This window comes from Meleagris gallopavo, chromosome 8 (assembly GCF_000146605.3).
Source record: "Meleagris gallopavo isolate NT-WF06-2002-E0010 breed Aviagen turkey brand Nicholas breeding stock chromosome 8, Turkey_5.1, whole genome shotgun sequence".
NCBI classification, from domain to species: domain Eukaryota; kingdom Metazoa; phylum Chordata; class Aves; order Galliformes; family Phasianidae; genus Meleagris; species Meleagris gallopavo.
Window position 1 is genome coordinate 17,551,701 of NC_015018.2, and position 72,089 is coordinate 17,623,789.

Genomic DNA, 72,089 nt, shown 5'->3' on the forward strand with positions numbered 1-72,089 from the left:
TTCATGTTTTTCCCCATGATGTCAGATGGTATGGAATATCCCTTTGACTGTTTTATGTCAACTGTCCTGGTTCTGTGCTCTCCCAGGTCCTCATGCCACGTCAGCCCCCCTCACTGGCAGAATAGAACAAGAAGCTGAGAAGCAGAAATGCCCTTTGTTCTGTATAGTGCTACTCAGCAACAACTAAAACATCACTGTTTTATTAACATTTTTTTCCTCCTGAAGACAAAACATAATGTCATGCCAGACACTATGAAGGAAAAATCAGCTCTGTCTCAGCTGAAAAGGTTAGCAGTCTCTGTCTTAGGGGAACATACAAGAGGGAACATCATGAGAATATCTGCCTTTACAGGAAGTTTAAATATACATCCTCATTAACAAAATATTATTATCCTACGGGTTCTTTCTGGTTAGCGGTTAATATTAAAATAGCTTTTTCATTAAAAAAAAAAAGAAATGCAATTCAGTGTTTTCAGAAATCTTTTAATATCCCTGTAAAACAGGAAACACTTCTGACAAACAGCTGCAAAGATGATGCACAAATGAGGAATAAATAGTGCCACAAAGATTGTCTTCAAAATCCAGAATCTTTGCTCTAAACCACAGAAAAAGACCCTTGCAAAAACTACAGGAATATTTTTACTGAGAAGTTCTTAAAGTTGCTGTGGTACAGAAGTGAATTGTGCATTTAGTTGCAGTGTTATCTTGCATAGAAGTAAATGTATAATAATTAAAATCAAAGTTAAAGGCCAAATAGCAAATGGAGGTAATGACGTTATGAGTAAAAATTTGGCTGATGATGCTTGACAAAATTGTGCAAATAGTCCTTTATATGCAACATAAGGAAAGTAAGTTTAGTTTGTATGGAGCCTAGAAGGCTCAAATTCAATTAATTTAAGACAAAACATAAAATTCTGCTTATACTTATACCAATATAGGTCGAGGTTTACTCCACTGGTTTAAAGCTGCTCTGGATCTGTGTCAGTATGTTTGAAATTAGCATCTGGTTCATGTCATAAATCCTATTTATATCTTCTACTGACTTCCAGCAGACCATCTGAGGGCAGAAAGCAAAAAAAAAAAGTGGCCCTGGGCCTTAATTATAAATGTACAACAGTGACTTTTTCTAAAAGTCATGCTTTTAATTTGTATTTAATTCCTCATTCTTTGTGAGACATAAACCTCTCTTTCATAATGGAAATAAACAGCTATTTTATTGTCTTATTTCTACTCAGTTTTATATTCGAATGCCTCTTAACATTTTCTGAAATCAAAGAATTTTAAAAATATGTGCAGTTCAGTTAAATAAATGCTGTTATCATTTCCCATGTTTTGAAGCTACTCTGCCAATATATATCTAGTAACACCATTTTGATATACCACCATCTAGATAACTGAAAGAGAATTATTACTGTAGAGACAGTTACAATCTTACAAACCTGAACACTATGTTTTTGCTCCAATCCAAACTCACAATAACAAAAACAGTTTTTACAAGAGAAATGAACTGTACAGAGAATTATTTACTCTTATTTAAAGCTGATTCAGCTCTTACTGAAACCAATGGGTCTTCCCATAAATGGATTCAGATTCTAGTTAAGAATGACAAGATAATTCAGTGGAGTGAAAGATCAACAGAAAGCATCAGTGGAAGATGAAATGTGTATGTGTGCCACAATACACACACAGTCTGATTTAATATTGCATCCTTTTTATGTGGATGCAGAATGGAAGAATTCTGACTCTATCTACAGCTGTTCATATTGCTAGAAATAAAATTATGCCATCCAATATTTAGAACTCTCTTCTTGCTTTTTATCTAAGGTTTAAAGGCATCCTATGTTTCTGCCTATCTCTTGCTCTAAAATGTCTAGTGATGGTGGTATAAATTCCTGTGCTGGAGTAATAACTGGAAATGGTTCTACACTGTTAAAGCAACAAAAGGCAAACAAATTGAATCCTTTCATACAAGAGCATATCTACTATACAAACACTGATTTGCAGCCCAGAAGCCAAGAATGCTGTATGTAGGAGACAACAAATCTTCCACCAACACCAGCAGAGTCTTAAATTTTTTAGTTGCCCTGTGGACAGCTAATTCTGAAGGTTACTACCTCCTTCTCACAGTTTAAAAATATTTTCCTAGCAGTTAATATGTTATTGCACAGAACATACAAGTTGTCCATGACAATTTAACAGCAGTGCTGCAGTTCTGGCTGGTTCCTTCTCCAAACTGTGAGCTGAGATTTGAATGACTTACCCAGGGCATGTTAAGCAAGGTTTTTAAACATTTTAGGAATCAGAGTAATCTATTAGAGCATGTAATATAACACTTGACATTCCTTTAAAGCAATAGCTGAGTGGTCCCTGGAGTCTGAGGAGGATAGTTACAGAGAAGAGTCACGTTGCAGTCAATAGGAATCCACTGCTTGAAGGTTCTGAAGGACTTGCAGCACAAATTCATAACAGAATAAATACTGATCCTGCACATAGAGACACCAGTGTGAAACAACTGAATACATTTGACAAAGAAACTAGATAAATAATTATAGACTGGCTGTAATGTTGTCTGTAACACCAGCAACTTTGTTACACATATATAAATATATGTATATTTAAAGGTATCCTCAATCTTATTTTTCCTTCATTAATAAAATGTTCAGGAGGTCTTTTTTATTCAGTGCAGTACTTGTAAGCATGAGCTTAAGTCTCACGAGCTCAATGGAAGTTATTTACTTGCTTAATTTTAACCATCTGCCCAATCTAAGGTATATTGGAGCATGTGCTTAAATACTTGCCTCTGAGAAGAACTTATCCTAGTCTCATCTAATTATTCATCCCACCTCCTATTTGTTCTAAATTGAGTTACCTTCATTTTGTCTTGTACTCTGTGAACTCTCCCTCAGAGTATGTTAACTCAGCAGTAGAAAGGGCAATGATAGCTTAACAATTGCAAGAATTCAACTGAAGGCTGTGCTTTTGCAGGGTAGAGTCTCACCTGTTTTGCTGGTGATTCCTCCTGTTATTTTTGCCAAAAGGACAAAAAGAGACCTGTATATGTACTACATTGACGATTTGTGAAATTCAAGTGACTCAAAGCTACACTAGAGGTCTCTTTTATGTTGGCTTTCTTTTTCCTTTCTTTATTAATTTCAGTTACTAAGACCTTCCAAATTTAGATAAAGACACACTTGCCTGGAAAACTATTATTTTCCTCACAAGGGGGCTAAGGTTATGTTTTAAACTCCAGATTGATCCAAGCATAAGGATATGTAGCAGAATTTGAAGCTTTTTGAAGTTGTAGTCTAGTTTGAATACTGAGAACTTACCTTACTCTGGATCATGCCAAACCGCTGTTCTCTCAAATCTCTCACTATGTGCTTGATGTTGAACTATTAGAAGAGAACAGTTTTTATTACGTTAATGTTGAAACTATTAAAAAAAAAATAGAATGGAAACATTTTATGATGAGAATCTGGGGTTCAGTTCTTTTACAAATAACAAATAACATGGTTATTATTTCTGTTTTTTTAAATAACAAAGCTGGGTTATTCCATGTTGTGAAGATTAATTTCTACCGGGAATTAACTGTATTCTAAGATATCTATACATTTTATTGACATCCATATCAGTAATATTTATATTTATTGTAAGATTTAACAATTATTTGTTTAGTACTTACACAGAGATCTTTTTCTATATAGCTCAGAAGAATTTCAACACAAAGCAAAACTCCACTTCTTCCTATTCCAGCACTGCAGTGAGCAACAACAGGTCCTCTCCTGTGAGCTTTCCTCATATAACAAATAAATTTTACAAGCTGCTCAGACAGTTTGGCACTACTGTGGTCTGGCCAAGTGGTAAACTGCAAATGACTTACAATTCGCCTCTCATCTGTCTGGAAAAAAAGAAAACAAAAGTGTGTATTGACCAAAAGATTAGTAATAAAGCTATATAAAACTCAGTAAAAAACAAGCAAACAAATACATGTAAATATAAATATATTTATACATATTTGTATATATTTATACATTTATATACTTATACATTTATACATATATAAATGAGGAAATAGTATTTTCTTTTTCCTTATTGTTTCTTATGTCAATACTAAATGAAAAAAGGTATATAATTGTTCCACGCTGGTAAAAACATCTGTTGTAAAGATCCAAGTCCAACCAATAATCGTCCTGTAAAATGATTGTTTATGCAACTAACAATCTTAAAAACAAAAGAATCAAGGAACTTTAAGGACTGAAGCCTTCCAAAGTCCCAGTTAGCATAGCAATGGATTTCTATTGACTGTAAGCTGAATGTAAAAACGTATCTAGATTTTTGCCATTGGAATAATTTGAATTAATGTCTGTGATTTCTACTGAAGTAAACTGGTGATTTACCTTAGTAATTTGATACTGGTACAAAACAAATGTAGTAAAAATAAAAAATTCATTAAAATCAGGTAAGAGCCCAATCACATACAATGGTCAATCTTCCCATCATCTTTTGGACAGACCTTATCAGACACTTTGCTGTCTTTCACACAGTAACATGAGGTGAGATTTTTCATCATATAAATAGTTTTATTAACAGAAACAGACACCAAGTTAGTCTGTCTAATTTTTCTTTAATTATTCCATCAACCAATTTGTCCTGCAGAAATTTCAGCAAAGTTTTATTTAATATGGAGGCAAGACTGATGGACTTGTCCTAGTTTCAATGTTCTTACAATTAGGTTCTAAATTTATTGTATCTTCAAAAATGTCCTGTTAGATTGGTAGTTTCATGTCTTCTCATGAAATAAAGAAATTATCATTCTTTCTAAATTTTAAGATGAAAACCAACTTCTTTTCATCCTTCCTTGTACCCACTGTTACAGAACATAAATGGCAGTCCTTATGATCTGATTTGATAAGAACATTAAGAAATTCTGCAAAAAACACAGCAACTCTGTGAATATTAAAGGACTAATTATTGGACATTCTTGTCCAAATGTTTATAATATTGGATCCACTCTTTGTGCAATAAGCAATGAGGCAGTATTTCATTTATCTTAATTTCCTGTTTGTCAGACATTCCTAAGAACATGATGTTAGAGAACAGATGTTAGAGAAGAAACAAATAATGCCAGTATTTATTCATTTAAGATATCCAATCAATTTCTTCACATATGAAAATGTTAATTAAACTCAACTTACCTGTTTGTTGATAATTTCTATTATTCTAATTACGAAGTATTCCAGAATCTGGTAACTGTCCAGCCTGAGATGAAAATTAGCCAGATCTATGGAGTCATGTGGAGGTTCAGGCCAGTATCGATGACTTTTTACTTTTCCTAGCTCCACTTCTTTTGTCATCATGGCAATCAGATCTGATTCACTCTCCCAAACCATCTGCCAGAAATCAGCTATAGTAGAAGGCAGAGGCCCTTGAGTTATAATATAGAAGTGTTCCTCTTCTCCAACTTTCATTCTGATATAACTTGCGTTAATGTAGCCGTTGTTTTCTCCCAGGGGAACTCGTGTCTTATCATCTGGACAGAAACAGAAAGTTGCTGTTGCAGCTGTAGATCTGAAATGGAGCTCTGTCACATCTAGCATCTAGGAGATGGGGAACCTCAGCCTCTAACAACAAAGTATGCTTTTACTTTTAGATCCCATTTGGCAGGCTGCTCTAACATTAATCACTGCTAATCAGAATTCTGACTCAGATAAGAGATGAGCAACTGAAATATCTAGTTGGCTATTATGTTTTCAAATATTTCTAAAATGAACTTGTATCTTTTCAAGAACTAGATATCTCTGTGATTTCCATTGAGCTTTTCAGAATTCTGCTATGTCAAAAGCTGTAGATTTAAAGAACTGCTAGTATAGTACAAAATACACTAGTCCACAGAAATGTACTAGATTAGTATATGACAGAATGAAGGGAGCACCAAGATAGTTGCCTCCCTACCAGACCAAGTCCTCCCTTGCTGAGGATGATACTTAGAAATTACTTACTGCAAAAAGCAGACAACCCTATATGAACTTCACACTCTAGGAAAAATCTCAACAAAATTCATTTTTAGTAGAATTTTCTATGACAAAAGAATGTGGTGGGCTTTGCCTCCTAACCCCAGTGTTATAGCTGTATCTTCTTATTGCTGTGCATACTTACATGGAAGAATGTCTTGATATCTGTTTTTATCCTGGTTTTCTGGTGCTTTGCCGGTTCTGCAGTCATCTATTGGCTTCACATGTTCCAAAGCCTGTATCAAAAAGAAACAGTCGCACAGTCTTCATGTCCTTCATGAAAAACTACTGATTTGACCCAAGACAGACTTCTTAAATAAGAGAATCAGCCCATTTTTCCTTTAACTTCTAGGCACAGTTCAAATTGCTTAGTAGTTTCTTCATTACGCAGAAATTTTCCGGAGATTTTGAATGAGATTTCCAACCCATATCCTCAGCACCTTTAATTACAGATCCCTTTTGTATATTGTTTAAAATAGATGTTTGGAATAGTGTCTTGGCCAAATAATCATTATTCAAAGGTGAATGGAGAATAAACTTTAGCATTGTTAGAAGGTTATGAATGTCAGTGAATAATTTTCAATTACAGAGAAAGGGATGGATACAGGGAACAACATCAATGATATTAAGTGGAAATCATAATCCTAAGAACTTCATAGCAGATTTAGGGTAACACAGTGCAGTTTGGCCAGGAAGCAAGGAGGTGAAAATTAATTTCATTTACGGTTTTGAATTACTTTCACTTTCCTTTATTCTTCTACCTCTTTGATTTGCATTGTGCAATGCTTGGCCTTCACAGTAGGCCACTCTATGGACTGAAATACATTCGATAGTTTTTCAAGATCTTCATCAGTTACTACAGCTTTTCTCAAATAAAATATCCATTGACTTTGGTAACCAGTACTTTTCCTGTTAGATCTTTCTGCTTTGTGAGCAAATGCATGAATTGGCTCATATCATGCTATGCCTACCTCAATAATGGAACGGAATTAGTGAAAATGCATACACGTCCTTGAGCTTTTGGTGAAAGTCAACAAATCCTATACACATGAGTCTATGTGATTTTCTACCCAGAAAATGGGATGTGAAGGCAAGCTGAAGAAACTGATAGCATTGTGATTACTATGGAAAACTGGTAATAATCTATGTCACTGATGATGAGTACATTATTTAACAAAAATTCCAGGACTACATTAAAGAACTATGGAATAATCTTTAGAAATTTGCTAATAACCTCCAGTATTAATGCTCCATATACTGAAATGCATTCATAATTTTATATTTTTTTCATAATTTATGTCATCAGATGTAATTGCATGCTTTTATTATCTATTTATATTATTTTTATTTTACTTTCACGAAGTCCCTGACCTCAATAGCATTTCGTGGCAATGATTTCCACGGATCACTGAAGCATTGTGGTAAACATTTTCCTTTCACTGTCTAGCAGTTTGGATTTCTTGCTTTAATCTAGTGCCTAGAAGGGTTCTTAGGCACCTATTCAGCAGAGCTGAGGGAGCAATAGAAAGAGGTAGATCTACAGTAAACTGATTTGTGTTGTATTTCTGTGTATTACTTGTTTTTAATTCCACATGGGTGAGATCTTTGGACAGGAAATATTGTAAGTAAGCCTGGCCTGTGTGGAAAGAGGGAGATACAAATACTGCAACATGACTCAAAAAGCAGGGCAGAAGCCCTATCCTAGCTGGAACAATCCTCTGAGAAAGCGGAGTCAGTGAAGATACAACTGAATCTCCCATAAACTATGTTGAAGGCTTCTAAAAGTCACTTTCTTAGTTCTGCTAAAGATCTTAATAATGAATTACACTTTACCATGAACTCTTTCAAGACCTCTTGATTTTCAATCCGTGACTTAAGGCCCTGAACAAAATGTCTGATGCCAGTCCTTGGACATACTCTGGTTGGTGATGATTTAAAGTTAATTAAATGAGTCAGTTCATCTTCAGAAACAAAGGTTCTGCCTGCACATAGCAAAAAGAGAAAAAAGAAGTTTTTAATGATTATTGAACATAGCATAAAGTTTTGGATTTAAAAACCAGGGGACTGCAGAATTTGGGTACACTTCAGTGTTTATACTGTGGAAGTGAACCGTATTTTTGGCTGACTTCACAGTAGAAAGAAGACTCACTCAATATCATGGATACAACCAGCATGGAGTTTGGAAGCATATCCAATTATTTAAAATTCTTGCTTTCTACAACTTCTAAATACAGTCTGTTATGAATAAATCATTCTTGCAGAATTATAGACTTTAGCAGTAGTTTATATTGATATAGGAGACTTCGGCCACATCACAGGAAATCATGTTTCCAGGAATTTCCTGAAAATTAGTACTACCACACTCTTCATCTTACTTCACACTCTCCTTCCATAACAAGATGTGAAGTGTCTCTGATGCACCAAAACCAAGGATCAGTTTTACTAATTAGCTATACTTTCTGTAGTATATTTTCTTATACAAAACTTAGATTAAGAAGATGGTAGATAAACATTAAATCTCCAGAAATATCACTATTCTACTACAGCAATTGAAAAAGGAGGCATATCAGTAATTTCTGTTACCTCCATAGAATAAAAGAAGTAGTTTTTTTTTGGTGAAAAAAAAAAATGGTAGTTTGAAGTAGCGAAGCTATAGAATTTGTCCTTACAAGCAGAGGCTTCTGTTGGTAATGAATAACATGCCAACTGACTTGAGATAACTTGATGATCTGTTCCCTAGCTTTGTTGTAGGCTGAAGACTGGGAGCAGTGTTCTCTTATCTTTTGTTGCAAGATGTCTTTGCTAGCTTTAACCAATCCCAATGAAAAATTGCAGCACATGTTCACCTTTTGTCTTGGTTTATAACTGGCACCTTCCTTACCTGAACTTCTAAGATTTTCTGCTCTCTAACCCTAATAGATGCAACGGTGATTCTGTTAACATTTTAGTTCAGAGTGCCAGTGAACACGAATACCCCACTCCAGAGAGATTTGTTCCTCATACAGCTCTCTTTCTTTTGCCATTTATTCATCGGAGTTGGAATTTTGGGTCATAGCAGAAGGGAATCGCCAGCTTTTATACCATAATTATACAGTTTGAGTCCAAGCCTGACTCCCTATGGATTCGCATACCTATAATATATCAAGGATTCTATCCCATGTGTACTTCCACTCCTGAATAAGGTGCCTTATTAGAGGACTTCAATCAAATTGTAAGTTGATTACTTACATGTGACCAAAGCTTAAAAATAGCATATGTTGACATAAAAATGTTGATTGCTGTGCTGTTTTTAAGTAGTGAACTTTTCTTGTAATTAAGAAAAGAAGTCCTCAGTATTTTGAACAAGGAAATGACTTTAACAAATCATGAAAGCCTAGTGAGAAGAGTTTGAGAGTCCTATGGACGCCTTTCTGCAGCTGTAGATCCAGGTACACAGACCTTAATACACTGTAAGTGTTAATTCAGCAAAATTTTTTAGTTTGGGGGGAAAAGAGGAGAATGATATCAAGCATCTACTACATTCAGTGATAATAACCACATTTTTCAGCATGTTGCTGAAATTTTTAGTAATTCTCAAAGCCTTCTTTGCATTGCTTTTCACATATGAGAAAAGCCTACTTCAAGATCTAGATGGTTTACTGTATCTCTTACAAGATCATCCATCCATTTTTATTTTATTAATTTTAGTACAAACTAAGAATTTTAAGTTTTCATTTATGCACTGGGAAATTCACATAAGGTCAGAACCAAACTGCAATGCTCATATATTTTATTCTGACACTGAGCCAATTATTTGCCATTTATTTGCATGATGAGCTATTTGAACAGATGTCATTTTGTTTCTGAAATTAATTCAACATCTTACTTTTCCTCTTACTTGCTCAGACTGTGCACCTAATCAAGTATAATCAAGGTATTTAGATATTTTCCTTTTGTGGAAGGATACTATATAGAACACAACAACAACAACAACAAAACGGCAAAGCAAAAATTCTAAGTTGCCCATCCTTTTTAAACTGGAGCTCCAAAGCAGAGATGCTCAAAGTGGTAGCAAATGGATGGTGGCCAGTAGAGCTGTTCCCACTATGCGTAGTTAACTAAGCTCAGCCTCATGTTCCTTCCTTCTAGCAAATCTCCAAAAGAGTTGAAGAACTCCTAACGTTGGCCATTTTCATATGGATATGGTGAAGATTTCATGCTTTTCTATGTATCAGAGGCAAAAATTGTGACTGAGTCATCTGGCCTTCAAGACATAAAGGGGAAATTCTTAGCTTGTGTACATGGGAGTAGCGTTGATCTCACTGTAGTTATGTGGAGTAGCTGGCCTATTACAATAAAGAAACAAGAGCATTTCTGGTTACTTCTAGGTAGAATGGAAGTCCTGTGGGACATATCATCATCTTCATTGTTCCAGCTGTCTGACTCAGACTGCTGACTTTCTCTTCTGCAGCCTTCATATCCTGCGTATTTCTGTGATCTGTAAAACAGCATTAGTTGAGTGGTTTTATGGAAGCGGCTGAAGTTATGGTCATCTGGACCATGCAAAAACTTTGCTTTTAATCTATTTTCAGTTACTTTTAATTTTCTTGAGTGACTATTTTCAAGAATCACAACGACTTCTGAAGAACATGAATACAAGGATTAATGATATTATTTTGTCTGGACGAACAGGGACAGATGATTTGTATCAAAAGCTGCCAGAAAATAAAGTTTGTTACAGACAGTTTTTCATGAATGACACATTTCTTGAATTGTTAGGCAATCATAGATAGGTGGGCTTACTTCCAGGTTTCTAAAAATATTATAAAATAGAGAATTTTAGAATGCTTAAATATGTATAGCTAGATAATATATCTACAATCCAGAATGTAGCAATAATATGTGCAGAATGAGTTAAATATTCATGTAATGGCTAACTCCATCCCCCTGCAGATCTGCCATTTAACTATTTGAGTAGGCTTAAGCATACTGGATAGGATAATGTGTGATCATAATACATAATATAATAAATAGGAAAAGGTACTGTTAAGAGGGGGAACAAGATAATAAATTAAGTAGCAAAGATCAGTGATCATTTCAGGCACTATATTTTCAAGTTAGACAAAGCTTTTGCAAGCATAAAATAGGACTACCAGAAAGTACCCATAATAAAGAGATACAGGTTAAAGGACAAGGGCCAGAAAACTAGTCCATTTGCAAAACAACCAGAAAAAAAGACAAATGTTATCCTTATATGTGATAACTTTGTATTAGCTATAGATACATTTGCACATCTTGCAAGATAATCTAATAATAATCACACCTGATTACCTGCTATCCTGAAAGATAATATTATATTAGTGACAAGATAATAGCAAGTAGCACTGAGCTTGTATTCACATGGATATTCTCACTTGCAGATACTCTCAAAGATTCTTTCAAGAATTTTGTCCTTTAAAGACTGGCCAGCTTCCAAAATTTTAAGTTTTAAATGCTTTTAAATTTCAAATGCCTATTACTTTCTACATCTGAATGGGTTATAAAAATGATAAATAAAATAATTATATTTCATATATTCTGTATCTTTGTCATAAACAAAACTGCCCCTCTTTTATCAAAGCTACATTAATCTTTGATTTCCTGTTCTTTACATTTGAGGTAAAATTCTACTCTTCCTGTACTGCATACCCACATATTTTCTTAGGAGTAACATCCTCAAATTCTCTTGATTCTAAAATGTCTGGAAGTAAACACCTATGTCAGTACAGCCTTAGGCTTGTCTGCACGAGCTGCATTTATACCTAGAAACTTCTGTTGCATTTGTTCTAATAGCTGTGTGGAAACTGTTTAGCCACTCATATTACTGCATTTGCTGCAGTAATGCAGTAATAGCTGCATTTCAATATAACTGTGTTCAAATAATTTGGGACATGAGTATACAGAAGATCTGGAAATATAAGAATAAATTATTGATGCTGATTATTTTAATAATTTTATCATATTTGAGAGACTTACACATCTGAAGTGTTACTGATGATACCCTGATAATCTTGTCCAACCATCTGACCTTGCAGAGAGGAACAGTGTGTACTTTCTGGACCCTGTAGTTATAAGATAAGAAATAGCTGTGAAAAATCAGTACAAAGAAACATCAATCAGTACAAAATAATAATAATAATAATAAAACTATCAAGAATATGTTTACTTTAGTCAATATTTTCTCTCATAACTAATAAACACATGTTTTATACTCAAGAAGGAAATTGAAAATAGTTTCCAGCTTCAGGAAAAAGTATCTGTGACTTTGACTTAGCACTGTGGTGTCTACTCAAATGAATAAGTACATCAGTTGTATGTGTGAGCTTCATAAAAATGCAGTGTTCAGAAGTCCCTACAATCTACTCTGAGTGGCTGAACTTTGAAAATATGAGATTTCTGATCTCACAAAGAAAGCTCAGTCAAAAGAGTTGTGAGTCCCACTCAGCTCTTCACCTCCCAACTCTTGGCAACAAAAAAGCAGCACTGTTTTAGCAGGAATTTCTGGTACTAATTTCCTTTTTGTTTTTAATCTCTGACACAACAAGGCCAGATGTTAGAAATAGAGTGCATCTGCTCTACTGAGAAAGCTCTCAACTAATGGAGGGCATATCCTTAATCAACCTCCAGATGGAATAGAAGCAATAGCACTAGTTGCTGTTTTTCAGGCCTCGAGGATGATAACTAGGTCCTGCACTTTTAAATAATAATACAGAACATCTTCCTTCAGTATGTGGAAGTGGCTCCTTCTGAGTTGCAGCACTTGACAGTTAATTATATAAATTTTAATTTAGAGTGACATTTCTTCATCTTCTATTCCTGTTTAATATTCCATTCAGAAACCACCCTGGCGTATAATGTAGTATAAACTACCAGATGCCTTACAGAATCTTAATAGTGGCTGCCACTCCTACCTTTTATTTATTTTTATGTTTTTACATTTATGCTTGTATTTTCCCATAAGAATTGGGGAATTCATGGCCTTATATTTAACCATGAATTAACTTATTCCGTTTTTTCAACTATTGGCTATACTGATTAGAGAATGTTATATGGATATTTGTCTTATTTTTGCCAAGAAAAAGTATTTTTTATTGTTTTTGTTAGTTAGTTTTGTTGGTTGGTTTATTTTGTAGTTTGTCTTTTTCAAACCCTAGAACTTAGGAGTAGGTGGCAGCTATGCCCTATAAAGTATAGTTTCTATTCATGGGAGACCATTAAAGGCAGGCTGGAAAGGGTTAAGAAGAGAGCTAATGGAATGAACTCAGCAGAAAAGTTTAGCATGAAATAAAAGTTAGGCATTTATAGACTAGACTTAACTACAAGCTTAAAACCGTAAGTGTGCACTAATACATTGCTAACTCAGGTTAATAAGGGACCTGTACCCTTAGTAGCATCTTGTACCTCTGATTAATATCATTCCCTTGGCATATTTCTTCATTATATCACAGACCTGACCTTGTTTTCATATTACATTTCACCAATCTTCAACAATGTATTCCCAACATCCATTCCAGCAATGTACTCGAAGCTTTCTGAAATTCCATTCAAGATTTTCTTAGCTTATTCAGTTCAAGGATTTCTCCCTTTTTTTTATATATACTTTGATTATATTGGATGAGGCAAGCTTTGGAAGGTTGTTTTTTGTTTGTTAGTTTGTTTGTTTATTTGCTCTGGAGGATAAAAAAACTAAGTTTATCACATTTTTGGAGACAGGTTTTATAGTCGTAAAACTCAAAAATGACAGATGTTGTAAAATTTAATGCAGGTAGTCTCTGCATGACTTATTAGGATTCAAAACCAAAACCATGTCTGAAGAAATTTGGGGCCCTGGAATTAGCAGATACTGATGAACAGCAAACTTTCAAAGCATATTTTTAAAATATTGGAAGAATGGAAAAATTAGTAAATAATTTATTCCAATATTATAAACTTCCAGATCTAGACTTGTTTATGCAACCTTCCTTTCACCACCTCTCTTTAGCATATGTAGTATGCTTTTATCATATACCTTTAGCTCAGTGGTATCCACTGATTTATTCCAATATTAGAGGTGCTGGTGACTGCAGCACACTTGGTTCATGTTAATCTTTTTCATTAACAATGTGTGGTTCTTGCCAGCATTGCACCAAACCCGTTTTGTTTACAAACGAGTACATTGCCTGATAACTTCTACAAGCCCAATTCAGACTTCACCTTGCTGCACATCCAGTTGGATTCTTCCTTCAAAGTGAAAACAGATTGAGCTTCTAGACTTCTCTCAACACTGCGGTCATCTGAATACCAGAAAAAAAAATTAACTAGCCTAAAATGTGAAAATATAGATCCATTCCTTCAGTAGCACCCACACCAGATGACTTTGGTTTTGGAAGAGGCACTTGAGATATGTTGCCCCAAGCTAGCACAAAATATCCTTTTTTTCTAGATGATCTCATAGGGGTAAAAGCAGCATAAATTCCATATATAACCACTGAAGAAGTCAGAATAACTCAGGTGACCAGAAGATACTGAAGTATACCCACTATCAGTAGGAGTTGTAAAAAACCTACAACGGAATTGATAACCTTCCCTAACTCAGTCCATTCCTTTACAGCACTAAATAGACAAACGTCATAGATTTATTATGATGATAGTTCTTACATAATACCCCTGTGTTTTACCGGTCCAGGGAAAAGAGTTTAAACTTCACAGTAACAGTCTAATTCACAAATGTCACATGAGATCCAACGCACATCTCCACAGCCAGTTCCTTGAATTTGAAGAACTGGACAAAAGTCTATTCTTACTGAAGTGAATGGGAATATTTCCACAGCCACTAACATGGCTAAAACTTTAATCACTCTTTTTATATCTGGATGACCTTCCCATTTTGGCATCATTTACCCTCAAAATCAAACTAGAACTGAGATGGGACAGTGAACATCCTCTTTTTACACCTGAGCTGAGCACAGTTCTGTCATCCTCACATAGAGAGTCTTTGAGACACCAGTAATATAATATTGGTAGACTATTCAATTTCAACGTGCTGGGAAAGAAATAGGAAATTTTAAGTAATACACTCCCTTTATTTACTTCAGATTCATCAAGATAACTATGAATAACCATACCTTTTCCAGTATCTTCTGACAGTCCCTGTCTGGCTGTCCCAGAGACCTCAGCTGCTCAGGATATACAGCACCTTCTCTCCAGCTACAAACCTACCATTATTTGCATAAAACTGGCAAAAATCAGCACGCACCAGAAACCATCATAAATATAAGCTGAGTTTACACATTTCTGAGGGTCTTGAGCATCATTCCTTATGTTCTTATGTCTTGGAGAGCTTATCCAGAGCTGAAAGAACTTTTTTGTGTCTATGGCTATGAATCAGGAGTAACAGTAAAGTTATTGGTAAAGTTATTCAATTGTTTTGCCAATAGAAAAATTGAGTCTGGACATCACATAATCTCACTTTTAATATGTACTTAATGGACTTAGCTGCTTACCAGGCTCTGTGTTTATGTTTGGAGGGGAAGGTATACTGTTTCTCTGGTTGCTTGAGTAAGCCCAACGTGAAGCTACGCTTCGGCAGACAGTGAGCTGAACAGTGCCTTGAGCCTTGCGCAGCAAATCTATAACTGTTTGGCGTGGTAGACCAGACACTAAAGTCTCATTTACCTGAAAAATACACAATAAGTAATTCCAGATTTATTTAACGAAAAGCTTTTTTAACACATATCCCAGCACCGAGTACATTTTATACATCTTCCCTGCAACTCATGAGTCCTCTCTCCCTTCTGCATTAGTAACTTCCTTGATCTCCCTCTCTTTGCATCTCTATACCATGAGTGTGCACCACCAAAATGACGAAAAGCAAACCCTACCTTAAGTAAGATGTCACCAACTTGAAGCCTCCCATCTAGATCTGCAATACTGTCTGGGCTGATGGCTTTTATTAGGATAGCTCTGCCATTTCTGCCGCCGACCAGTGCAAATCCTAGGCTTCCATTTTCTGCTTTTTCCAATTCTATCTTAATAATGAAGTCCTATAATACAAAATGACACAGTCAAAGGTGGAGTTTATTCAGGGCTCTTTTTTCATATTCATTTTTAATATGAAAGAATTATATTGTGCTTTACAGTCCTTTGTGGCTGATGTAAATTGTGGGATATATCCTTGTCTTGCATGGGTACATAGAGCTTCCACTGACTTATAGCACCTACAAGTACGTATCAGAATGAAAGTAGTGCATCCTTGTTTTCATAAGCTCTTTTAATAATAGCCAGAGAGTAAAATGATCTCATAAAAGTAAGGAAACATGTACTTATGTAACCCTTTTATAATACATCAAATACATCACCTTCATTGACAAGCCAGTCACTTTTATCTCAAATGTGATGCTAACTCAGTATGTACTCCATTCTTCTATTGTTCTGTAATGCAAGTCTTAACCTTGCAGCCCCAATGTACCTCTCTGTTTGGCTTTAGCACGTCATTCACTTTTATAATCATCAGCCTTTTTAGGGTCAAGCATTATGTCAGAAAGAGCAGCAACCTAGAAATGGTTATGATTTGCAGCATGACTGGTTCCAGTGATGTATGTATCATGCTCAGAAATTATTTTAGTGAGTTGAACAGACAAGCTATCATGGATTAAATGGTGTGGAAGAAGCAGTAATAGAGATGACTTAATCAAAACCAGAAAATTGTTCCAATTTTTCTGCCAGGTTGGAGTCTAATTTTAACAAGAGACAGCCATTTCTTGTAAACTCCAGCCAAGAGAAAATGAATAAATCTATTTTCATGAAATATCAGTCCCAAAGTGGGCAATTCCAAGTAACATTACTTTCCACATATTTGCGCAAACAAAAGCAATGTTTGCACTTGTAAGACTTTTGAAGCATTGTATGCTGAACATGGAAATTGATTTTTTCCCCTCACTGAACATACCTATGTATTTTGGGAATTTATTATTTCAAAAATACCATTACTCTCACTAGCTATTGTAAATCCTAACAACTCTGATATATGTCAACACTGAAAATACTCCAAAGATTTGGAGTAATTTTACCCTCTTTTCAGATTCAGTATTTCATACTGAAACATGAATCTCAAGTTTCAACAAATGTTTTGATTTGTTGTGGGAAATACTTCCTCATTACTTTCATATTTATTTTTCCCAGAATCTTATACTGTGACATTCTAACTCTCTTCCCTGCACAACTTTCTTTCTAAGCTAGGAATTAATCTTGGAAGCTATTAAGAGTATGATGAAGACCTAATGGAGGGGCTACATCCTGTGGATCTTGGTTTTATTATCAAGATGTTAAGGTAGTAATACAATATAGAAAACCAGCAAGAGAAGGGCCTAACAGCAGGACGTGCTGAGTGCACAGAGCACAGTGCATGCTGATGCAGTCCAACACTTCACGGTATGCTCTCCAGACCAACTGTGTTCACATTTTAAGAGAAACTGGGGATGAAGTAAATACAATAGATGCCACTATTGAAAAAAATCTCAGTCACTATAGCACACTTTACTTGATGGAAAACCTCATGCTTGATAAAATTGCCCCTTACCTTACATTCTGGAGAATTGGGAGTGCTTTGCTGAGCTTCACAATTTGTTTCCTTCAAATGTTTCTCTGTGAAAAAGCAAGACAGTTTTCACCACTGAAATATGGTTCTGTGGTATAACTCAATATGATAGAGACATAATAAAACATTTCATATTTGATGTGTAAAATTTCCTCCAGGTTTATGCACGTTGCTTTTTTTATCGTGCTCCTGAACTGAGCATTTTGCCTACGATCCATGTGAACCTTTTGCCTCCCAGAGGGCAGTTTCCAAAACAAGCTTTAGGAGCTGCATGTTACATGATCAGAGACACCAGCTGGAAAACAGATGATGTACTTGCATTCTCTGAGACTCTGAGGGATACAGAATTGCTTACTAAGAATTAATCTTTCCCTGGTATTTCCAGTACCACCTACCAGTTTCATTTAAAGAGAGGACTCAACGTTTTATAAACTCTACCAGAAAAGTCAAGTTCCTTACCGTGTTGACTTAGTAGATGCTGCTCTTGGGAATTCAGGTTTTCATTTGAGAGACAAGTATCGTCTTTCTCTGTCTCAGCAGGCAGCCCTAAAAGCATACACAGAGGTTTGTTCTAACAGGCCTCCCACTCGGCTTCATGTACGCAAGAGAATGTAAACTCTGTTCTTAGATCATGAAACAAAGCATCAATATCCAATATTGATGCCGTATGAGGCAGTATGAGACAGTTATTACTGCATGATTAAGTTTACTGAGTTGCACAGTGATACAAATAATAGTTTCCTGAGCTGCAAAAGTATTACATCTCATTTGTTGCTATTTTTAAAATGATAACAAGAACTGGAGATCAGAGTGAGTCATTCCAGACATGTGGCAGTGCTCAGACAGAGGATTAAGGAGGTTCTATCACTGTCTGCAGAGCTGTCTGTGCAAGAAGACAATGATTTGGCTTTGATTTCCACCCTGCCCTGACCTCCACTTTTGAGTTTTGCTTTGTCATGTATAGGTAATCTCATTTGTCTTCCAGAAAATTCTCTTAAGGTATGAATTATATAACATAACATGTTCTGCTGTTTGTTTGTGTTTTTTAATTCCGTGTTGCATTTGCCATTTCAGTATGCATTTTTATAACTAAGAGAATACATTAAATGAAGGCTTCTACCAGAGATGGTCGCAAACAGAATATCAAACAACAAATCACTGCATATTTTTGCAGTGCTTTACAAAAGTTAAGAGTCTTTTTTTCAAGGCAGAGAACCAACCCACTGTACAGTTAATAAATCTGTATCGGAGCTGGATCATAGATAAAGTATCTTGAGAAATCTCCTGGAATCTACAGATCTTAGTAGAGAAATAAAGTAGAGTAATAAGTATAGGCCCCTGATAGGCTCCTTTATTAATTAAAAAGATTGTGGTTCTGCCCATTTTTGTTATTGATATCAGTTTAAAAAGTCAGTCTAAGATGGCTAAGTTGTGGCACCATATTTAAAGCTCAAATTCTCTGGAAAACTACTGCAAAATAGATTTAATCAAACCAGAAGTTGAATATAACCACATAAAATTCCCATTAAATATTAGCAAATTAATAAAAACAAACTGACTGCACAAAATGCAAATATAGATAAAATTTAAAAATATTTTTTAAAAGAAATACACATTTTGTTTCTCTCTGTAAAGAGCTGTCCATTTCTCTTCAGATTCTTAACAGAAATACTGAATGCCAAGTTACAATCTATTAATAACTGTTTAATGCAATGAATCAATAACAAATTAATACTAAAATCAGAAGCAAATCTTGAGCTTAAATCCAAAAAACATTAGCCTTACTTACTATTTTCTTGCTCTATAGGGACCACAGGATTGCCATTTCTGGAGGCAGAAAAGTGCAATATGTGAGCCATTAAGAGCTGCATGTTTTTAAAAGCACATATGAAAGCTATTTCTGAAAAAGTCAATTTTTAAATTAAGTTGTATTTCTAAGATTTTGTTATACTTAATGGTGCTTTTCTAAAGAGCATTTATATCAGTATATAAATATACATTGTCTTTAACAACAATGAAATATTTTACTTAAATTGGTCTAAGAAAGAAGGAATATGTTATAATCTCTGTCCCAATACAAAATTGCTTCAGGGCTGGATTTCACCTGCTAGCACAATGCAAGTTAATAAAACACTGATAAATGTTTGTTGGACATCAAGATTGCTGTGATGAACTCACTGTCACTAAATCTAATTATGTAACCTCATAATTTACATATTTTGGGGTTACTGTTTGGACTGTTACTCTAAGACCTTAAGGGGCTGATTTGGTATCAGTCCAGAGCTCTGACAGATTGCAAAATAAAATAAATGTAAAGCCTGAAGAAGGGGAATTCTTAGCTGTATGTTCCTGCGTAGTCCTGGGATGAACGTTTTATCACGTACTGTGGAATAACTGCTGGAGTTTCAGCATCTTTCTTAAATATTTCGCTACTGAAAGTAACTCAGAGATTCCCATCAGAGGCAGTTAAAGGATTCACATTTGTGTTTCGGTGATGAAGTTTGAAGAGTTATGATGCATATCATTTGAGTTCACCTACATTCATATCCTCCTTTGATAGCTACAACTACAGAGAATTAAGATACCTTATGGGTGCTGTGTACCAGGCTACACCTTCGGACCTGTGAGGTACAGCATTTGTCTTGTTTGGTTTTATTGTTTGACTTGCTGATAAAAAAATTAAAAATCTGCTTTAACATTAGGACTGAAATTGAGTATGCTCAGACTCCATCTGTCTGCTCATATTTACCTTGTTGCTTTGATTTGGACATTCTGGGTGGCAGCTTCGCACACTCTTACAGCATCATCCAGGCTGATGCCCTCAGTCCACAGCCCACAGATGTACAGAATCTGATCTCGTGGCTGCAGACTGCCTTCCACACTGGCAGGAGAGCCAGGCACTATCTCTAGCACATAAATACCTTGTAGCTTGCTTCCAGCTCCTCCTGTCAGCTTCAAGCCTAGAATGATGCAGATAATAAAAAGTCTTTTGTGCCAGCATGTTTTGAATTTCATTGTCAATGAAGTGCATCCTGATGGAATATATGAGTGTCACTGAAGGATAGGCTGAACAAAACACCGATGCTATAAACAGCAGTTTTTCCCTGATAAGAGACATGCGATTAGATGTTTACAAAATATTAAAAAACTTAAACAGTGTTGTCCATCTATATTCTTCAGCTATTCCGTGGTGCTTTGTTTCAGCTAATGTCAAATATGTACTTGAATAAGACTCCCTCGTTACGAGAGTACATAAGTGCTTTGCAATGTCTTCTGTAGGGTGTGCTATCATTCCCATTTTTTAAGCAGGGAATGAAAGTGCAGGACAGATAAGGAGATACTTAACCAGTACAAAGCAATATGGTGCAATGATATTCCAGTAGTTTCCAAACAAACTAGTTTCTGAACTGGAAACAGGATGCTGTATCAAAGTAAAGATAACTATGCTATTTCCTGGGTCCACAGCTGTATCTGTGTGCAGTATACTCTGCATTCTCCAGTAATAACAAGATATTCACACTGTGAGGATTTCTTTTATTGCTTGCATTGCACAGTGTAGATAAATAAAACTTTATGTCTTTGATGAATCAAGTATTCAAGCAGAGTTTTTTTGAATGCCAGACTGTTGCCTTAACCAGTAGATCATCTTTCTCAAGCTTTTTTTCCCAAATAGAACTTTAGTCATATCAGTAGGTAGCAGACATTCATCATCTATCAACAATTTCTAGCAACTCTTTGTATTTCAATAACACAAAAATATGAGACTGAAGATATGGTAGAAACTTCAGCTGATAGTGTGATCATACAGATATAATTCTTCCAATAGCTTAATTTATCTAATAAGTTATTCTTCCCTTTATGGTTCTATTGAAAAGAAAGTTCTCCAGCCCATCGTCATGTTGATGGAGGAGAGCACAACCATATCAAGGGCACTCAGGATCATACTGATCCAAGACCACAATTGCCCTACGATTATCATATCACCACTATTATCTTTGTCTAAAATAGTATGCATAGTATTTACTACACACCTAGCTGTCCGTTGGCACCTTTTGTGAGAGTGATTTCAGGAATGTCATCTGGCCTAACAGAAGGACATGGATCGCTGCCAGCACGACCAACCACGAGGTGCAGATCAGGAGGAGAGCTCTGCAGCAAACTCAGGGCTTCATTGCATTGTAAAGATGTGACATCAATTCCATTCACCTAAATGACAAACCATAGATCTCATTGACTATCATCAAAATTTTTCCTCCACTCCAAATATTACATATGAGCTTAAATTAGTTTTCATTCTCACATCATTGCTTTGCTGTGGCACCTACTGCCTGTGAATGCGTGCAACACTTAAAAAGTTACAATTGCAGTAAGATTTGGTTTTGAACTTTTATTTTCCTGAATGTTCTGTCTTCATAAAAGTATCTTTTTTTCCTTGAAACTTGAGGTCCTGTAGCAAAAAGGAAGGAAGGCAAGTCTAATGAAATGAAGATGAACTTCAAAACAGGTTTTGTTCATACATTACACAGGACGTACGTTCTGCATCTTTTGTGCAGATTAGTGCAGTTTATATCACTTAATTAGGAAGACATTTAGTGTTTCAGCTGTGCTGCGCCACTGCTAGACGATTCTTGGGTTTTGCCTGATCATACAATCTATCCAGTCTGAAGTTTATTCTACTGAAGTCAGCAGAATTATATTTATTATATGATCCATTTGCACTTGCATGCATAAATGTGATAAACTAGGCCCTATAAAAGGAAAATTACTAAAGCTAAATGACATTGATCTGCAAATACTTTCCCCTCTGTTTAAATTCAAAGGATTAGTGTACCATAATGATTCTGTCTCCCCTTCTTAGCCTTCCATCTGACAGGGCAGGCTCATGCAAGATTTCATCAACATAAAGACAGTTGTCCACTTTGTTAAGAACCACTGAGAATCCATAACCATTGTTCTCTGACCTTGTCAAAGTCACAAAGACCTCCATTTCCTATTAAAACAAACACAAGATATGTTTGATGTAGGCTTTTCTGTTGCTTCATTAACATCTTCCATTATGTTTTATATGCAAATAGGAATCAGATGCTCAGATGGTATAAATAAGCAGCATACGTAAGGATTTCTCTGATCTGTCACTACTATTATTCCAGAATTAATTTTATTTCTTTATACCTCGTGGAGCTTCATGGTGATTGATTGACAGGGCCTAATAAGGCATGGAATGCCATCACAAACTGAAATTTTGCATTTTAAGTGTATAAAATGGCATGGAGTCCTCAGAGCTGACAAACGTTACAACAGAGTTCAGAGATTTCAGTTGCTATTGCTTTCCCACTAAAGTAAATGCTTGGATCTAAATTTTATTCTCAATGCTCTCAAATTAGTAGGAATCCAGAGCTCATTAGCATCAGCAGGAATGCAAGATGTTCAGCTTTTGGCAGGACTGATCCCTATATTTTGAATATTAATTAGTATAGGAGTTTCTTATTGGGACATTACAATAGTAGTATTGTAACAAAGTGATTTTGCACATGAGTTTAAAACATGGCAAAAATTACCGAATAGCTGACTCCCATTAATTTAAGGATAGATTTTAGGCCTCTGTACACTGGGAATAACACTGCAGAATGGTGGTAAGTTAAAAAAACAGTAAGATTCCAAGAGCAAGGAAATAGCCTTAAAGGAAATGGTAAAGGGTTCTGTAGAGCTGGGCATACAGTAAAATTTGGACATTTCTGGAAAGTGAGAAAAGTCATGCAGAAATAGCATAGATGATGGGTTAAAATTAATGTTTTTAAGAATGACACATTCTTAAAGCTGTCACATTTCCCATGTCATTGTCTACCTGTTAATAATCTCGTGCCAATCACATACCCTAGTGCAATCCTCTTTTTCCTCCTTCTCTTCCTCCATGTCTTCCCATTCATTGTCACTGTTCTGTGTGTCTCTAGCAGGCAGGGATGATAAGAAAGGGCCACAGATGCGTGGTTGTGGGGTCACCAAGGTTGTGGAGAGAGTCTCTGAGCTTCCTCCTCTTGAAAGTGAGGTCACAGGTGTTGAGCTGATGGTGAGATACTCTTCATCAATAGGGGTTAGAGAGAGAATTTCAGACATACAATTCCTGTTTGATATATCACCATCACTCTTATAAAACACAGGGCTGGAAAATAAAGAGATCGTGGTGCTGGAATTTTCTTCCATATCCTTTATTAGATGGCCACTGGAAAATCTACTGCTTATACACATCATGATTTTAAGTAGCATACTAGTTATGGTGTTAAATGGCTGTCTGGGTCTTCCAAGTATTACTATAAAATAAAGAGGAAGTAATCAATCTTTTGCAAAGCTCTTAAAAACATTTAAAAGCTTTCAGTCTGCAAAATCTTACACACTTTCTTTTTTAAGGCATTAGTTAGCACTTTTGATGTTTCTTTAAAATAGTAATTGGGTAATTCCTTGACCATTAATTCTTTCATCTGTCACAAACAATCACCTTATCTGATAAGTGATATGCACACTGCAGCACTATTACAGTTTTTTTTATGTGTATTTTTCTTCTTAAAAAATAACTTTCAGCCACATTCTTAGCTGCTTTTATTCTTAAACTGCATGTCTGGTATGAAATCACAAAAGATCCTCAGAGTTAAGTTCTTGTTTCAAAAGTTGTCTATAATCAGAAGTATAAAAAAGTAGAAAAACATGATTTTTGGATGCATACGGCTAATAACCTCCAGTGGCACTTTTAAAACATTGACCGAGACAAGAAAAACTGGCAGGTTCATGCTACATGTACTCAGTGCAAGGGGCTGTCTACTCTGATAGCTTGTGCTGATGCAGGGAAGAAATGACTTGTATATCTTCGGTGGCACAGCAAAGCTGGCAGTGAAACTGGCAGCTTATGAACTTTAATAGCTGAAGACATGTACAGTACTGGGAAAGCAGATGGATATAATTAAAATAAATGTTTAAGAATAACAGCAAATACAGTCAGCTCCTTTCTTCAGGTAACAGGAAATAAAAGATTAAGTTCGATGAACCTTGGTCAAGGAGGGTGTCACAGAAACTGTCACATACCAGTGAAGTGCTGATTGACCTTCAAAGTATGAAAGATATTTGGCAGAGCTACACAAACTCAAGGCAATGAGGCAGCAGTGGCCTAACCACAGCACAGCTTCTAGCACATCTCTGCATCAGCAAGAGAAATGCATGAGTCTTGGTCCCACTGGATCACATACAACGTGCACTGACATGCTAGATTTAGCCTTTGGAGTCTGGGTGACCCCCCAACTTGGACTTCTATGGGAAAACTATGGGGTGAAATTCTTCAAAGTAGTTTTGTTGAAGATTCTTTTTGTTGGCAATAGGAAGAGTGAAAGAAATTTTCCATGTTACACCCTGAGTAGTAAACTTTTTAAAAGTCGTATCAGAAGACTTTTACGTTTGCGTGAAAAGTGTTGAGCAATCTGAAGAAAAGAAAGGGGAAATCTTTCATTAATGCCTATTTCATTATATTAGCTTATAACTATGGAAGGGTCATTTAAATTGAGGTTACATTTAAAATACTATTTGAGATACACATCTTAAACTGTTCTGTCTGCCTTTTGAAAATGCAAAAACTGAAACTAAATAGTGCTGAGAATATACCAAACAAAAACAATTATTTCAGAACTTCTTTCTTGGGAAGAATCCAAGGTTTTTCTTTCTGTTGATATTTTCTCACAAGAAACTCAGTTTTGATGAAATTGTATGTCTTGGCAAGTGTGTTTGCTACAGGCATATTTCGGCTGGCTTTAATCTCAGCAGTAGAAAAATGTACATGCTTCACTTATGAGTTTGAGTGAAATTTCTTCTCTTGTTAGGGAAGAGCTAGAAGCACAAATAGCAGTTATGGTCCCGCAGGACTTGCAGTCACTCAGTACTGTGGCTCAGCAATGACTGGAATCTGTGATTCACTAGTTCTGAGCTTGCTAGATGTCAAAAGTTTTAAAAAAAGATTCAAATGAGTGTGTGAAAAAATAGAGATGAGTTTCTAGAGAAAATTATAAAAGCTACAAGTTAGAAGTTTATATTATGCATTTAACTTTTATTTCCACCAATCCTGTTCTGATAATTTATCTTTGCACTGAGAAAAATGGTTAAAATTGAATGGATCATCTTCTGAATGCCAGTGTCTGGTATATCCAAAACAGTATAAAAGGAGGCTGAGTCCATTTGCACTGCATTTTATTGCATAACTCCTGTGGCTCAGGGCTTCTATTTGCTTCTGAAGACAGGAAATAACTTTTTTTTCCTCCATGATCACAGTTTGTCTTCAGAGTGTTTTAATTTTCTCTGGAAAAATTTGAAATTAAGAGATTATACAGTAAGAAGTGTTTGGTGCCTACTTAGATGAACTTTGAGAAAATTCAAAGATCATAAAATAAATAAGAAAATGTTTGGTTCCTTTTTATGTCAACAAAAGTCCACTGATTTCAAAATGCAACGAGCTTCAGCTGAGCAACATAAATGATTTCACTAGTGCAGCATTCAACTATTTTGCAATGTGGATTTCTTCAGAATTCCAATGAGAGTAAACAGAGCAGATTAGGATAGTCAGAATAAGATGGTAAAGAAAATTTTTCATTAATCAGCGGTAGCTAGAAGCAGAGATCCCCATACTTAACTCTAAGCAATTTACTTTCAAAATTCTAAGAACCAAAGGAAAGGGCAGATTTCAGAATTGCTTACTTTTCAGCACATTCTAGTTCACATGGCGAGTAGCAGTTCTGCTTCACTTCTTCCTCTAGAGAGTGAAACTCTTCAGAACTGGCAGCTTCTTGATGAAACTTCCAAAGATCCTTATAGGAACTTTCCCTGGGAGGCATAAGTCTCTGGGTGGGATTCACTAGAGACTCTGTTTCCTGCTCTTCGTAGGTTGAGCTCTCCTCATCAGGAGGTTCACTGAAATCTGCTGCCAATGGAGAATCCAAACTGTCTTCAAGGTCTTGAGAGGTGCTACCTCCATCACTGGTAGATGGGTCCAAACTATTTCCTGCCTCTGGACTGCCTGGCATCTCTTCCATAAATACCTTAACTGGAGATGGTGCTGGAGTCTATAAAACAAACAAACACAGAAAAGTTAGTATAATTTTTTTTCCTTTCCTTTAAGAACCAAAGAAGTTGCAGGGGAATTATCAACTTAGTGTGAAAATACCAAATATTAGCTGGAGAAAAAAATAGAGGAAGGAACTCATTCTCTAAATTACTGTTTTGCTTTTCTGCTCATCTTCCACATTCTTCAGGAGTTCAAGTCAGGAAAGTACTACACGAGATCCCTTTTCTCAATGAATTCTTTGCTAGGGGAGGATTCTTTTTATTTCAACTTGTACTCTGCCTGACTTTGTGTCTATTCTACTCTCTTTAGAGTGTAGAAGTGGATTCCTGACTGATTCCTGTGTAACAAACTAATGTAATTGGCCAAATCAACTAAATAGTATTCAAGTACATAGCAGGACAGCAAAAGGAACTGGTTTGTTTTCTGGAGATGATTCTGAGGGTCATTTCTGTATGTCCATAGACAACACTGACCGCTCCTGCTCAGACAGTAACCAGGAGCAGGCCGTTCTGCATAGAGCAAGAATAGTTCAAATGCATTTTCATTATAGGAGAGTACTTGTGCACATGTCCATGAATAGTAGGAATACTAAAATTCTCTATTGCAGTTGCTCCTGGGTTGTTTTTTTGTTTGTTTGTTTTGTGGTTTTTTTTCTTGTTGATTTTGCTAGATATCAGTAAGAAGCCATATGACCAGTTGAAAACATTAGTTCATTTATTTATGTTTGTTAAGAGGCAAAGCTCTGTTTTCCTTGCATTTTGGTGAGTAATAATACTACCTCAAACCCACAGATTACAACAGCTGCAGTTGAGAGTATTTGCAGCTTATGGCTGAGGATCTAGTGGAACATTTTTAGAAGCAACATTTTTAGAAGATGTGTTTGGGTATGTGCTTTGTCATTTCATTGACAGTACTGCAAGTCAAAAGTTGTTGCACTGGGATAAACATATTTCAGATCTGTCAAATTTCTATTTTGGTTGCAGTTGAACTCTAGAGGTTGAGTTGCAGATGGGAAGAGAAAGGAATGGAATTGGATACTGTAGAGGAAAGGCAAGGTTGCATTATTCAAGGCTGGATAGGAAAGGTAGTAGTGTTTTTCCAGGATTACTGAAGCAAGTTCACTGACAGAATCTTTAACTTACCAGGACGGTCTGCTCAATTTCTGGAAGAACACCTTTTGGTGGTCTGCAGAGAAGTAGTGTGACTTCTGAAGGAGCTCCTCTCAATAAGTGCAGGACATCCTAATCAGGAAAAAGGAACATTAGATTTCTTATGGAATACAGTTTTTTCCCAGTCAATAGTACAGTACATGTCTTTTTACTAAGAAATAAATTCTCCTATAATCCTTTTTTACCATTTAATTTCTTCATGTGAGAACAGAATTGCTCATTCCAGGCAAAAAAAATTCCCTAGACTTACCTCAACTGATAGAGGTTAGAATCTGAGGCACTAGTATTTAGGATGATGTTATAAAACAAATGACCATAGGGAATAAAGTTTCTGTTATGCATAAGAGCATCAAAGATTCCAACTAATTAACAACCGGTGTCCGTCTAACAATAGATTTTGTGCATCAATAGTGGAAAGCTAGAAATTAAATAGGAAAAAATATTCTCTGTAACAACTATGTTGCAAAGGGAATTCTCCATATGAATTCTAGAGAAGACTTCTACATAAAAATCAAAATCATTATATGCAAAAGCAGTTTCATCCCATTGTCTTTATTAGCACATTACCCACCAGGAGGCCCAGTGACAGTAGTACATTGTACCTGATACAAGAGTCCTTGAAGAGATTTCCCATTCACAGCCAAAATGATGTCTCCAACTTCAATTTCTCCATTCTCTTCAGCTGGCTGCCCTGGAAACAGCCTTTTGATTCTGACAATAGCTCCTCCAAGATATTCATAGCCTTCTTCTTCCATCTGAAGAACACTAAACCCAAGGCCTCCAGAATTCTTTGTCAATTTGACTTCAAAAGTATTCTCTGTTCAAAGGATGGATAGGAAAAAGTGTGAGCTCAGTGGCTCACTCTTTGTATATAGGAAATTGTATATATTATATTCTCCATAGACCTTTTCCCTGTGTGCTGCTGAGTTATATCTTCTGATACTAATAACAAAAGGCAGTTTTATTCTTCCTTTAGCTTGCATGAGCCCTAGAATTCAGATAGGCAGACTGGCAAGAACTGGATTCTATTCCACCAAGTGGTCATGGACTTTATGACATCTGGTAAAAGCCCTCAAAGGAAGAAGCAGTTTATACCAAAAAAGTTCAAGCCCTATCCATTTCTGACAATTTTCTGCAGATTTTGAGTAGGACTTACTATTCAGTAGTTGTCTGATGTTAATTCAGGAGCTGCACATACCAGAGTAAGATAAAAACAGAGCTACTGTTCTTTTCAGACAAGATGGAAAGACCAGCCATTTCCCAAAAGTCATACCTACATTCAAACTCCTTTCTGCAAGGGAAAATGTGGAGGAGCAACTGCTCCATGGTAAAGTATGGTGCAGATGTGGTGATTATGGGACAACTTCACAATAAAAGAGAGGGCATTTATTGGATAAAGTCATTGAAAATGACCTCTGAATCTTCTTTCAAGAGCTGAAGTGATGGCAGTTCCCAGTCCTGGCTGTGGGACAATAGTTCACCCTAGCTTCACTACTGAGACAACATCAGCAGCTATACTAGCCATGCTGCTTTTGGGTAACAGCTGAGCAATATTAGTACAGCTGCTTGCTGCTTGAGAGTGCTGTGAGAGTATAGAAAGGAATGTTCCCTGACAGCCTCATCTCAGGAAGGCTGAAAGATATAGTATTTATGTCTATGATAAATTCAACTGCATGCATCAGCTGTAAATATGAGGATTTTTTTTCAGAATTAATTTGATAATGCTTTTAATACTACATATTGTATTTTTGTTTGGTGTGCAGTTTTCCTTCCAACCTATAGAAATATCCTAGAACAATTTTCATTCATTTTTTTCTTGCCCATCATAAGTAGCCAGTGAAAGTCACCCTGAATTCCTTTTTCCTTCTCTTACCATCTGTCAAAAAGCAGTAGTCCTTGCTGCCATCTGTGAAGGATGTTGCCACAGAAACCATTGCACATTGGTCCTTTTTCCTGTCGTTAGTACTCAGGCATGGCTCTGCTTCTTGATGGTGTCCCCTTTCTAGAACAAGCTTGGCAACCTAAAAAAATGAAGAACAGTTTCCATTTTCTGTAAGCCAAAGTTTAAGGGAGGGGAAAGTTTCACACTGGCCTAGCTTTGCTACTGTGCTTCTTAGTAAGTACAGTTTATTTGACTGATCAAATGTTTTTCTGTTACACAAACCTGGCCAGATTTCTTAAGGTTTTCCACAGCCTGCTTGTGTGTGAGGCCACAGAGGCTGATTCCATCTACTTCCAGCAGACGATCACCTGAGGGAAATAAAAATAACGAGTGACCGTTGCGCTGATGATTCAGATTGGATGGAAATCTTAAGGCTACCCACATTGTATTAGATCTTCATGCTTACATGCTTCAAATAATCTTATTTTGCTTGAAAGCAATACTGCTTGTTGTATGGTATTCTGTAACTAACATTGCAAACATACCAGGGTACTCTGTAAACTGATGCAGTGCTTATCTCAGCAACAGTAAAAGTAGATGTCTGAGTCACTACCTTGAACTGCAGCAACAGAGGGAAGCTGTGCAATGTTGGTATGAGACTCCAGGCTCGTCAGTGGAATGTCCACATAAACTACAGTGGTAGGCTGTTGAATGATGGACTGCATATAATGTTTTGCAGTTGTATGGCCCTCAATCCCAAACATATTTCATCGTCCTGTAGCAAGTATTTCACACAAACACCTAATTCTGCAGCCCAGGGTTTCATTGCCAGACTTTTTACCTATCTTTATTTGTCCATCCTTATCTGCCGGTCCCCTGGGAATAATTGACTTCACATATATCCCACCATGAGGCACGCTAGTGTTAATTCCACCCTGCAAAGCATATTTCCATATGTTAGTATGTGGAGTCTCCATATATTCTTCCCCTGATAAAAACAAGAACAACTTAGATGTGCATTGCAAAGCAACTATTTCAGAAAATACATTTTAAAAATATATAGAAAAAAAAAGAGGATGTTACTCTAATGTCCCATCTAGTTGTAATGTACTTCCCTAGGCAGTAATCATGCTTTGTTTTCTCAGGAAAATGCAACGCACTTCTTCTCCTGTGCTACTGCAAAGATCTGGTTGCATCTTTCAGTCAGCCTCTATCCTAGTTTCTAAACTAAGCAATATGTATTCAACAACTACTGGCCTTTCAGAAAATGTATAAAGCTTGGACTTGACCTTGTGCAGACACTCAAGAGCATGCAGTAGAAAGGAACTCCATACTAACCTCAGAATCCTATTGTGTCCTTCTACATCCTCTAGTCTACTTCAGATGAAAAATGAGCCCTCTATTTCCAAGTAAAACAATGATTCTATTGCTTCTAACTCCATTTCAGTGAGGATTGTAGGCACCTCAACCTGGCGAGGTAAGTTCAGTCTTTATAGTCAGAACAATGAATTATTTTTTGAGTGTGGCACATACAGCTTTCACTGTTTCTTTCTCTGATCCTCTAAATATACAGAAAGATGTATTTTTTATTTATTTTATTTGGAAATAAAATTGGTCAGGCATTTGTAGTAAAAAAACATAGCTTATCTTAAGTCCATACAACTCATCCCCCAAGCATGGGATGGCTGTTCATACTGGTGAGCATGTCAAAAATTAAGTAGTGACTGTAGATAGCACTTGAGCCTGTCCCATGGTCCTATGTAATCTGCTTGTACAGACACAGCCTGCAAATTCCAGGAACCCCAGAGGAAAACCAGTCAAGACCTGAGGGATGCTATGTATTACTGCATTTTCTAGAGACTCTGGCTATATCCCTCCCTGACAAAACTCCACTTTCACTGGCAGGACTTGTTCTCAAATCAAGCAAGGTGGGAAAAAGCTTGTATCTCCATATGCTTTATGCTGGCACACACACACATTCTGTGGGCAAGAACTGGGGAATGAGTTGAGCTGGTACTATATCCTCTGTCAGTCAAGTACTTAGGTTTGAAATGTGCCGTGCTAGCAGTTCTTGTTACTGGCCTACATTCTATCTTTCTTCCACATAAATACACTTCTCTACATATTTCTTGTTCATGTTATAGTTTGAAAGACACACTGAAAGATTAACAGTAACACTTACAGTCACACTGATTCCAAAAGTCCCATCTTCTTTAACAAGCTCCACAGTGTAGGTTTCATTTGAGCTGGTTTCAGCTGGGGGTTGTAAGTGTGAAGAATCAGCCTCCTGTCTCACAAATACAAACACTAATGAGACTTCTGCGTCTTAGGGGAAATAAATAAATAAATAAATAAATGAGGGGAAAAATCAATAAAGAAAGCGAGATTTCCAGAAGATACAAAGAGTTTGATCCTGCTTTCACTGTAAGCCTGGAGTGGTAGCATTTATATCCCTGACATTATTTCAGGATTCCACTATTGTTACTTAAAATAATATCCATATAAATGTGCATAAAATGAGTACAGATAGAGACATAAAATGAGTACAGGCTGTTTTTGATAGAAAAACATTAGACATAAAATATTATTGTTCAGTGGCTGGCTGAAAATTTAAAGAGAAGTGCAAGAAAATAATAAAATGTTGTAGTTCACTGGAAGAGGGAGGACAATTTTTAGTAACATTTTGTGGAGCAGTTCCTCCATTTTTTCACTCATCCTAAACATACCTATAATTTCAACAATTCCAATGTAATTTAACAAGCAACATCTTCCAAGGTTTTCATTCTCTTTTCCTCAGTTTTTAATTTCTCAGTTATTTCCATTCTTAATATGGTTGGCATGTTGTTAAGACACATGCCATAATGTTATTAAATAACATCACAATCTCAACTACCTCCACATCCAGGCTGTCTGCTGAAAGGACTGGAATCCTTGGGCCCAATTTTGGTGCTAAACTCCAAGAAAGAGCCTTCTCAAGTTCATCTATATTTACGGCCTGTTCTTTGGGGAGAGCTGCACGACAGTCTTGGATCTTTTTTCTTCCACTGTCTACACAAGAGATCTCAGAACCACTAGTGCTGTTTCCCCTTGATATACTCTTCTCTTCATTTAATCCTTCTTCATATATGTCTGCAAAACCATATAAAAAAAATACATCAATTAATGAAACAGTAAGTAAATGTGAAGACAAGTATCATTGTATCTCAACACAGGACGGTGAAATAACTTCCCAAATCAACGAGTTGTAAGATCCATAAAATGAGTTAGCCATTGTGAAATGGAGCACAGTTGTTTTACATATGGAGAAATGTATCTGCTTCATTACTGCAGGGAACTATGGCAGTGATTCTGACTCAGAGATGGGCTGTAGAACTAATTCTGTCATAAAAAGAAATGAAAAAATTCCCTTAATATTTAGCAATGCAGAATAAAGCCCATAGTAGATCAGATTTTTTCATGCTGACTATAGAACAGAGGTTTCATGATATCTACTAAAATGATTTTCACTGCTAACCTATAGCGATTAACTTGCACTGAATGGCAAGAAAGTGCTACTGCATTCTAGTGTCTAATAAATTACAGTGTCCTGAGTCAATTGCTAGGATTCTAGAGCCAGCAAAGATGTTTTTCTTTATACCTTTGGGTTGAGAGATGATCAACTCAACTTCATCAGGAGAATTTTGTATAATTTTAACTGCGGTATTGAATGAAACACCCTCAAGACTAATATTATTCACAGAGATGAGTCGTCCCCCTTAAAAAGAATAAAAACAAGACAATGCACGTCAGAAGAGAAAAATAAGCCCAGAATAGTTAACTTTAAACCATGAAAGCTTTTTAATTCTAATTAAAAACTAAGGACAATGACCTGGTTTGATATTTCCAGCTCTGTCTGCAGGTCCTCCAGGGATAATTGAAGCGATAAAGATACCAAGGTCTAATTTTCCTACATTTTCTCCTCCAATAATTACAAAACCTGCAAAAACGAGACAGTATACCATTGTAGAGACATGAGCAGTATTAGAAAAGATGAAACTCGGGAGCACAAAGAGGTCTTATTCTGATAGCATCAAGTTTTTTTGTTTTTTTTTTTAAATTTTGGAGAATGGGTTACCAACATCCTTATCTGGGAGAGCTTTAAACTCATGCTGTAATTTAAGCATGCCAGTGACTTCAGTGGCTGCTACTTACGTATAATATATCAGAAGAATACTTTTCTGGCTTGGGACTTCAAAAGATTCCAACTTCTTTCTTACAGGACTTATGAGCTATTTATGTAACACCCAGAGAAGGTATAAAAATAAATTAGAACGTTGTTTTACACTATGTGGTCTACAGCCACATCTAAGAAAATTAATTTATTTTTAAGTAGCTTAATTTCTCTATCCTGGCATAAAATATTCTTCCTATTGCAGAAAATACTCTTCTCACTGGTAGAATAATTGGGACAGAAATCAAGGCATGCCACATGAACTGGCACCACTTAAAAATCTGATGTCTAATTGCATTAATGGTCAACTGTGGAATCTACATGTTCTCTGAATTCATCCCTTAGAAAAAGATGCAGTCTGATAATGTATTATCTAACAAAAATGTTATCCAAATAAGAATCCAGAAGTCAAGAAATGTCCATGTGAAGTTTGTGTAAGGATTTTGGATGTGCATGGGCAATATGTGAAGGTTTTGTAGAACAGTAACTCTCTCATTTCTCTTATTGTACTCTTAAAATTATGGTGCCTTGAGCTCTATTAATATTCATATTAATGTATATTAATATTAATTAATGTATATTAATATTATTTAATTCTTGGTTTATACATTCAGCTCTTTTAAGTCTCTGAAATGTTAAGTCCTTTGCAGAGACTGGTATTCCATAAGGAGAATAAATGAGGTGAAAAAGGTTAAAACTTTGCTCAGGAGTGAACAAGCATCAGAGTTTGCACCAGGACCTGACAGACCCATTAGCAAATATAAAATTCATGTTCCTTACTTACCAAAACCATTTTTAGGGTCACGTTTTAGGCTGACACAAATGATTTCTCTTTCTAGACCACTTAGTAAAACTTCTTTTTGAACAGCTGGTGATCCAGGGGCTGCAGAAACAAAACAGCTAGAATAAATGCAGATGAGTACAAAAGAAGACAGGAGATTCCAGGAGATTCATGTAGAATGCAAAACTGGTGCATCAACAATTGAATACATTTTTGTTATTTCTTTCAACATTACCATTACTTCTGAATCAATAGAATATAGGAAGAAAGTTCCAATCAGTGTTTCAGAATTTGCATTCTTTAGAAAAAGATGTGTGTAGAACCAGGAAAGCACAGCAAATATGTAAGTTCTTCCCATCATTTTCCATTTTGGAGAGTACTTATTTATCTGCAGCATTTTTATTAAAATTAAGCTGTCTAAAAAGTCAGGTGTGTAGCACTCATTGAACATGAGGGTTACATGGACAGAATATCTACTACGCATTCCATTGGGAGCTCTAGTCTTAAGCCTTACAGAGCCTTATTGGCAATCCAGCCAGCACTGAGTGTGATGATGACTTCTGTAATGTTAACAGCAGTTAACAATGTGCAATTGCCATACTGTGTTTAAAGGACAGTTCTAACTTTAAAACAGATTGGACAAATAATCACAGCTTTGCATTCCATAAACCTTCTTTCTTTGTGTATTGTTATGGACAGCTGGCTTCTGTGCTTTGTGTTTCTTATTACAGTTAGTTTTGTCACACAAGCACATGAACAGAGGAAGGACCTGAAGCCTATTTTATCTCATGCAGCATTTGCTGAGTTGTATATCTCAACTGCAAACTGAATGATGGTCTTCAAGACTGCCTCATGTGAAAGTCTTGAGTGTACTGAATTACTTCTCTGAGGAGCCATAGGCAGTACTCATGGAATAATTTCATTATCAAAATCCCTTAAAACTCATCCTGATGAAAGAAGGAGTGAAAGGAAATATAGTAGCTTGTATCATCAAGCTCTGGGTTAATTTACAGGGCAAGAAGTGCAAAAGATTATTCTTTAACATGTAAATAGAATCTGATTTTGTCCTCTACTATTGAAACCAAACATATGGAGATGCTATCTCTATGATTATTAAACTCACCACTGATTGTGTTCTGAGTTGAATGAATAGAGAGGTAGTCATAACTCCTTTGCTTTCCATTCAAGTTGATGTGCATTTCTGACTGGGATAGCCCTGATGTGGATCTGCATGGCAGAAAATGAAGACTGTTATAGCAACAAATCAGCAGTGGTATTTACCACTGGTCACTGTCATTAGCCTGTCAGAACCAAGTTAGGAATATATGTCTATAGCCTTTTAACCACTATTCTGATTCCTTGACCACATTTCCCTGTAGGAAACAGGTAGTTTATGCTTGCTGGCATTTGCTTCCAAATAATAGCTGCCATTAGACCACTCACATCATGACCAATATCCTTGTGTTTTATTCTGAGCTGAGTGTAGGCAGTAGGAAAACATAACATAACCTCAGCATGGTTCATTAGTCCTTCTGTCCATTCAGAAAAAATTGTGTCTGAAAGTTTTCCTAGTATTCATGTTTTCCTTGTCTCTAATTCTCAATATTCCAAAAGGCACTGGTATTCATCAAAGGCCTTGAAATTGTGTGCAGCTGTAGTAACCATCTACACTGGTGAGTGTACCAGTGTAAATGAAAAGGGATTCTTATGCTGTTCTTTGTGATTTGCACCTTTAGACATGAAGGAATTGGCTAGGTAAGGCATGCTCAAAACCAGGTCCCACTGTGTATTCAGTTCACCTATTACAACTTCCAGAGAAGATACATTTAATAAAGACTTCACTTTAATTGTCCCCTACTTTCACAGAACCACAGAATCACAGAATTGTAGGGGTTGGAAGGGACTTCTAGAGATCACTGAGTCCAACCCCCCCGCAAAGCAGGCTCCCTACAGTAGGCTGCACAGGGAGGTGTCCAGGCAAGTCTTGAATATCTCCAAAGAAGGAGAATCCACAACCTCCCACTGTCTTATGCATGGACTCAGATGTGAACGATCCAAATCGATTATTACAAGTTCTCACATCACTTATATACCTTCACAAGTTTTCTTTTTCTAGCTTTCCCATCCACTCCTACAACTTTCCCATCCACCTTTACATGTCAACAGATCACTCTACAAAACATTCTTCCACCGTTCACACAGGCGCTTATCTAATCAGAGCCGTGAGATGTTCTTTCTTCTTATAGAGGTGTCCTTGGTTCTCATGCTGTTTACCTTGCTCCACAGCTTCTGCTCTGAATAGTTTTTCTTGTATTCCCACACCCCAGGGCAGCCTGGTCCAGTGCTGTCACCCTCACTGTGAAGAAGTTCCTTCTCATATTGGTGCAGAACTTCCTATGCTCAAGTTTATGGCCATTTCCCCTTGTCCTGTCCCCACAGACCACTGAAAAGAGGTTGGCCACGTCCGTTTGACTCCCGCACTTAAGACATTTATAGACATTAATAAGATCACACCTGACTCTTCTTTTCTCAAGGCTGAACAGACTCAGGTCACCCAGCCTTTCTTCATAGGGGAGATGCTTCAGGTCCTTGATCATCTTTGTGGTCCTGCACTGGACTCTGTCCAGGAGATCCCTGCCTTTTTTGTACCAGGGAGCCCAGAACTGGATACATATACTTTCATCCATCTTCATATGCTAGTAAGTGCTCAAGTCCTGAACCTGGTAAAAATTTAAATGCCAATCTTTTTCAACGTCTTATCTGTTAGACTGTTAGATTTGTGCCTGTGTACACTATCATTGGCACAAAGGAGTCCGAGTCCTGATTTGGACTTTTGAATAAGCAGTGCAAAATAAAATTCCTTGCATCTAATCGTAGAGGTTTGCTGTGATGCTGTCTATAACTGAGTATTCTTCCGCAGGTTCAATGAAAAAAGCAAACCTACCTGCCCAGATTGCTTCTGTCTCTTGTCCTGTTGTTGGTTTCCACACTGAGGTTATCACAAGACTTGCTCATCATCTCAGCAGAAAGGTTTTCCACATTTGTCCCATACAGCACATTTTCTGAACGAGATAGTCTCTGAATCAGGGCAAGGTGTTCATGCTGAGCTGCATATGCAGAATTTGATTTGTCTATTTCCATAAATTTACTTTCCTCTGAATAAGAAGGGAGATAGGGAGAGGAGGGAAAGATAAGTCCACTGACATTATCCCATCTTCTAAAACCAAATGCTGCCTCCTGACTAACATTTTCAATGCACCAGCAAAAAGGTTGACATCACAGATATATTTGTTCTGGTATATTTCAGAATATCTAAGACTTGAAGTGAGTGAAAAAGAGTTTCCAATCCACTGATTTAATGGAAGTATGCACTGTATGTAAATTCCATTTCTGTGAATTATACTATGAATCCACTTTGACAGATAAAATGTACAGTCCTGCATAATTTAAACCTGAATATCTCTATAAATTGCATATTCTTAAAGTTCTATGTATGGAGACTTTTCTGTCAATCAGAAATTGAATCAGTCAGGCTGATATTTCCTCATCTTTCACTGGCTCACCTCATCAAGTATGTATACCTAAGAAGCCAGGATACTACTAACACATGTTCTCACAAGATGAAAGTGGAGCCATGGAGCTGGCTCTTTGCTCTGAGAGATTTGCCCAAGCAAAATTGAGTGAGAGTCTGTCTCTGTGGCAATGCTTGGTACCCGATTTTCCACCTGTGTATGACATCTGCTATTTAATGATGTCTGGGCTCTGCAGTTTACATATCTACCCTATCAGAAGATTTTATTTCTCTAAAACAAGGTAGTAACTTAGAAGGATAGAAGAACAGCAGGCAATTAGAGGCATGTCTGAAGGTAAAACAAGAACCCAGCTTGGTACTGGCTCACACAAATATAGTCTTTCATTCCACTTGTACGTGCCAGCTGACCCTCCATGCCTTGTCCTAACAAACACTACTCTGAATGCAGCTTTCTGAGTCCTGTTCTGCAGCACTAAATCCAGGCTCCCTCATCCTCAGCAGCTTTGATCAGACATATTCATGAAGGCAGCAGCAGGCCTTGCTGCCCGTGGTATTAGCACAGCCTGAGTGTTGCCATGGTGATTTCAAAGCAGGGGATGGTGAACAAGTTTTGAAGAGATTGTGGCTTATGTATATTAACAGTGCAAGAGAAGGAAGAGTTTCCCTCATGTAGAAACAGACTACTAATCTGTGGATTCCCTGTGGTGGCAAAGGCAGCACTGTGAGCTGCTGCTTGTCACTGCCTTCATGGAGCATTTTCTTTTGGGGCAGCAAGTGCACTGAGCCTCAGAATCAGTCACACAGTTGTGGAGTTTGGCTGGCTTCAGTGACTTGAGGAGTTGTAACTAGGACCTGGGTCACAATTTTCTCTCTCAATCATTTTGTTTTACTAGGAATGTAGTAATTTTCATTAAAAAATATTACTGCAAGCAAATGTGACTCAGCAAACTTTAAGATACACTATTAGGCCTCATTTACTTGCTAAAATCATAGTTCCACTGAGCTTCCTATAAAGCTACAGGAGCCCAAGCAAAAAGACTGTATCTTGAACCTAGATGTCATCCTAGCATCTTTTTCCATGATAACAAATTTGTGCAGGTGGAATTTTGCTTTCTCTGAAATAATTTTAGAGGAAAAGAAGCAAGATGGTAATCATCTTGTTATATCCTGTGGAATAAATTCATTGCATTCTTCTTTTGCCATGACTCACTGGGTCAAAGCTTCAGTAGCTGTAAACAGTCACAATTCTGTTCAAGGCAATGGCTGAGTCCTCAGCTAATGAAAACCTGTGCTGCTCCATTGAGGCTAAGAGTGATGTCAGTTTGTCAGCCTAGGCTAAGTTATTTCTTATGTGCCTCAGTTTCCCCAAAACGATCCTCACCCATCTACACAGAGCATGCTGAGGACAGCATGTGAAAAATGCTGCATAACTGTTCTGGGTTGAGAAGAACTTTGTATTAAAACAGTGGAAAATCTAAAGTCTAAGGAGGTAATAGTCGTACCTCCCACAGACATGGCAAAACATGATGAGAACAGCTAGCAACTGCAATCTAGTGAGTGTGACTGCTGTGCCACAGATTTAGTGACTTTGTCCTGCAACTGAACCATGGGTTTGAATCCCTGTTTTAAGCAAAGATGTCCAGCTAACTTACTTCACCTCCAGCATATCTGGACTCCACTGTTGATATTCTTTGTGTGGAACATTTTTTGGGTTACAATTGGGATAAGACTAATATGTGTCCTCATAATTCTCAGCAGGTTTCATGAAGAGTAATGTAATTATGCCTCTTGCAAACAGAGGTTAGATATATAAATATTATCAGCAGAGTATTTCACTCACATGCACACTCTAGATTTGACTTACACACTTCTAGCTTTCAGTGAAATAGAAGACACTGTTGTCTACTCAGCAAAGGGAAAACTGAAGCACAGAGAAGCTGATGTGAAGGTTCTGATTTTCAGCTTAACTACAGTGTCTGTCTTTTCTTTGGAGTTCTTTTCTCCTGTATAACACTTAACATTGTACTATGGACTGTACAGTGAAAGTACATTTACTGCTCACCTGATGAAGTTTGACGAAGTTGCCTGGAATTCATCTGTGCATTGAATTTGTGTTGGGCTGAGCAGAGGTCCAGTAGATATTTGCATGTCTTTGCTGTATCAGTAATGAACGTATGTTTCTTGCCACTGAAGCTACTTTCAATCATGAATTTCTTTCTCTAAGAGAAAAAAAAAGAACACAGCTTGCTAATATATCAAACATTATACTGAGGCACTGAAAGTTCATCTGCATCCTGTTTGGCTACATACATTTCTGCCTTTCTGCATCTCTTGCAATTGCAGAAAATGCCCATTGCATGTTCAACTGCTGTCAGTTCATAACTGCCCTATGTTGAAAGTCAAAAGCCTTTGAGACATTGACTGCACTGGGAGCAAGTTGATAGGCTTGGCAAATTTGTCCCTAGAGATCTTAAACTGTTTAAACCAGTTGAAAGTGAAACCGAAAAAGTCTTCAAGGGTCAGAAAGGCCGTCTTGGGACAGCAAATAGACTGGGAGATGTGGTGAATATTAGCTGTATGTAAGATGGTATATTGGCACACCACTGGTAGAAGGTAGGAGTTATAATCTTGTCACCAATACTAGTTTAAGAGACACTGCATATACTAAGAGATAAGGATGCAAAAATAAGATGTGTAAAAAAGGCAGTCAAGATCCAGTGACCTGATGTAGAAAGGAAAACGAAAGAAAAGAGAAAGAGAAGATGGGAAAGGAGTGAATAAAGATAGAGGTTTGGCGTCATTTCTGTAGTACTCAGCTTATTCAGATTTGTAGTAATTGACTTCATCCTTATCAAAAACAAATAGGAGCAACAACAAAAACCAGAACAAAGCCTCTCTGAGAATTGGCTATCCAGAGATCCACATCCATGTCATATCTTGATTTTAGTCTAGTTTCAAAAAGAACATATCTATACAAAAGCAGTCTAATGGAAGAAAGTTATAAAAGTGACAGACAGAAGAGGTGTAAAGTAGTAGAATTTTACTTGGTTGCAACTCACATGAGCTGAAATTCTCTCTGTTTCCCGCCACTGGAATCTTAAACTGGCAATTCTTGTGTGATTTTTGACCTCATATACAATGATGCCTTTGGCACAGATTCCCAAGATGATGTCCCCTCCTGTTCCTTTCTTCTCTTGGGACACGCGATAAAATAGTACTCCATATTCAGGAAGTTGCTGAGTTACCTAATAGAGAAAAAGTGCACTTACCATGTGTTATTAAAAAAGAAGCATGAGGAAAATTGGTAGGTAGATGGGAAGGGAAAGGGTTTTGAGTGCCTTTACAGTATCTTCTTTGACTCTTTCAAGAAAGGCTTAGTAACCCTTCCCAAATTTTCATACCTATTACCTCACAAAATAATCACCTGACTTTGGCATGTCGTAGAGCTACCATATGCATTAATTTTCCATGATAAAATTGAAATAGCACTTTCCCACTTTGAAGAACTAAGAGGATTATGTAACTTCCTGCAGAATAATCTAAACTTTACAGTGGCATTGAAGCAGTAGTACTGCTGTTACTTAGCATTTGCATGTATTTCTGAACAGATAATACTGTTCAACTACTGCTAAATCTTATTTCTCTTTTCTTTTCTACGTCTTTGTTTCCCCAAGAAAATTGGAAACCGTAAAATACAGCAGATATGCTGATCTTAGGAAAACTGCTAAAACTTTTGTGCCAGGGCTACTCTGGCATTGTTACTGATAACAAAGTCACCCAAGTACATACATTAATTCCTTCACTGCTGTCATTTTTTAAAACCAGATATTAAAAATTTCTTTTGCAACAAATCTTAAGTTATGGGGTTTTCTTCTAACATCATGAAGAGGATATTCCAAGGAACCACATCCAGCAGTTCTACATGCTTGTCTTTCTACCTCCTACACTTGGCCATAAAATGTTAAAATGTGACTTAGACCTTTTCTAGGACTACACAATATGATGATGATTTTCTGGTCTCTTTTGCGATATGCAGATCAATATTAATTTATCCTAATATCCTTTTTTTTTTGTGGAAGCCCATGCAGAATTTCAACCATGAATAGAGATTTTCAGTGTCCAAAATAAAACACTCTAAGAAGATCTATTTTCAGAAGAAAAAAAGAAAAAAAGAAGAATCCAGAGCACAAATATTCAGGGCCTGAAAACTGGGACATCCATAATCACTATACAAATCTTGGTTTTAATTTTTAATCCCTTTTATATTTGGAATTTGCATGTTCTTGCCATAGGCGCTGTCTTTCTCACTGTGTATGATGTGTTGGCTCCTTGTTCAGGAACTCATTGAAACAAATATGAACAAAGCTGCTTTCCTTCACTGGATTTGCCATGCATGATAGGACTGTTACTAAGGCTAAGCTTCAATCTATTTCTTCAATTCCACTGACAGTTTTAGATGATAAATGAACATAATTAAAGAGCAAATGAACTAAAATGATGCTATAAATAAAAACACACGGCACTGCAGCAAAATGGCTTCTGTTATTTATTCATTTTCAATTTCTTGATGTTTTCCATTTTATAGAAAGCTGAGAAGTTTGGAGAGGAAGAGAAATTAAGAAAAAAATTAAATCCTGCATCATCATAACACTCTTGATAAAAATCATATAATATAATACTTCAGCTAACTCCTTCCTCACTTCTGTGCTTCGATATGTTTTGAACAACCAATCTCTGCTTGTTTAGAAAATGTCTGAACATGCGCTATAGTTTCGGAACTCAAAAGAGTGCTTATTGCACTGCTTTACAATTATCTGTCTCTAATACATTCAATAGTTGTATTCATAATCATCCAGAACCTAGACAACATGTTCTTAACATGTTGAAAATTTGCATCAGCTCTTAAGATGTTGAAAATATCCTGAAATGTGCATTAGCCATTTATAAACTATCAATAAAAAGACACCTAATACTTTCATGGAGTATAAGTTGATAATAGCAACAGTGCCTATAGCAGAATGAAATTTTGAGTTTTGTGTTGAATATTCAAATTCGTTCACCGCAACTAAAATGCACTGAATTAGACAGCAAGGAAATAATAGACAATGGCAAATAAAGACTTAATATCAGAGACTAAATAGATAAATACCCTTTGGTGTGTGGCAGATTACCTTTAAAAATTCTAATTCAGCTTCATCCTCAAATAGGGAGCGATTCATGCGATGTAATTTAGCAAGCTCTCTCTGTACATGTGCCAGGGTCATTTTCTCTATTCGGCTTGCTGGAATGTAGTCTTCAACACGAAAATAACTCTTTCCATGTACCTTTAGGGGAAAAAAAATGAAAAGACAAAAGAGACAGGAGCCTTTTGTTCTGTCTTGACTTTTCTTATTTGATGCATTTCCATTTTCAGTGTGACCCATATGCTGAAGTCATCCTGCTGCCATTTCCTAAAAGAAGATAGGGAACAGCAGATAGTGTGTCCTGACAGCCAAATGTGCCTCCTGCACCTGTGCTCATCCAGATGCTGAAAGCATGCACTATGCTGTGCAGAGGGGAGAAAAGAGGTGTGCATACAGGCAACCCAGCTGTCTTACATTCACAACTGACAGCTGTAGCTGTAAGATCCAGTGTCAGGCTGGATCAGACTGGGTGGATCAGATCATTGAGTGCTACACTGATTTGCATAACTGAAGATACCACAGAGAACAGAAAGGATGTTTTCTGGAAACTTTGAAACTACAAGTTCAGATACATTCTCAGCGACTTTCCTGTCTTTGCAGCTTGTGGATCTGAATCTACCTACAAAATCTCTGCGAATTCCGGAGTGTTTCTTTTTCTCTTCCATGCTTTCTAATCCCTTTAAACCCCTTTGCACATCCAAGCTGTGCCTATATTGGAATTTTTCTTCAGATTTTCTGGATATTCTTAGCTACATTGACAATTATGAAGGATCAAGAATCTTTCATCATTCTGCCACATTTACTACTAAATTCATCTGGCTCACTCCTACTTCATAATCAGACAAATTTTGTAATTCTTTTTTAAATCTGAAATGTGATTACTGAAGGACTTGGGTCAAATTATGCAATATTCACATTTCATTTTTTAACTATATGACAAGCAAAAGCTGCAAAAGCTGTTGACAGAGACCTCTGAGAAATATTTTATTATTTATCCACACCTCAGAAGCATAATTGCCAAGCTCTGCCTGTAAAGCCAAAGCGCCAAGTTTCAGGGCAGTCTCATCATTGCAATATAACCGCTCCTCCAAAATATCTTTACGAAGCTGCAGGTAAAACTGGTGTCTTGTCAAGCTGTGCCTGGAACACAGAAGGGATTAAGAACACAAGATGAGCTTTGACCACTCAGCCTGCCTGCTACTGTTTTACCAGCAGTCAGCAGAAACATGTACTTACTGGATAACACTGAAGTGGCTGACAAAGAATTTTATTCTTAGGAAGAGTGTGAAGTTGATGATGGAGGTTTTCTTCTTTGGTTGGTCATTCCAGCCATCTGGAGCCACTTTGTAGAGCTTGGTCTCATCATCCAAAAAGAAAAACTCCTTACCTGAAATGAGAATTTGCGGTTCTGTGGTAAGTCTGGAGCCCAAAACAGCTTCCATAGCTCAAAATTCAGCTGCCTGTGTTCAGAACATCACTAGCAATAAAAAAATGGATCATGAAGACAAGTTGAGGTCAACTTCTCAGTGTTCTGGACTACTCTATTGCTGCTTTGACAAAGAATTTAGGATGACATCTAGCATGTAATTTAGGATTACAATTGTTAGATATGGATTGGTATGATGTCTATGGAATTATTCAAGAATCAAGAATAGTTAGCTTGAATTCTGCTAACTATTCAGGTTTTTCACTCCAAATTACATCTGAGAGCACTGACAATGAGCCTTGCGCAGTACAGAGCTTCCTAGAATTCTGCTGAAACAACACGGCTCAGCATTATTCAGGTGTATGACTTGGACAGAGCCTTTTCTGCATGAGAATATCAGCTAGTGTCAGTGTGGTTGTAGTCATGCACAGTATTAAAGTAGACATACTTTCCATCAGTGCAGTACAGTTTAAATGAATATAACTTACTTTTGCTTAAGCTTTAGATCTGCATACATCTGAAGATCTTTAAGGATCTTACTGGAATTCATTAATAAACGGACTACGAAGGCACTGTCAGGAGAGACCAGAATTAGCTGTCTCAGTACCTTTCAGGTAAGCCAAACCGAAGTAGGAATGTTCCACCAAGCTTGCATATGCCACCACAGTATTGAAACATCTCTTGCCTTGGACTTGATGTCACACTGCACCTCAAGGCACTGACCATTGAGTAGAATCACATTGAGATCCCTTTGGGACAAGTAGGATTTTCCTTTCTTAGTCTAAGAACATATAATAAAGAGCAAAGAATAAGTACCAAGTACAAGCAATGCAAACTCCACAGCATTTTATTGCTAAGGCCCTGGTCTCCAGTCCCTACACAACCTGATGAAATTGGCCACAACACTATTCAAATTCCTGCCTCCATTATCATAAATCATATCGTATCCCAAAAGTATCCTATTAAAAACAAACCAGCCAACAAGCAAAACAAAAACTGAAACAAGCAAACAAAGAAGAAAAAACAGGGAATCTCGACAAAATAGATTCTGCAATCATCAGTACTTGCTCTAGATTTGAAGATAATCCCAGTTTGTTTTTTTTCCTAACGTTTACTGCTGTAGGCCATCAGACTTTTCTTTATCTTATGAAAGGTAAAGGGTGCGCTTGCAAACTGGAGGAGTCCAATAAACTGGCTCTAGATGTCACCTTAGTAATTTGTTGTATAATCTTAGTCTCAAAAGTCTTGTACTAATGAGAGCATTCTTATCTGATAAAGATGAATTCAGCTATTTTCACAGCAGTCACTGCAACAGAGATAGTTATGCAGCACTGAGAATTAAATGGTCTGCTTTCAAGTCTCAGTACTTGTGCAGGAACTCTAACTCTGTTTGAAAAGAGGACATAACAAGAGTACTGGAGTGGGACTCAGATGAAACTTAGAAAGAGTCCCAACTCAAAGATCACAAAATTAGCTCCAGATTCTTAATGCTTGTACTTACCACAATTGATCCAGGCAGCTGTAAGGTCACTGGTGGTTCACTTGACAAAATAATGAATTCTGGACCTGAGAACTGTAAGGGGACAATTCAGAAATGTAAAAAATGTCTCTTTAGTATAACAAAGATTTGTAGCAATGGTACCAATTAAACCGATTCTGTTGATTGACATGATGCACCTAAATGACTTCAGGGACTTATGTGGTGTAAATGTTGATTTAAGACTTCCATCTATTGGAGCTCACTCCTGTGTATTTACTCTGAGGCCTAATTATGCTTAGTCTTTACATACAAGACCTTTCACTGCCTTTAGTTCTGAGTTATCACAACTGGATCATGACTAATCTGGACTCTGTCAGTTTAGAAGATTCAGCTGAAGTGATGACTCAGTAGCTAATATGCACATCATTAATGAATGACAACTGAACGAAAAGTTTCTCTTTAGTGATATTTACAGTTTGAGATCAGCTTACTCGTTTTTCATTAGTCACCTTTTCCTTCCTTTGGAACAAACATTTCTGTGATGTAGCAGCTGCTGTGTAGTCCTTTGTAGACACCGAGAAGGTGGAGCCTAAACTCAGCAGGTTGTGTCTGCTGTTCCTATGAGTTCCACCAGGGATTTCTTCTACAGCGCTGACTGACCTTCAAAGGAGATGTAACAGTGAGAAAGATATCCAGAATGCAGCAAAACAACACAGGCTTGTACCTTGTTAAGGTACATTGATGACAGAATCTTATGATAAGCAGGACAATGTCAGCTACAAGTTGTTACGTGTTGTTATCATTACTGGAAAAGAGATTATCAAATATAATATTAATGATGCAATTTATAAACAAATCAAAACTATTCTTTAATTCAGTAACAGTCCTTTCTTTTCTTCATTTGGTGAGCCAGATCTTGCTGGCCTAAGACCAGTGAAGGCAACAGGCACAGGAGTTAGCCCCATATATTTCTGGGGCTTTCTGGGAAGCCTACAGGAAGAAATCAATATCTCATTTAATGTTTTTTTTAAAAACAAAAAAGCTTCAGAAATAATATTTGTTATTACATTATTTAGAATTTTCCAGGAATGGGAATTAAATTATTTTAATGCTAATTCATTAGCATAAATTAATGTCTTGAGGAACTGAGGGAGTTTTCAGTTTAATTAAAAGATGTGTGAAATCTCAGATCAGAAAGTCATCTTTGTACTGTACTTTTAACCCATAAATTAATAGTATTTTCCATGTGAGCAGACAAATGTATGCCTAGAATAAGCTTGCAGTGTAATTAATGTATGCTTACTAATCAAGAAAAAATCATTACACAGTACAGAAGGAAAGGTCTTGTGATCATGGATTTTTGTTAATTATATTTTTAAGAAATGCCAAAATTACAACGAAGTAAGAGTTTTTTGTTGCTTTGTGGGTTTTTGTTTCTTTTGTCCTTTTGTTGTGTGTGTGATGGAGTTGCTTCAGAGAGCTAGAGAGTTTCAAAAGTTTTTATCAAATTTGTTGGAGTAGTTTCTATTTCTCTGCTTCTACAAATATACAAGTATTGTCGTTTCAAGCAATTCAACCTCAGAAAGATCATTTTACTATGAAATATCCCTACAAATAACCTCAAGTGATATTTGTGGGTATGAAAATGCTATTGGCTCACAACTCAAGAGATCGTATCAGAAAGACCATATTTTCCTATGGCAAACACTTCATGTTATTAGTCCTGCAGAGTGACAGATACCAGACTTGGCACCTGTATCTTCTTTATGTATAGGTTGTAGCCCTGCATAGACTGGTAAGCTTAAATTTAGGACTGTGAGATGTGAATGATGATGATTGGACTCCTTACAGGGTGTGATTACGTGAGTAAGTTTTATAGGCAGTAAATACTTTGTTTTCTGTTGGCTGCCTGACATAGGGAACCAGCAGGTTCCTAACAAATTATTTCCACTCTGCTGTTGTTATTGTATGTGAAACAGAGTCAGCAATAGTGCCAGAAATTCAATTGCAGGTGCCACAAAAGTGAGGCTTACAGTTCCTGAAGTTTTATGGGAAAGGGTTTGCTGGAAATTTGGAAAAGAGTGATCATCTTTCAGGAGAGGAGGGGAACATTTTCTTGTCAGCACTATTTTAGATCATGAATGTCAGGTTGATACCCAGATTGGTAGTCAGAAGCATGGAAGTTGCTCCAAAAACACTCAGTAAATGAATCTTTTACTGATATATTTGCCAGATGAGTGATGTATATATAGGTTTCAGTATACATATATATATGCATGTGTAGTTAGACACAGTTCTTCCTTCACAAAAGCTGCTACTGTAGTGCATCCTGCTTGTTTCAGGTTTAGAGGTACAATGAGGTATCTCCCATAAATCAGATTATCATGGCTGGTTTACCAGGAAGTTCAAACTGTTTATTTGGGATACATTTAATTGGGAATTGATCTAAATAGAGCATTTCCTGTAGGCTTTAATTACTCATGTCATGGTTAAAAGAAGAAACTCCTGATTAACTGGGTCAAGAACTCATTTTAAATGGGATGTCTGTAGGGATTATACAGTGGGATTCTGGTCTTTGTGGCGCCTAGAGGCTAACAGCACCTACATCTCTTCTCCATTTATTGAGTCTTGATTATAACTGCACCACGATAACACTTAGTCTAGAAAACTCTTACTTGGAAGTAGTGGTGTTTTAGCTGGCTTTTGAAAATGAGCTAGCATCAACTGTACAATCCTCTATTGTCCTTGCATATGTACAAGGCTACTGTTGTATTTCCAAGGCTGAAATGAGGCTAATTCTCCTGACAGACCAGAGGTCTTTACTGTTTATGTCCCCAGGTTACCTGTAACTCCTCAATAAAATACTAGTGCAGGTCTGGAAATAAGATTGACACAAGTGAGGTAAATCTGTCTGAGAACTGAGATGGAAATGAAAATAATCTACTGAAATATCGGTCATGCACAAGCATAGTATTGAATAGCCACTTCAGAACAGATCAGGCCTCTGCTAATGTGAGAGCAAGGCAAGACTCAGATGCAAAATCTGAATGAAGGCAAACAGGGACTCTGCAAAATGCCTTTCCAGTAAAAGCAGTGACTGCTCATACCTTTTTAACACTACACAACTGTGGAAGTTCTGTCAGGTTTTTCCTTTCCACAGTGTCTGAGTTTGGCAGTAGGGGCAGCTGTGTAATAGCTGTGCAACTATTTTGAGAGGACAGTAACATCTAGGAGAACAGTGGTGAAGACTGAAAGTGGATAATTTCAGTGTGCATGTTTTGTATGGATTGCTCAGGGCCGGAGCTCAATTTTCTTAAAGCATTTATACAATTTTGGTTAAAGCCAAACTGATCTTAGGTGCACTTTAATTCTAAGTAAATAGTACCTGTTATCATAACAGATTCAGTTGGTGATCCAGATATTTTCCAATAATGACATTGCCACACTAGCTCTCTGTTTCATTTGGTAATAAAACAGCCTCCGTTTTCAGGAATATAAGTTTTGATTACCTGTTTATGAAGAGCTTGTAGCTGCTTTGTGTCCTTGATCCACTAAGGGTGGGGTCCCATGACCTATGTGTCTGCGTAACTCTCCCTGAAAGGAATGAAGGAAGTGTCACAGTTCAAGAAATTGTAGCAGCTCTCTTAGGACAATTAGAATAAGCATAAAGTTTATACAGACCACCTTCTCTCTTATGGCCTTGCCTGGGCATGATAAATAACTATCTGATAAGACTATGTGAATACTACACCAGAAGTATTCCCCAGTTCTGTAGTCATTGTTATTTCCTCTTCGTAGCCCCTTAGGAGGATGTAATACAGAAAATAGATGCATGTGTATAATGCCCATTGTTTCCATATGCTTTCAAGTAATTTGTAAAACAGCTTTTGCTCTTCAGAAATTACCTACAGTATTCTTTCTTCTTCCATTTTCAGGTACAAAATCTGGGGAAATAAGCCATGAAACTTGTCTGCTTTAATAAGAGCAAGATATAAAATCACTGAAATTAAAATTATTTATACATAGTCCACTGGTTATTTGCTACATCAAGTATATTGTAAATGTTTTTACATCATAAAAATCTAGTAATGATATAGCATAGTTTGAGTTATGAGCAAATAAGATTTGTAAAATTTTTCACCTTCATTCAGTTTTGGTGCTAGATAAAGAATAAGCATTTCTTTGTCCCAGTAAAAGAAAAATAAAAAATAGAGACAGAACCAGAAAAGGTAATGCAAGTGGTAGTTTCGTGAATGCTTTTAGTAGCATCAGAGCTCTTTTAAATCCCTCAAGGAAGAGTGGTAATGTTAAATTTGTCTCCGCTTGGATCATTTCACTGATCTGATTTAAAGAACTCTGTATCAAATTATCACATAGACAGAACGATAGAGCTGATAAGTTAAGCTAGGATAGGACAGCTTTTCTTGCAGGTAAAGTATCCATAACTACAGCCTGAGACTTCTCTCTGAATTCCAGCATGAAAACACAGCGATAGATTTCAATGTACCAGTCACCAACTGCAATTTAACAACGTACAAAATCAAGTCACATTGCTAAAATGTTCATAAACTTTTTTTTTATGCTGCAAATGTTATCGAAAAAATGTAAGATATGAGATGAGCCTAATACTCAAGCCTAGTTACAAAAGTTAAGGTACAGTCTCATGTTCTAAAATGACATGATTTTTCATGAGAAAGCCTGCACAGTTATCTACTCAGAGATTTTACATTTTTGTGTATATATATTGTGACAAGAACATAACGTTTCCCTTAGTTTTCTCACTCTTAGCTGTTGTGGCATTGGTACAAGTTGGCTAGTTTCAGTGGCCAGACTGTCATGCTTTGATCATAAATCCAAACATTCCTGATGTTTAAGGTTAACATGCAGGCTTCAGAGAAGTTGACTCTGTAGATGATTAATTTGTTATATATTAAGCGAGCTTCTAAAGTCCAGTCTGGATAGAGATACTGATCTCTCTTTATAATGATGTTCTACCAGCTGGTAATGTTTCTTTTAGCAGAATAATGCCTTTTTTTTTTTTTAATACATTACCTCAGATAATAATGTCTGTGGAAAATAAGCACTCACATTCAAGTTTTCTTCCTACATTTTTAAAGGTTTTTATAACATTCTGAGTACTTCTGCCAGGGGTTCAGTGGAGACTGAGACACACTCAGGTTTACTGAAACAAGCCTTTCCCAAGTTTATGACCCAAATTTAAAAACAAACAAACAAACAAACAGGACTTTCAAAACAGTCTCCTGAGCTTGCTTTCACCATGTGTTGCTAGGTAAATGACTGACATGTATGAGCCTCAGCAGGACAGCCATGGTACCTTACAGGTATTTATTTGCTGCCATATTGAATGCAATTCTTGAGCAGCACCTTTCACAGGAAGAAAGTATCAACAGAAGCTGCATAAGTACTCTTGCCTTTCTCTTCTTTGGAACAGAGGGGTGAGAGGCTGCTCTACTTCTTTATTTTCCTAGGGTATATTTTATTTCTCTTGGTAGATTATCTCCTGGAAGACTTCCAATTATGCAGTGTGCACCCAAGTTTTCTGCTCTGTTTTTGAAGGAAATTAATTCTTTGAGATCAGACTCTATGCCTTTCATTTTTGCCTAGTAAATTTTAAACTTGTCAAATCTGAAGGAGAATGGGTAATATGTTCTTACAAATTTCATGATAGTCAGCAGCTATATATCAGAAACCAAAATTAATGCTCCCCAGAGAAAAAGCAAGCGAAACTCAGTAGTTATCTGTTATTTATGGCATCAGTGAACTTAACAGTTGGTGTGCATACCTTGTTGCATGATAACTGAGGTAGTCAATGTTAGATTTATTGCCTTAGCAAAGAAATTTCTGGGATGAAAGACACACACATGCTACAGAGCACATCTGAATCCCTGCCACACAGGAGATAAGATTTTGGCTACTAATGGACCCTGACTGATGTCTACCACAGTGTCTTCACTGAATGGATCCTCTGCCAAGCAGCTTCATTCATGCTGTTCCTGCTGAAATTCCAACCCTCATGTCTCTAGACAAACTAAGTCAGAAGAGCAGTATAGCAACCTGGCATTTATCACAATGAAAACAACATGCAGAACAGGAAATACACAATAGCTTTAGGACAAAATGATAACAAAACAAAAGTGGTTTGTTTATTTGTTGTTGTTAGTTTGTTTGTTTTCTCTAGCTCTCAGTTTTAGTTTCTGAATGGACTTGAAGAAACATTATTCCCCACCATTGAAATGTCAGGTATTTTTCAAAGATTCAACTGATTTCAGTGCTGCTGTCTTGATATTGCCATCTACGTGGGGTAGCTGCATGGTGTCTCATCTGTTTCAAAACGCCAGGTGGCAGAAACATGCTGTCAGGCTTTGTCTGTGATCTGCTGAACAGCTTCATCTGGCAAAGAGGCATAAAGCAAGAAAGAGGTGATGGTGCTGCTTGGTAGGACACAGGTAAAAAGAAGTCCAGTATAAAAGGTTCTTCCCTGATGCTTAATCAAACATACCTCCCTAGACATGTAGCTACAAGGGCATGGGAGTTCCTGTCACTTGGCAGTATGTAGGTAGTTTCATGTTTTGGGGACCAAAAAGCAGAGTACATAGTTTAATAACAATAATCTTTCAGGAAAATCTTACCTCTTCTATGTCCTCGGTTAGAGAGTATCAAAGATGTACTTTCTGAAATGCTATTAGTGTCACTGTAGTCCACAGACAGTTGTCTGTAATCTTCTGTTGATCGACTATAATTCATTAATCTGGACCCTTTGTCTGGAAATAGAAAGGAAATAAGGTGAATCACACACTTCCATTGTAAATCATTGTATCTCTGTGATAAATGATAGCATAAATAACATTTGGCTTGACTAACTTTTACATAGTCCATGTTTGTCTGTCTTCTAACCCTGACTTCAGTTCCTTAAGGACTGAAAAAAGCTTGGTAATGTAATTCTACCTCTGGCCTTCCATAATCTTATTCTGTCTCGGTTATCTCAGTTCACAACCATTCCAAATAAAACAAATATAATATATTAATTGTATTCTGCATGCTTAACTGAAAGGTTGCAAAGTTAGATAACCCAGAAAGAAGATTTCCTTTCTTGTATTTGGAGGCCCGAAACCTTCAGCTATAAGCTACTCTTTCTGTGTGTTAAATGGACAGTGCCTAGGCATAATCCATTATCAGAATCAGCTGCAAAAATTCCATTAATAATAGGCTGGGTCTACTCAGCCTGGAGAACAAGAGGCTGAGAAGGGATCTCATCAACGCTTATAAATATCTTTAGTGTGGGAGTCATATGGATGGGGCCAGGCTCTTTTCAATGGTGTGCAGCAATAGAACAAGGGGTAATGGGCAAAAACTAGAACACAGAAAATTGCACACAAACATGCAAAATAACTTCTTTACTGTGAGAGTGACAGACTACTGGGACAGGCTGCCCAGAGACACTGCGGAATCTCCTTCCTTCTCTGGAGATATTTGAGACCCGTCTGGAAGCTTTTCTGTTCAGTTGACAGTAGGGACCCTGCTTTAGCAGTGGGGTTGAACTTCATGACCTCCACAGGTCTCTTCCAACCCTTATAATTCTATGATTCCATGATTCTATGATTCTATGATTCTATGACTCTAAGACTCTATGATTCTGTGATTAAGGAGTAATCCTAAATATTGCTGTTGCAGCCTAACTGTACTTTGGCTGCATTTTCTCTTGACTTCTTCCAGAATCTCAAAAGCTGGTCATTTTTAACTGAAATTAAAAAAAAAATAAATGAAATGTTGCCTTATAATGTTTGGCTCACACATTCTCAATGTAATTGACATACCAATTCATTCAGCAAGCCATATTGCTTGACTCACTAGAAAACAAAGAACTCATCCCAGATACATAATCACTGGATCCAAGAATTGGAGTCTATTAGGCAGCTAAGAATGGGACCATCCCTTTGGGCAGTAATTTCACCAGCTTAAGCAAAAATGAATTTATAAACTGAGTTCCTGAATCACTATCATTTAAGGGTGCATTGGCTTTAAATTTTCAAATGGATCTCCTTTTCTTCTGATGAACATCTAATAGAGAAGTTGCATAGAAATTTAACCATGTGCTTAATTCTAGCTGAAATTAATGGAAAATATATGTGATTTGCCAAGCAGTTATTGGATTGTCCATAGACTTAATGCTGAGCATCCAAAAAAATCTGTACATCTTGGGCCAGAATCAACCCTTCCCTTGTCCCAAGCCCAGAGATTTCTGTTAAAGAGAAGAGTCCAATCAAGATAAAAAGAGAAAAGAATTAGAACTCATCTGAATCTGAAATACATACTTAGTTATAATTGGAGAATTACTGAGGAATAAGTAAATCTTGATTTTAATCAAATGAAATGTGAAATCAGTGTATGTTGGCTTATATATATGGTGAGCAGGATTTAGCCTTCTGTCTTGAAATTACTCCAGCAATATATGTGTGAAATTACAAAACATATTTTGAACAGAGAAATGGAACTAAAACATTAAAAAGAAGTCACAAATCTTTGTTTGAGTAATCAAACAGGAAGGATAAATATATCCTCTTTAACGGCCATACGATATCATCACAGAATTCCACTCTTGATCTTTGAAAGTATACTGAAGTGTAGAGAGCAAAGAAGCAGTGCTGAAAGCACTTTTGTTTTATATGCAGTTCTTATGCAAACTGCTTTAAGAGTCAAATATGTGCAAGCTGATTTGTTATCATTGCTTCACAGCCTTCAGACTACAGTTATTTGAGAAAATAAGAAACAGAAATCTTGCTGACTTGCTGCAGAGTCTTTCCATTATTAAGTCATTTAAACGTAAAGCAATAAATATGCTATTCAACACTACATGTAATCAGAGCAACATGAAATTAGACTATTCATCTGACTTGAGAGAGAGTCAAAAAAAGCTGTTAGGCATTTCAGGTTAGAGGTTTACTTTACCTTGGTGAAAATTCATCTGGGAGAACAGTGGTGAGGTGTCTGGTATTTTCTCATGTAGTCTCTTCCTTATCACATGACTTCTATTAAGCTGAGAAGTCGTACTGTCTTCAGTGGCTACTCGTTCTACCTAGAAAACAATGGTACTGCAAGTCAATGTCACGTGATATATGGACTTCAGACTGTCATTAGGAAGTGATTCTTGCCCTCTGCTGATTTGCATTTTGTAAGCAACTTCATTTTCTTAGGCAGGCTTCACAAAGCAGGACCGACCTTTGAGGGCTTAGTGCTTTTTTGCTGGATGTTTAAGGGATACCTTCTGTTGCAGTGGGAAATAGAGTAATAGCACAGGGGAAAAAGTCCCCTCAGAATGCTAAGGAATACCTGTTGAAAGCAGAAGAAATATTTGCAGTGTGTTTCAGTTTCATTCAGCTTGTCAACAAAAATTGTTTGCTGATATTTCAGAGCTTGAAAAGGACTCAGGTGTTCACTTATTTAAGGCTTCATAGTCAGGCAGGGTTGTACTGTAAATGTTCTTCACCAGCTAAGAAAGTTAAATGAAATTCTCAATGTGGTATAAAAGTGTTTCCTTTGAATATCACAAAGAAAGTCTGAAGCCAAAGTGGTAATGGGAAAATCTCTCTTGTGTAAAGTCCATTCATTGGTGAATACGAAGTCTCAGTAGAGGTTAAGATAGTTTCAGTTATTAACCAAAGGAAAGACTTATAGAAATCCAGCTTTTGCAGTCTGAAGACTGCAAGTGCAAAAGCTGGATGTCTATAATTTCCCAGGAATGTGGTGTGAGACATGATTTTGTTGCTTTTTTAGCTCATACACATACCCACTCAATTTCCTGCATAGAAGCCTAGAAACAAGTCTCACTTTAGCTCAGACAAGCACACAATGAAAAGGAGATTATTAACTAGGAGAATAGTACCTACCTCACTGACACTTTCCAGGACAAATTGGACCATTTTCTTTATGTAGATATTTGCTGGTAAGGAAGAAGATTCTTTCTGATGAGCTTCGCATACTTCCAGAACTGACTCAGGAGAAAGTCTTTTATGTGGCAGATCTTCACACAGTGTTAGTAACAGACTGTGTAATTGGTCACTCAGCTGGAGGGACTGAGTCAACATGGAGGTACAGTTAAATCACACCTCACAGTGGTCTGAAATCCTGTCTAAACTGGGATCACGTACTTCAGTAAGGCTTTCATCACGAGTGAGAAATGGGCACTAACTTCCTTTAGACTTGGGGACAATCCTGGACAGGCAGTAAAACAGCACTAAATGGAGTCTCTAATGGGATATAAGGTAGCCTTGAAGGGAACTGGTATATACAAGGAGGGTCATCAGTCTGTACAGAAGCTTCCAGGTGATAGCCAGCAGCTTGGTCTGCTCCATGTCTTTGCTAATTAGACTGTGCATCATAAAGATTCATGTAATAAGCATTTACTTAAAAAAGTTAAGGAGTTACATAAGCCAAAACTGTTGCCATAGAGACCAGATACTGAAATTTTAGAGTCATTAAACTTACGAAGTCTTTTCCCTTATACCATGTATAACCTGTAAAACCTAGTGCTTTCTGAGATAAGAGCACGCAGTCAAAGTATGGGTATAGAAATGAAGTGAAATGTGTGCTGCAAATTTTTGAAAAGATTATGAACAAGCAAGAAATGCGAAGTTTTACTTAACAATAGAACGTTTATTCCATCATCTCATCCATTCTTTGAAAAAACACATGTGAAGAACCAGAATCATTTGAAAATGATGATTTTCTTTCAGCTCTAACTATCTTATTAGGAAATTTCTTATTATGGTCTTTGAATAAGTAATCTTTACTTTTAAAAGAAAATTAATCGTAATAGAAACAGTTCTGCTTTTCAAAAAGGAAAAATAAAATAAAGAAAGGAGAGATAAGAGGCCTAACTAAATTCCTTATCTGCATGAATTGGTATTTTTTACAAAGTCTGTGCCTTTATACAAACATTCCAATCAGCCATATTCTTTTTAGTGAGACTTCATGTTTTACTGAGACTTCATGTTACACTTCTCAGTCTTTGAACATACCAAGAGTGAGATAGAATAAAAGAAAACAAAAATGTTTATATTACTGGCCTGGTTTGGAGGAACCTGATAGTCTGCTGACCAATAGAGGGTCATTCCTAAGGAATACACCAACATCTGTCAAAACAGAAAGGGAAACCTTTTATGAAATCTTTATATATAAATCTTTCTAATTGTAGCCAGATTTGTTTAATATCATTAGAAACCAATTTTGACAGTAGATACCTGGTACACTGCATGAAACCCCACAACTTTGTCTTCACAAGGTCTTATCAAGATCTTTTTTGTAGTATACCTTACCTTCGTTAGTCCAATGCGCTGGTTTTTATTCTGTCTGTGGAGTAATTCTGGTGCGCTGAAAGGGATAGCTTCTGTCTGAGATGCATTGTTTTGGAAGGACAGATTTCCTTCAGCAGACAGTACTACTGACCATGGACAAATCACACAGATGGCAGGGTCTGAAAAATGGTAAAGAAGATAATGGAGTTCTTGTGGATTTCAGTGAGTTGAGAAAATCATATTGCTGGGGTACGCACAGCTAAATCCATCACTAAGGCTTCCAGAAGACATACTCTGAAGTGCGTGTAGTAGTATTCTTTTATGCCTCGCTGATTTTGTCGCCTGGAATTCAGTGATTTAAGATTTGATTTTATCCCTCATAATTCCACATATGAAAACAATATATTGACTTTCCTAGATTTCTGAAGCCTAAGAAATCACATCCCATCTGCAGATTCTGGTTGCGATATTGTCATATTTAGTAAATGCAAAGCACAAAAAAAAATGTCAGAAAGGTAGAACACTTCTTCTAATACAGCACAAATACTTTGAAGGTGACATTTGAAAAAGAGCTGAATTTAGGTTCCATTAAGTTACATGACCTTGGTACAAATTTCTGAGGTGATATTTTCTTTGTCCATGTATTGCTTGTAGTGCTATCACCTGTAAGCTTTTGGTTAAGAGGGAACATCATTTCCAATTATCTTCAGGGAAATTTTGTACTAGGATGCAAGCATGAAAACTTATCCTAGGTTCTGCCAGTAATGTGAGAAGCTAGATACTTTGCATTAATCACATTCAGTCCATCTCGCTATATTTCAGCTCTATTAAGAGAGAGAAAGGGTATTTTAAACAAAAGTGTTTTCAAATGATAAATATTGACCCCTGAACCTGTCAAGGCTGTGAGGACACTGATGGGCCTTAGTGGCCCCAGCTGGTCTTATTTGGACCCTACCCTCAGCCTTGCCCAATGGCTGGTTGCTTCTTAGAAAGTGTTGAGTTCTCCTTAAAAAGATCCATGGCATATTCAGTGATCTGAACCAGAAGTGGAAGCAGGAGGATGTGCAGTCTTCTGCAAATCCTACATGTATGCATGCATATGTTAATAGAATTTGGCGAAAAACATCCAAGTGACTGAGTTAAAATATCATTTAAAAAAGCATGACAAAATGTCTAAGATTTATCTGTTTACTTAGAAAGAGGAAAATCTGCATTAACTATGGAAACATTTGGATGGAGTGTTCCTGGAAACATAGGTATATATATGTTTTTAAAGTTGGCTATTAATCCACTCTTTTCAGTCTAGGTAGGAAGAACAGAGACTATTAAAATCTCTATAGGTGAAGACTTTGGAACCGTGCTGTAAATGCTTTGGTATTTTTACATTTTAAAAATTATATATTAAAGCTACATGGCTACTTAATTCTTATGCATGGGGACCTTTTCACCGGGAATGTGGAACAAAGGTTAAAAGTGTTGAGCTGGTAACTTATATACTACTAGGAGGTTTGTATAGCTGGAGTATCCAAAGATTCAAGACTTACAGGCCATATTTACAACAGTTAAGACATTTATTTTTTAGAAAATTGAAGGTCGTAAAATTATCAGCTTGCCTTATCCTTTGATCCTCCCCCATTTCTGTAGTGTTGTATTCAAATGCAACTAGAACATGCTAGGAAATGACTGTGTTCTAGAAACAGATAGCCAGCTTGATCTTTAATCTCAATTAAGATTACCTGGTTTTGTGTAATGTTGGCCAGCCAACCAGTCAGAATGCCTGCATGACTAGTCTGCACCCAAACCAACACATTGGAAATACTGCTATAGCCATTTGGTACTGACCAATGTCAGGTCTAGCAGATCAAGTACACTGCAGCACAAATGTGGCAATATTTGCCCCAAGAAGAGCCTGATTCCAGAAACAATACAGCTGCAAATATGAGAAGTGGAGACAGAGATATATCTTAGTTGACTGGGCTGTTACTGTGCAAAGACAGTTTACTTTTGCTGTCCTCCAAGACTTCCCTGGACCACTGAGAATTCAGCTTCAGAATGAGTCAAACTTGGTATCACTCTGAACTAGAGCTCTTTAAAGTTATGACTGGGCAACTTTGCACCACATCTATATATATTATATATATTTTTTTTTATTTATTTATTTTTTTTAGTAAGATCTGAAGAGTGTAGGGTTGGCTTAGTGTCTGACATGCAGTTAATAAGCTGTGATGGACCTGAGCTGAATTTATCCAGGTAGGTATTTCTGTGTTGCAATCCTTTCCATGTTCCTAGTGCCTAGTACGGCTAGATCAAAGAATCATAGAATTAGAGCAGTTGGAAAGGACCTATGGACACCGTGTAGTACACTAGATATTTGAGAACTGATGATTCGGTCAGCTTGACATAGTGCTCCAGACCATTAAAATTTGGTTGTTAATAAAAGTTCACCCTTCCAGCTATAGCAGAAGTTACATATCACTTGCTTGAAAGTCTTTTAGTGAGAGATGGAGGAGCTATGTGAACTTACTTGTCCTCCTCCTCTCTCACTTCTTGAAGGACATGATTCTAGCTAGCACTGCACTTTCTGTGTGTATGTTTTTCAGACATTAGGAAGGACAACTCTGTCCTGTTCCACCATCTATAGCTCTACTTTAATTTATTTCTGATGTATAATTTAGAAAAAAGTGGCTGCGTGAAGACTTGCATGTTGGCACAGCAGTTTGCATGCAAACATAGCTTCACTGAAAGGTTTCTCATCTATATTAGAAATATGCTATTATTGCCATTAGTATCTTTTGTCTCAAAAAACAAACAAACAAAAAACATGAACATACCAACAAAAACAAAACAAAACAAAACAAAACAAAATGAACAACCCCCTCAAAGTAATCATTTAAATACCAAAATAGCTTAAGGAGGAGTTTCGAACAGTAAGATACTTTTCATCTCACCTTTGTGAAGGTCTTCAAGAAGCTGCAACGTAGACAGGTACAAGAGTGCCCATATATCTTCCTCCTCTAAAGGGCTTCCTTTGGCCCACAGGACCTCTGCCAGTGTTGCACAGGAGCTGCTCATGCCTGCTGTAATAGGAAGCAGATCTGGAACAGCTAGAGTAGACTGAAGTGCTTGTAGCAAGCCCTACTGGTTACAGCTCAGCCCTGCTCTCACGATAAGAAACCTTTTTTGAACCACTCTGCTTCTTTGTTCACAAAAGACAGGAATAATTTATCCGTGTCTTCATCTTAGTAAGAGTAAATAAAGGAGACTAAGTGACTTCCTGTCATATTTCTCAGCCCTTTCACTCATTGTTTCACAACATTATGTGGGGCAAATTATTTTTACTCTGGATATCCTTTATGTTCAGTTCAGACTTTATGATTGGTTATGTGAATGAGAGGGCATTGATTTTGCTGTTTAATTGGGTGCCCTTGTCTATAAAAACACAATTGTGATAATCTTAGACAAAAAGAATGACAAAGCAGAAGAGATGCACTGTAACATAAAGGATCTATAAACACAATTAAGCAATTATGTTTCATTCATTGCTCAGGTTGTAAAAGCTTGTAGACTTACTGGATTCATTGATTGAACATTTTCATGATCTGACAGGTAAGACTTGGAACTTGCAGTTCATTCTTACTAGCATACATATAAACTTTCTTAATTTCAGTGAACCAAATTAAAAAGTAATTCCCTCTGCATGCTGCTGAATAGCAATGCAGTGGTTCTCAGAATGCTGTTTATTCCCTGACAGGTGCATTAGAATTGGTGTAGTGTGAGAGAATGCTGGTCCTCACCATCTCCATGTTTTTTCTCTGCTGCAATGAAGTATCATGTTATTTAGAGGAAGGCATCCTCTAAATCGTAATTTAATATCTTACCAATTGGAAAAGGTAACTACAGTCTTCCTCTTGACTTGAACTGTAAAAGCTTTTTCTCCTCAGATGTTTTACCATACTAAGTACTGTCAAAGATTGTTCTTCATAAATGGGCTTTATATTCCCATTTCATCAGTTTCACATTTCGGTAATGTACTAACCTAGGTATAGCTGCTCTAAGTTTACACATCTGTAAGGAAAACTTATTCCAGGGTTAAAATTTGCTAACAGTTTATGTAATTAATTTTGGTTTTGCCATTGCTGTCCTGTAACAGTGATCTACATTGTATGATGTATAAATAGAGGCTTACTGAGAGAAGTAGGAAGTGATCCATCCATTGCTTTGTGATGTTGTCATTTTCTATAGACCACAAAGTGATGACACTTGAGCCCAGAATGCTGTTATTATGTTATAGGATTGCAAGTGCTACTGTGAAATAACTTCAGTCAAAGCATGAAAACACATCTTCCCTCCAGCATTTCTTCACCCTCAGGACACAGCCCACTTACTGTTTCCATTTGCTCTCTGCCTGAAGTGAATTTACTGTATCTTACAGGTAATTTTTTCTCTGTCTACCATTTATTATGCAGCTTTCAAGGGGTCACTGAAAGAGCATTGCAATGTTCTGCAGGACAAACATGTTGTTGATTAATAGACTTTTTAGACTTTGCTTCATGGAGTCTTGTCCTGGTTCACTAGCATCCATTCAAGGAAGCACAACACTGGAAGAACGACCCCTGTTGCAGTCACTGTGGGATTATGAGCCAACATTTTAAACAGAACCAGAATTCTAATTTTAGCCTGTGTGCCTTCAAGAGATAGTAAAGCTTCTTAAGAACCTAACCTTAATTAGAAGAGACAGACAAAGCTTCTTAATCTAAGTCATCACCATCCCCCTTAATAATAAATTACTGTGATAGCATTTCACTTAACCCTGTGGTACTGGGACTAAGCAATCAATTCACATCCCCAGAGCTAGAATCTGTGTGGCTTCTCCATGTGAGTAATCCACCAGCCTATACTTGCTGCTGTTTTGTTCGAGATTGTTTTGGAAGAAGAAGCACTGAATCCTCTATTTTAGATGGAAGTGCTTATACAAAGTCATTTCAGTGCTGGTATCTCTAAGTAACACAAATTACTCAAACTAGCAGTTATCTGGAGTCCAAACATTACACCTTTATAGAGACAAGCGAAAACAGAAGTTACATCAGAGCTGTTAAACTTTGGTTAGTAAACTTTTTTTTTTAAGGGTAGATATAGTGTCTCAGACCACAGCTGAGTGTGAATTAAATGAATTCTGCTAGCAACTATGTACAAATTTTTTTACAAAAAAAAAAAAAGATTAAGCTGTATGGCTATGGAAATAAGAATCTCTTTAAGGTGTAATAAATTACTGCTTTAACATGATATAGAATTAAGTAATATGTTATTTTAAAAGCAAATTGGCAATTGATTTTTAAGCACACTCAGAATGCCCTGTAATTGTGGGCTGTATTTTTAACTTCTGGTTTTCAAGAACAGCATAATGTGATGTTTCACAAAAATGTAACAGTGAATGGTTGGGGAAAAAAAATATTTTTGTAACCAACTTAGGCTGTTTGTTTGATATGAGAGTATAAGTGATAAAAAGATATGATTACCATTGTAGCACTGTATGTATTGAAAGTATTTAAATTCAGTGAAAGCTGTGATCCAGAACCAAACAGATCTGACCTTCAAATAAGCTAACAGTGTTAAGGCAAAGCAGACAAATCAGGGGGCAACAAGGAGATATGTTGCTAACCTTGCAAAAAGGGACTAGCTTGTTCACATGATTGTCACTTGATCTCTTAATTGTCACTTGGCTGTAACACTGTGCATTGGGAAGTGATGCTAGATCTAGTTGAGTCTGAAGGGAAAAATCAGAACAGCAGGATGCAATCACCCACTGTGGAATTTGGCCAGGATATAGGGGTTAGTGTTTTACTGCTTGGGAAAGGTATCAAAGGGTTTTCATCATCTACTTGTACTTGTCTGTGATGTCAAAGACAAATCTTCCATTGACAAGGTAGAAGTATCATTAATGCCATCCAAATGGGCAAATTAACCTAAAACAGTCCTCCCATTCTCATCTTTGCAACAAATATTCATTCATTACATAGGCAGCCTCAAGTCAATAATTTTCCTCTGCAAAAATTTAACCTACCCTTCTGGCATGGATATGAAAGATGAGGCTAACCCATCATTTTGCCAAAAACAACCTGTTCATGACATTTCTTTTCAAATTTGTTTTAGTCCACTTCAGTACATTTTGTTTTATCCTATATTCATGTTTTCCCTCAAGCAGTGATTGAAATTTAGCATCAATGAAAGAAATGGAACTGCTTATTAAAGATGATGAACTAAAGCTTTGCATCTGAATTTAACACATAATAACAGTCACAAAAGAGTAATTTTATATGTGAGGGTCACTTAATGTGCAATTTCGCTTTGTTATATTTGGCAGTCTTAGTAAAGTATAAGTGAGCAACTTAGCTTTTGTCAGCCTTCATCTTTACTGTTGCTGCTTTGTTGACTGCATAAAAATGACAAAAGAGCAATTCTGGGGGGGGATAGGAGCAAAGAAGGGCACATCTAGATTCCTAGCTGAATGCCAGCCCTTTTTCACAGAAATCTATTGGCTAGAGTTGTGGAATTTGTTCAGCTGTGAAATTGTTTTCTGCAGAATCAAAGTATTAATCCATTACCTGGATGGTAGTGAAAAACGAGGTGAAAAAGAGAGATCACAGGACAAACCAGTGAATAAGATGGTGGAGGAATAATTTTTAGGTTTTGGAAATATCAGATCTTTTTTTTCTGGTGTACTTTTAAAGACATGAAGCAAGAGCACATTTGCCCCATTTAGGCACCTTGTAGATAGAAGAACAAAGAATTAAACTTGGGCAGGAGCCAAGCATTCTGTGAACTGAAAGCTTTCTATCACAGCAGAAATGCCTTTCAATTTTCACGGTCTGAAAGACATTCTTGCAAAGTTCTTGCCTTTCTTCTGTCTGGACATCCAGCTCAACTTAGATATTCTATCCTGTATATTGAAAAATACATGGCTATCCCTTTCAGCTTTTAAACTGCTGAGGGGTATAAACAGTGGTAGATTTTGTAAACAGCTGTGCCTGAGGAAATAGCATTTCCTATGTATGGTTTGAACATAAATATCTATCAGAGGCCATCCGCTAGAGGAACTAATTGGTTTTGACACAAGTGAACCAGTGAGAGGCCACACAAGGAGGATCTGTGACAAAACTGAGAGGTTCCTGCTCAGCCTCTAAGCCACTGAGAGTGTGAGGGGTTGCTTGGAGTGACAGGCAAATGGGACAGGGCTTAGGGACTCACCTCTTCCATTTGCACCACTATACCCAGAAAAAGTCTGCATGCAACAGTACTTGCAACCTGGTGCAAACCTACTTCACATGCAGACACCTTAAGCTGGCTGATATTGATTTTGCTTAATTTAAGCACTATGCTGTGTGGAAGTATCTAAATCTCCAACTTCCAAGGACAGCCTCAGAGGCCAGGAAGTATTCCTTCTTGCTGAAGGACACATCAGTAAAACTATGCGCATGTCTAGGAAAGGCGGTCTTTAGCCATCAAGATACAATATTTTTCTTAGCTTTCTCCCTTTCAGCTGTTGTTCTCCAACTCCTTTGCTATGTCTAGCACTCTCTGTCTGCCTGTCTAAAATCACCTCCTGGAAGTGACCAAGGAGACACAAGCATGCTTCTGTATAGCCCACGGTAAAACTTGTATTGGTGGCAGAAGGATGAAGTGGGGAAAAACTTTTTAGAAGCCAAAATTTAAGGCAGAAAACCTCGGGTTTATTCTGCAATACAATTGAGATTTTATTTTATTTTATTTTATTTTATTTTATTTTATTTCATTTCATTTCATTTCATTTCATTTCATTTCATTTTTTTAATTGAGCAATCTGTTTTCAAATCTAAGCTGACCAAATGCCAGAAAAGTTGCAACTTGAAGTGATGTTTTCCTTGGATTTTAAAGGGCTAACAGACTGACTTTAAGGGCTGAAAATGTTTGGCTGTTGTATGCCTTATGTCTTATGCCTAAACTGCAGCTCTGGAACACTATCTCTCAACTCCTTCAGGCTGAGTCAGGGTCACCTCTTTCTTTACACAGCTCAGATAGCAGTAAGGGGAGCATGAAGAACTACCTGCTATGGTATTGTCAGAGGTCCCACAGAGCTTGTGGTTAAGACCTTGTGTACCATTGCCTCAGTATGAAATCCAGATCCATTCAACTCTATTGCAAACTCCTATCAGCAGCAGCGAGTCTAAGCTTCTGTTCTGTATTCTGTCTGCATACGGGAGTAGGGAAGATCAGTAAGTGTCAGCACTTCTAAATGTACCCATTGAGAGTATATTTCTCAAAACTAAACTGTTTCAATGTTTAGTACTTGAAAGAAAAAGCTTGATTTTTAGGAATATCCCCAGTTTCAGTTATGCAAATACTCTGGCACACCAAGGTGTGGGCTTCAAGCTAGATAAAATCAGCGTGTCTATCCTATCTTTTGATTTTCCTCTGTGATTCCACCCTTCAAAGATTAATACCTTATGGTCACGCTTCTTCTCTGAAGTACCTTATTTTTAAGAGAAGCCCAGTGGTGAATTTGTAGCTTTACATCTTTATGGAACAAGAGTTCAGAAACTTCAAGCGGGATTGAAAATTAATTGAAGACTAGAAGTGAATTAAAACACAAATAACACAAATAATATTTGACTAAGGGCAAGACAGATGCTTTTTAAATATCAAGTGTTCCAGGTACCCAGAGGAAAGCTCTTACAGTCTATCTCAGGACATGCTGTTCAACAAATCAAACTTGGAATACAAAATTAGAGGGGATAAAAATAGTTAACATTTGGATGGAGCTATAGTTTTAAAACCATCAGCAGTAATTCCACAGTAAAACTGCAGAATTTATGAATGATATCTCCTGAGCCCAACAGTCTGCTGATGAGGCATGATGAAGGCAGAGCAGTTCCTGTAGGCACAGCTGCAGGAGGAACAGCAACAGCAAGCATCCACCTCAGTACTGACACAAACCTGAGTCAAGACCTGAACCACCACCCTGGTCTCGATGGGAAGCAGCTTAGGAAAGAGGTGTCAGCCTTCAGGATGATGGATGACTAGGACAAGATAATCAGAAAATACTGAGGAGGCACTGAAAACTGGGATCAAGCTGTCTGTCAGTAAGGACCCTAACCCAGTTTTGTTTTGCAACTGATTCATAACAATCCATGCTACAGCAATGTGCAATTGGCTACAGACAAAAGATCACTTCAGCCTGTAACCATGTTATGCTGACCATGTTAAAAATGCTGTGAGCTGTTGATAGTGCCTGACTCCATCTGCTGTGTTGGTAGCAGCTCTCATTGAATGTTTCAGGCTACATTTAGTGCTTGAAGAACAATGCTCTTATGAAAGACAAATACATGCTTATCAAAATAAAATATAGAAATGATTTACTAAGAAATGACAACTAAGTATAGAGCTATTATAGGCACTATTCATCTATGCAGTTTAAAATTGAAAGCCCGAGTAAATTATGAAACAGAAAATATATTAAAATGCAGTTAAAATTGAATTAAGTGAATGTTTTTCACTATCAACAAACTAACGACTGTTACTGATAATCATAGAGGAAATACAGAAAAGCTGTATTGAAAATAAATGCAATATCTTAATAATACTTATATGAATATCTTAGAGGAATAAAAGGAAATAATCTAGGAATATTAGATGCTCTAACTGTGTACTTCTATATTTTCAATGTCTATCTTAAACTTTGACTTCTTTTATAATACATCATAGGACCACTGCAGTAACCCTTTAAAAAATCTTAAATCAATTCTTGACTCATGCTATCATTTACATGTTAACATATTTTTAACCTGGAAGTAAGGATAACAACCAGGTAAAAAGCTAAATAATTGGCAATTTCCTTGCTTAAGTACAGTTCACTATATTTCAGTGCTGCTTTCTATACAATATGTATTATTTTTAAGTATATTAAAATTCAAAAGAGACTGAAAAGAATAAATATCTAGTTTAAAATTAATTTCAATCATAAACTGATTTATTCACGTGTACCATATGCAAATTGTATACTCTGACTCACTGTACAATTGTTGCTATGATTTTTGAGAGAATACATTGACTTCTGCATACCAGAGAGATAAATTCCACTAAGTATGAAATTCAACTCTCTGGAATGTACAGCTGAAACTTATGGGGTTTTAATTTGAATAAGCACTTAATATTAAATGTTTCAGTTCAAATGAAGTAGATAGGTGGAGCCAAATCTGTAAACACTGACAAATCAGAAAGGGAGTTGCCTTGTTGCAAATGTACAACTTCTCATTAGAAAGATGATGCCTCTTAAGTTTTGATCTCGTGATACAGCTTTCAATATATGATAGATTTTCATCCTCTAATGTCAATTAGTTTATTTTATTTCCTTTTTTGAAACATGCACTTTAATCAGTAGAAGAATTAACCAAACTATTAGAGATATTCAGCAATGAAGGGGGATAAAACTTCACTTCTGAAGAGAGCCAGATGTCATTACTAGGAAATCATAATCTTCTACAGACTGTTTTTTAAAAAGTCTCATCTTTGAAGGGGAGAGTTGAAATCTGAGTTCTGCAGGGTGTACCTATCTGAATTTCACTAGCTGAATAGTAGGGTGTTAAAATAGATGTGGCTTTAGTACAAGATCTATGGACAATGTTCCCCAAAGACATAGTGCCCACAGAATGTTACTGATGCCAAAGAAAAACATAGGAAAATTGAATACCATACCAAATCAGGCTTACAGGACCAAATTCCAATTTCCTCTTTCCTTCAGAGGGAACCTGCCTATGAATTTCCAAGAATATTATGCTGTCTGCAGACAGTATGCAAATATATACTCATTCAATAGAAATGCATAAAATCATCTCACTGGATATCTGTATTCAAAGGAAAGTGGTGCTATGTTTGCTCTTGCTAAGCTTATACACTCTATCACCTCCACCCTATCTGACGTCAAACCCTAAGGACCTCACAGAATATTGATCTGTAATAGAGAACTATTGCCATTCCTTCATTTCTTTTTCATATACTTTTCATTAAAAAGTTCATTTTACAGGAGAGCATAATTCAACAGTGCCCTAGAACTGAATCTAAAGCTGTCTATACTGTAATGCTTTAAGGATTAAAGCTTCAAAGATGTGCTGTCTGCTGCTGCAGTGCCAGAAATAGTAGGACAGTAGAACTCAAACACCATGGTAGAATTTTTCTTTTATATTTATTGGCTTACATCCCTTTTTAGGCTTTGTTCTCTGCAATGAGGCATCCCGGATCCATAGGTGGGAACTGGAAACAAAGCATTAAATGTGCTGACTCTGAGGTTAAAAGATACCAACTTCACCCTGAAAAACCTTAGCTCTAGCTAAGCTTAGCTTAGCTCTAGCTACTTCACATGCCAAAGAAAAATGAAGTCCCAAGCACTATGATTTTAGCCTATGCTCCACAGGCCCTACAGAGACTCTCCAGAGCTTCTCAAGGAAGTTACTCTTAATGTAATCAGTGCTACTGTGGTTTGCTGTAGTTAACAGTATGTCACGTAATCTGAAGCTAGCTTTGGTGTCCTGAAATTGTCATAGTTGTACGCTTGTTTGCAAAGATAGCCAAAGCTTCTGAGCTTACTGCTGCTGACTAGCTCTGTCACTTGAGAAAAGCCTTCTTTCAACACATTGCTGTGGATGATGTGGCTTTCTATCAATGCTTCAGATGTAAATAGTATTGCATTTCTCTGGAATTTACACCCAAAAAGTTCTAAATCAGTAATGTTTACAAAGCATGTGAAAAAACTTCCATAAAGTAAGGCTGCTGTTATGTTTGAAACTGCAAACTGTTAAGCAGCAACTTGCCTAGAAACTGAGAGCAATAGAGTAGAAATTAGGAAACCAGTTTCCTAACTGAGGTTCTTTAGTCCTGGGTTGTAACTGCTTGAAATACATCTTTCTGGGGCTTGGAGACCAGTGCTGTTTTTGATTCTTTTTTTTTTTTTTTTTTATAGTACTCTGTGTAAATCCATTAATATAAAACATATTTTAATAGTTTTTTTAGAATCATGCAAGTTGTGTTGTGAAAAAGCAGACTTATCCTTGCCAGAAAAGCAGAAATAATTTATCTGCTTCTATATCTTTACCTTCAATAGAAAGTAAAAAATTAGCTGAGGAACTCTGTACCTTCATGAGTGAAATTCTGTCACAGGTAAATGTCTCTAACTCCATAAGGGACTGAGCACTGGTTTGCTGGAGCAAAATCTGAACAATCCACTATTACCATTTTTAACACAGGCAAGCATCCCTCTACCTGGAATTAGCTAATGTCTTGAAATAAATGATATAAGTTTTATTATAAGGGAACAAACTCTGTAAATATTAGATACTGCTCTACAAAGCAAGAAAATGGACACTGTAATACTTACTAAATTGATAATGAGATTAAGGGAAATAAGTAAGAACCTACCTGTACAAGTTGGACAGATGCTGCATCCAGAATAATCTTTAATCTTCTATATTTTTGATTGATAGCAATTGCTTAGTTCTTCATAATTGTAAATTTTACTACAATCATATTCAGGACTTCCTTGGACTTCTGTTTGTCGCCTTCTGTCTTGCTCTCCTTCTCTCCCTCTCTCTTTCTGCCTTTTGCTCTTTCTCTCTCTCTCTTTTTCTCTCTTTCTACTGCTTTGTTTATATCTCGTAACCAAGCACTGTATGTTCTGGCAAGTGGCTAAGCAAGTAAACAAAAAAGTTCCTTCTCATGCTTGTAAGCCCAGCCTAGCAGCACCTGGTCTGAAGTTGGAGGCAACATCATGGCTGCTGAAGCCGCTTACACTCTTTCCCTTTTTCTTTTTATTTTTTTTTCCTGATAATTCACCCTCCAGGTAACTGAGCGAGCTTTGAGGAAGTGGCTCAGAATAAACCTCTGGGTCCATTGACATACAAGAACTCAATTGGATTACCTGACGCACACGGGAGCATTAAAACTAAAGCCCTGTAGACTGATGTCACTTTCAGCCTCTGCCAATCCAGAGAGAAGGAATACACCAAAGCACAGACTGATGGGCTAAGGGGGTGCATGTTTCTTTCATGAACAGCAAAATCCTTAAGACTGAATCAACAATGTGGATAAGATTTTGATGGGTTTGCTTGACAGAAAACAAACAAACAAACAAAAAAAAAAACTGAAAGAAGGGATTTTCTTTTTTCAGTATTGCTGTAAAATTCTAGTTAATTATTTCAAACTGCAGAGCTTGTGGAGTACTGCAAAACTGTGCTGGGTGTAAGGAAGTGGAAAAAATACCTTAGCAAAATAAAAGTTCTATTGGACTTATTTAAAAAGCTCTACACATTGGTTATTTCTCCACTCTTCCCACTTCTCTTTCTCTTGGCATTTTGCTTTATTCTTTCAGTCTCCAAAACAGTTATCTTCCGGTTTGAACTAATTAGAAATTCCTCTGCCTCTGAAGTCTGAATTCATTCATTCAATTCATTTCCAAGTGTTAAAAAAACTAAGAAGAAGCGATCAAAATATATTTTATGCATTGTAATGGCAGAGATCCACTCTTATTCTAAAATTAATATACAGATAGAGTAGACACCATCTTATTTTTAAAAGTGACACTCAATATTTTGATGACACAGCAGAAAATGTGGTAACACACAAAAGGCCAAAAGATACATCAAGAAAATATTCAGATCAGGTAAAATATCAGAGCTAAAGTCGTTACGCCAGATCCTCATACTGTCTGATTCATCAGCTAACACTCAGCTGTGTTCTTTACATCTTGTTATTCCTTGCACTCTCATCATCTGCATCCTGATTCTTGTCCTTCAGAAGTGCTTTTCCAGAGAGTCGTTGGAGGAAACTTCACTTTCTCCTTCCAACATTGTATAAGCATTCCACAAAACTGAATTTGTTTTTTTTTCTCCCTTTTTCATTGCGATTTGAAAATGTAATTTCAGCCACCATCTCAGTGCATGGGTGTCTCCTCTTCAGATATCTCTCTTCATGTTCATCTGAAAACCTTGGATGGCCTCTGTGCTCGTCTTCATACAACTTGTTATTTTGGTTCAACATGGACAAAATAGCTCTGATAAAGTCTCATTTCCTTACTTTTAACTCCTTTTTTCTTTTTTTAGTCACTGTTATCCCAAGCACATACGCTGAGATTCATCTTCAGTTTGGTCTTCTTCTTCAGTCAACTCTTCTATAATATCTGGACCTTGTCATGTGCTTTTGCATAAAATTTACAAGCTATCTTCTTCTTTATCTATCTGTGAAAAACATGTATTCAGGCTTCCATCACCTTATATTTCAATTGCTGCAAACCTCTCTCCTCTGACAGTGACAAATACAATGTTGCCTTATCCAAAATATCACAGAAACATCCATTTTTCTGAACTCTCACACCGAGTATATTACCCACCTTTTT

General features: G+C 36.8%; 1 protein-coding gene across 1 annotated transcript; it reads right to left on the reverse strand.

Annotated features, from left to right (window-relative positions):
• Window positions 1-467: 467 nt before the first annotated feature.
• FRMPD2 (FERM and PDZ domain containing 2) lies at window positions 468-55,468 on the reverse strand. Its single transcript, XM_031554433.1, is given in 43 exon segments — window positions 468-2,483; window positions 3,330-3,392; window positions 3,683-3,898; window positions 5,196-5,530; window positions 6,157-6,247; window positions 7,845-7,993; window positions 10,373-10,488; window positions 12,006-12,091; window positions 14,223-14,302; window positions 15,512-15,683; window positions 15,890-16,051; window positions 17,587-17,651; window positions 18,064-18,150; window positions 19,394-19,431; window positions 20,354-20,564; window positions 21,636-21,810; window positions 22,436-22,594; window positions 23,479-23,665; window positions 26,332-26,696; window positions 27,841-27,939; window positions 28,470-28,684; window positions 29,741-29,888; window positions 30,032-30,117; window positions 30,591-30,684; window positions 31,932-32,036; window positions 32,643-32,878; window positions 33,387-33,503; window positions 33,618-33,725; window positions 34,744-34,842; window positions 35,864-35,967; window positions 37,685-37,895; window positions 40,335-40,491; window positions 41,332-41,517; window positions 43,444-43,596; window positions 44,457-44,595; window positions 44,692-44,842; window positions 45,489-45,557; window positions 45,560-45,662; window positions 46,383-46,454; window positions 46,871-47,021; window positions 49,871-49,955; window positions 53,012-53,143; window positions 55,329-55,468. Coding segments are annotated over 43 exon segments (5,865 nt in total). The 5' UTR covers window positions 55,345-55,468; the 3' UTR covers window positions 468-2,411.
• Between the last annotated feature and the right edge of the window lie 16,621 nt (window positions 55,469-72,089).